This window comes from Cannabis sativa, chromosome 7 (genome assembly GCF_029168945.1).
Source record: "Cannabis sativa cultivar Pink pepper isolate KNU-18-1 chromosome 7, ASM2916894v1, whole genome shotgun sequence".
NCBI lineage: Eukaryota > Viridiplantae > Streptophyta > Magnoliopsida > Rosales > Cannabaceae > Cannabis > Cannabis sativa.
The window spans coordinates 40,200,052-40,272,140 of NC_083607.1; the positions used below are offsets into that span (position 1 = coordinate 40,200,052).

General features: G+C 36.9%; 4 protein-coding genes across 4 annotated transcripts; 1 reads left to right on the forward strand and 3 right to left on the reverse strand.

The window, feature by feature from the left end:
* Nucleotides 1-18,066: 18,066 nt before the first annotated feature.
* Nucleotides 18,067-20,385, reverse strand: LOC133039714 (protein FAR1-RELATED SEQUENCE 5-like). The gene has a single exon (XM_061118638.1). It carries the CDS (start codon nt 20,383-20,385, stop codon nt 18,067-18,069), a length of 2,319 nt encoding a protein of 772 aa, XP_060974621.1.
* Nucleotides 20,386-31,030: 10,645 nt separating this feature from the next.
* Nucleotides 31,031-31,589, forward strand: LOC133029213 (uncharacterized). The gene is made up of 2 exons (XM_061101701.1): nt 31,031-31,235; nt 31,333-31,589. The coding sequence occupies exons 1-2, from the start codon at nt 31,068-31,070 to the stop codon at nt 31,534-31,536; spliced, it is 372 nt and encodes a 123-aa protein (XP_060957684.1). The 5' UTR covers nt 31,031-31,067; the 3' UTR covers nt 31,537-31,589.
* A 602-nt stretch (nt 31,590-32,191) lies between these two features.
* Nucleotides 32,192-34,366, reverse strand: LOC133039715 (uncharacterized). Its single transcript, XM_061118639.1, has 6 exons — nt 34,047-34,366; nt 33,876-33,960; nt 33,707-33,802; nt 33,519-33,614; nt 32,969-33,366; nt 32,192-32,813 (listed from the first exon to the last, which is right to left on the reverse strand). Exons 1-5 carry the CDS (start codon nt 34,364-34,366, stop codon nt 33,196-33,198), a joined length of 768 nt encoding a protein of 255 aa, XP_060974622.1. The 3' UTR covers nt 32,192-32,813; nt 32,969-33,195.
* Nucleotides 34,367-34,494: 128 nt separating this feature from the next.
* LOC133029008 (uncharacterized) lies at nt 34,495-35,478 on the reverse strand. Its single transcript, XM_061101702.1, has 2 exons — nt 35,031-35,478; nt 34,495-34,918 (listed from the first exon to the last, which is right to left on the reverse strand). The coding sequence occupies exons 1-2, from the start codon at nt 35,408-35,410 to the stop codon at nt 34,906-34,908; spliced, it is 393 nt and encodes a 130-aa protein (XP_060957685.1). The 5' UTR covers nt 35,411-35,478; the 3' UTR covers nt 34,495-34,905.
* Nucleotides 35,479-72,089: the final 36,611 nt, after the last annotated feature.

The window sequence follows — 72,089 nt, forward strand, 5'->3', positions numbered from 1 at the left end:
TATGTATTATGTATGTATACACACAACACATGATCCTTCATGGAGGTTTTGAAACAGAAAGAATAATAATAGTTGTAAGAGAGTCACAGATATCCAATTCATTCAATTCTATAAGTAATATTTTACACATTGGAAATGACTCCAACTCGGGACTATCTCTAATTGTTGTAGTGAATGCAATTGACTTGAAAAAAGCTTCAATTTCTTACAATGAGTCACTTCTAGACTTCTAGTCTGGTCGAAATTGGACAGTGAAGATGAATGTTTTGACCATTTATCTCTTGTGAGCCTAATGCATCTATTTATTATCTCAAGTTTTCTTATTAAGTGGCGTTTGGAAGGGAGGAATAAAAATATAGGAATAAGAATGGGAATGGAAATAGTAATAGGAATGGAATGGAATAAAATTTAAAATGTGTAAAGTCTTTTTTTGGCAAGTTAGGTGACAAAATAATTTTTCCTTTTTATGGTAAGATTGCTATGCATTCATTTTCGAAATCTTACCTCTTTTATTCGGGTATAAGTTGCCATTTTCCTTGCTTGGAAAGTTGCACTTTCAGCTGAACTTTCCTTTGTTGAAAACTTCTCAAAAGAGAAGGAATTCTCTTTTGGAAAGTTGTCCTTTTAAGGGAAACTTTGATTATTGCCTTTTCCTTATTAATTTCGATTGTATCTTGATACAATCAGAATATCTAATCTGTTTTTGGCAGGAATCAAGCTTTGAAAGAAGATCGGACCCGATTTTAGTAAGTTTCCGTTTAAGGCGGTCTGCTTCGTCAGCAACCGAATCTGTTGTAGCAGATCATGTTTGTTTTTGGAAAGTTTTTGTACAGCTGCTAATTCGAACTTGTGGTTGCCTCTTTGGTTTCTATGATCTATAAATAGAGCCTAGTGAGCAACCATTCGAATTACCTCTTCCATTATTCATTTTTTGCATTTATCTTTTGTGAGAAGAGAGTGTTTCTTTGTTTTGTGAGAGCCTAGTTGTTCACCTAGGTTCTAGTTGTTCTATTTCTGTTCTTACTCTATCCTAGAGGTTGTGAAGAACTACTTGACTGAACAAGAGATTGGTCTTCGGGAGAAGACTTGATAAAGCCTTACTTCGGGAGGAAGTAAGCACTTGGTCTTCGGGAGAAGACTTGCTAAAGCCTTACTTCGGGAGGAAGTAAGCACTCACACTTCAAAGACGAAGGGAGTTCGGGCTTGAAGGTGTTTCAAGAAGTCAGATTCATAAAGTGGATTACAAAGGATTGCGGCAATACTTTAGAGGGAGTCTAAACTTGTTTAAGTCAATTGTCTTTGTAATTTTGATACTTTATTAATTGATTTCATTCTCTGGCGTGGCCCCGTGGACTAGGAGTGTTCGTGAGAACAACGATACCACGTATAAATCTCTTGTGTCAAGTTATTTATTTTTACGCAAATATTTTATATTACTTTGTTCATTTCTTTGTAGCGAATTACTTCTTCTGCGCAAACGCTTACGATTTTTATATTTTCTTATATATAATCGACATTTGCAAAAACACGGTTTTTCAATTGGTATCGTAGCGGGACACTAAACTCTTAGTGTGGTCCTATAACGTTTTTGTTAGAATGTCATTTTTTGCGAAGGAAGTTCTATTTCTAGACCATCATTGCTTAATGACTCTAACTATCCTTCCTGGAAAGTTAGAATGAGAGCCTTCATCAAATCTCAAGATGAGAAAGCGTGGAGAATGGTTCTATCAGGATGGTCTCCTCCAGTTGAGACAGATTCTTCAGGTAATACTATTATAAAATCTGAACTGGAATGGTCGATTGAAGATGATAAACTATCTGCCTACAATAGCAAAGCTTTGCATGCTATCTTTAATGGTGTAGGTGAAGGTTACATTAAACTTATATCATCTTGTGTTTCTGCTAAGGAAGCTTGGGAGATTCTTCAAACTCAGTTTGAAGGAACTTCTGATGTGAAAAGATCTAGATTTATCATGCTTCAAACTAAATTTGATGAGCTTAGAATGTCTGATAATGAAACTTTAACCGAATTCTATGAAAAATTATACGACATTGCTAATGAATATTTTGCTCTTGGAGAAAAGCTTGATGACTCGTTCTTGTGAGAAAAATTGTTAGAGTTCTTCCGAGAGAGGTTTGATACGAAACTTTTGGCAATGGAGGAAGCTAAAGATTTTAGCACTATGAAAGTGGAAGAATTGATGGGTTCCTTACGTACTTTTGAATTAAATCAACGAGATTAAACAAAAGGACAAACCCAAATCCATTCTTGATAAAGGTAAAAGTATTGCTTTGAAAGTTGCGATAATGAAAATTCGATAGTGAATGTGATGATGAGATTGCTTTATTAACTAAGAATTTTCGTAAATATATGAAAAAGATGGGAAATAAAAAGAATATTTCGAAAGGTTCAAAAGGTAATACTTTCATTAAACCATCCGTCTCTAACAAAAAGGGAATTCGGTGCGGGGAATGTGAAGGTTTTGGGCATATTCAATGCGAGTGTGCAAACACTTTGAAAAAGAATAAGAAAAGTTTCAATGTCACTTGGAGTGATGATGAAACCGAAAGTGATGAAGATATTACTGAAAATGTTGCCCTAACCTCTGTTATGACTAATGTGTTGTGTGATTCACAGGTGAAAGATAGATTGGTATGTCTGAATAATACCACCAAACAAGAGGAATCGATTCGAGATGAGTCTGAAATCTGTGAAGAATCTCTTGCTGAATCATACAAAGTCATGTATGAAAAATGGATTCAGGTTGCTTCTGAAAATAGAGAGTTGAATAAATTGAATAAAAAATTGTCTCATCAGATTGAAATGTGTGAGTTGAAAATAAAAGAATATGAGACAAGTGTTTGTGATAAAGATGAAAAAATCTCTCTATTGAAGAAGGAACTTGAAAACTTTAAGAAAAATGTTCAAATGCTTAATCCTGGATCTTCTATTTTTGAAAAAGCTCAGAATGCAGGTCAGAGAGGTTTTGCAGGCCTTGGTTCTAATGGAATGGAAAGTTCTGGAGTCACGAAGTTTGTAAAATCAAGTGTTCCAACGAATCACCATGAGGCCACAAACTCTGCCGTATCAATTTCACAGCCTGTGGCAGCAAGAACAGCTTCTGATGCTGCAAAATCTCCAGGATTTTCGAAAAAGGTAAGATCTCAGGTAAAAAGATTTGTTCCCATTTGTCATTTCTGTGGTAGAAAAGGACATATCAGACCTAAATGTTTCACATTAAATAACCTGTTTAAAACAAATTATTTTGATAATTTGAAAAAATCTCAAAAGAAACATAAAGGTTTGAAACAAATATGGGTGGAAAAGAAGTGTCTAGCTGGTTTTTCTGATAAAACTGCTGCATCTCAAATGTGGTATTTTGACAGTGGTTGCTCTAGACACATGACAGGTGACAAGGATTTTTTGACTAACATACGGCCTATGCAATGTGGAGAAGTCACTTTTGGTAATGGCTTATCAGGAAAAGTTGTTGGTATGGGAACTCTAAATTTTGAAGGGTTACCTAAACTGAAAAATGTGATGTTAGTTGAAGGACTGAGGGCTAATTTACTTAGCATCAGTCAAATCTGTGATCAAGGGTTTACTGTTTCTTTTGATAGTGATCATTGTTATGTTATGAATGATGACAATGAATGTATCTTGCAAGGATTTCGATCCAATGATAACTGTTACACTCTAACCCCTGTGTTTACTTGTCACTCAGCTATCAACAACACCACAGATCTGTGGCATGCCAAGCTTGGGCATATTAATTTTAAAAACCTGAAAAAACTGTCAAATGCAGGTATTGTTCGAGGTCTTCCCAAGCTTGGTAAGGAAAGTGAAGGTAAGTGTGAACCGTGTCAACTTGGGAAACAATTAAAAATCACTCACAAGCCTGTGTCTGATATCAATACCTCAAAGGTATTGGAATTGCTTCACATGGATCTTATGGGTCCAATCCAAGTTGAAAGTTTGAATGGTAAACGATATATCTTTGTGTGTGTTGATGATTTCTCTCGTTTTACTTGGGTAGATTTCTTAAGAGAAAAATCTGACACGTTTGATGCCTTTAAAACTCTGTGTCTGAGATTAAGAGTTGAGAAAGGTTGTAATATTGGGAAAATTGTTCGAATTCGAAGTGATCATGGTAAGGAGTTTGAAAATTCTGTGTATGATGATTTTTGCAAGTCTACAGGTATAACTCATGAATTTTCCGCTCCCAAAACTCCTCAACAAAATGGAGTTGTTGAGAGGAAGAATCGAACTTTGCAGGAAATGGCAAGAGTGATGTTAAATAGCAAGAAGTTGACAAAGCGATTATGGGCTGAAGCTATTAACACGGCTTGCTACATAATAAACGAGTGTTTATTCGTCCAGTACCTCAAAAACATCTTATGAAATGCGGAAAGGTAAGCGCCCCAATGTAAGTCATTTTCATGTTGTTGGATGTGTGTGTTATGTCTATAGAGATCGTGAGCATATTGGTAAATTTGATGCTAAAAGTGATGTTGGTGTGTTTATTGGATATTCCTTAAACGGTAGAGCTTATCGTGTTTATAACATGAGAACTCAAAGCTTGTTTTGGAATCGGCTAATGTGGTTGTTGATGATTTTAGAGATTTTTCGTAGTTTTCCACGAAGCCAAGATAGATAGTCTCATGGATATTCCTCCAAAAGTTGTAACAACGGATCCCGATGCGGCGAGAACCCATTGCGATGCCGCAAATGACGAATCCGTCTGCAACCGAAACCGGAGAACCGAACCGTCTATCTTGACTCATCCAAACATCATCACCGACTCTATTCGTAAAGAACCAAGCACCGCAGTCAAAGCCGAATCATCCAAAAGATCTCATCCTTGGAAATCCCGAAGAAAGCATGGTAACTCGCAGAAGGTATATTAATTTAATCAGCTTTCTTTGCTTTGTTTCTCAATATGAACCGAAAAATGTGAAGGAAGCCATGACCTTTGAGGAATGGCTCAATGCAATGCAAGAGGAACTCAACCAATTTGTTCGCAACAAGGTATGGATTTTGGTTCGAAGACCAAAAGGTATAAATGTTATTGGAACAAAGTGGTTGTTTAAAAATAAAAGTGATGAGTTCGGTACAATTGTGAGAAACAAGGCTCGTTTGGTGGCTCAAGGGTACACACAGGTAGAAGGTATTGATTTTGATGAAACTTTTGCTCCTGTTGCAAGATTAGAATCAATACGTTTACTTTTATGTATTGCTTGTATTCTCAATATTAAATTGTTTCAAATGGATGTGAAATCTCGCTTTCCTTAATGGTATTTTGAATGAGGAAGTTTATGTTGAGCAACCAAAAGGATTCGAAGATCCTCAATTTCCGGACCATGTATACAAACTTGAAAAAGCTTTGTATGGATCGAAACAAGCTCCTCGAGCTTGGTATGAAAGGTTGACTCAATTTTTACTTTCTCATGGCTATCACGGAGGTAGTGTGGATAAAACTCTTTTCATCAAACATATAAAATCTGATTTTATCATTGCTCAAATTTATGTTGATGATATAGTTTTTGGGTCTACATCTAACCATGAAGTGCGGTATTTGTTGATCAAATGAAAAGTGAATTTGAAATGAGCATGGTTGGTGAGCTTAATTTCTTTCTTGGTCTTCAAGTGAGACAAATGGAAGGAGGTACATTTGTATCTCAAAGCAAGTATGCTAAGAACCTTGTCAAGAAATTTGGCCTTGAATCGGCTAAGCAGGTAAGTACTCCTATGAGTACCACACTGAAATTAACAAAAGATGAGAATGGAGTAAAGGTAGACACTACACTCTATCGTAGCATGATTGGAAGTCTTTTGTATTTAACTGCTAGTCGCCCTGATATATGTTACAGTGTGGGAGTGTGTGCTAGATATCAAAGTGATCCTATGGAATCTCATGTATCGAGTTGTAAAAAGGATTATTAGATATGTTAATAGCACTCCTGATTATGGAATTTGGTACTCGAAAGATACCAATTCGAATCTTGCTTGTTTTAGTGATGCAGATTGGGCAGGAAATGCTGATGATCGAAAGAGCACAAGTGGAGGGTGTTTCTTCCTTGGGAATAATCTAGTATCTTGGCATAGCAAGAAACAGAATTCCATCTCCTTATCCACTGCCGAAGCTGAGTACATAGGCTGGCAGCGGTTGTTGCACTCAACTATTGTGGTTGAAACAAATGTTGATTGATTATGGGTTTGATTTGGGTGTTTTGACTATTTTTTGTGACAATACTAGTGCCATAAATATTTCCAAAAATCCTGTTCAACACTCTAGAACAAAGCACATTGATATAAGACACCACTTTATTAGGGAACTTGTTGAAAATAAATCATTGCAATTAGAATATGTTGATACTGAAAAACAATTAGCTGATATTTTCACAAAGGCCCTAGATGCAAGTCGCTTTGACTCCCTCAGAAAGTCTTTGGGAGTTTGCATTGTTTAATTTTATCTGTTCATCATTCGTGTACAATAGTGTTGTGTGATTCTTCTCTAGCTCTAATTCTTCTATCATTGTTTTTGACAAATCTTGTTTATGCTTTTGGAATATAATTAGTTAGGATCTCTGTCTGATCATACTTTGTGATGTTGTTTTAAAAGATTCATGTTACTCTTTATTTATGTCTGGGATTAATAAATGTTCTTATACAGAGTTGAGCAATTTTTGTTTCATGCTTGTCAGGCCCCTTGCTGGAATAGAGCTACCCATACTGAAGTGTGAAAGCCATCTGATGAGTAAGCTGGAACATTGTAATTAGCAACTATGATGAGGATGCACTACCATAGAAAAGGGCTACCTTCAGTATGGTGTGAAAGCATCCAGTTGCGGGATCAATTTGAAAAAGGCGAAAATGAAAAATCATGCCAAGGACAATGATCCTATTTTCACTGCACACACTTATGTCTGATAAGTGTGTTCAACTCTGTAAGTCTCCTCTATTAAAATTAAATTAATAATCCTGGTTCACAATTCTCAGTAACATGCATATCTTTTTCTTCAACATCAATTAAGTATGATCATCTCATGAGATTCTAATTAGTTATTTTCCTTGAAAGCATAACATGTAATCTACTTTGTCAATTGTCAATGATATTTGATTTCTCTGCTTGATTCGAATCACATATACTCACTGTACACATTTTTTTTAGTTTCGGTTTTATTTATAAATAAAAAATAAAAAAAAAAAAAAAGGAGGGAGGCGTGTGACTTGCTTCATGGGTCAAGGAAAATCTTGTGCATAAATGGTAAGTATCAACATTCATTCTTTCTTTGATTTATTATGATATTTTTCCAAGTAAAGATTAATCTTTATATGGTAATGTGTCTTTATTCTTGAAAGATTGCTTTATTTTTGGAAAAATTTGTTGGCATTTCTAGTTTCCTTTTATTTTTTTAAAAAAAAAATAAATAAATAATAATGGGAAAAGGGAAAGGAGTTGAGAAGTGGGCGGTTTCCTCTTTTGGTTCATGGGCTGGCGGTTTCTCTTTGAATTTTCAAAATTGGTTTCCTTTTTCTTGTTTTGATTTCAAGGTTATATAAACCAAATTTTGTCACTTATTTCTCCACCTACCCGAACCCCCTTTCTTGTTTCTCTGTCAAACACTATTCATCTTCTCTTTCAGTTTCAAAATGGTGAGAACCAAGAATCTAGGGCACTCAAAAAAATTAGAAGAAACCGTCCCAACTCCTTCTAGTGCACCCCCTGCTGCCTCAGTTCCTCCTCCCGCTTGTTGCAAAGCACGGAGATTCATCGCTTCCCCAGCGTGAATCTCAAGCCGTGAAGTCAAAACGTCCACCCAAGCAAGTTGCTCGCAAATCCGTAAGGCCCTATCGCACCGGACTTCGTCGTACGAATCCTCGAAGGAATCTCCTCCTCCATTGGGCTGTTCCTCCTCCCGCCGCATCAATGGCCGGCACCACTCCAACGAGGCCCTTCCACTCGAACTCGAGCCCGGCAAGCCTCGGGCGAGAAAGAACTTCAAGCCTCTCAATCTCGAGAGAAGTACGCTCCTCCCGGCCAAGAAGAAACTCAAGACCAATCCTCCCTCGGCTTCCTCGAGTTCCGGTTCGAAGAAGAGGATCCAATGGAAGTCTCTTCGGACAAATCGGTTCTCTGCATGCGAGAAGGACGGTGAGGACACGAGAACTCGAGCCGAGCCTCCTCGTTCAAAAACTCGCTTCGCAAAGAAAGGCCTCTGCCGTCGCCAAAGGCAAGCGGCCCATGGAAGATCCTCCATCTGGTAATATTCCTTCCTCTATCTCTGGCTGTCCAACTTTTTACTATCGAGACAATGAGCGTGACTGGAATCTTTATGCAACTCGTAAGTTTGAAAGTGAGAGGAATTATGATTTGCATGCCCATCGTGTATATGGTATTGTGAAGTTCATTCAATTTCATCAATGGGAACACACTCTTACCTTGGTTTTATTGGTTACATTGCTAACATTGTTAAAGAGTTTTATGCTAATCTTATCGATGATTTCCTTGATGAGAACTCTAGATCGTATAGAAGAGTGTATGTTAGAGGTCACTGGTTCTCATTTTCTGAAAAGGACATTGCTCAGGCTCGCAATTGCACGAGAATGTCTCCAATGCTGTGATGTCCATGGATCGTGACTTGATGCACTGCGAACTCACTGGAGCTCGTTCAGAATTGAAACCAGGGGAGAGTCTTCGAATTACTCACCTCACTTTTGCTCATGCTTCCCTTATGCGGTTTGCACTAAGCAATTGGGTTCCAAATTCGAACAAGACCGTGGTGTCTCAAGAAGTGGCTACTCTCCTATACCGCATCACCTCTGGAACTTCCATTGATCTAGCCTCTCATATTCTCAACCAGATTGTCTCCTTTCGAAGAGGTAAAAAGCCAACCTTCAAACTTGTATTTCCAAATCTCATCTATAAGGTTTTATCTTCCCAGAAGAATGTGGCCCAAGAACATGAAACTCTTGAGCCTCCCATCACTGGTCCCACTTTCCAACCTTCTGAATACTTTGATGGTGGGTTCCAAAAACGGCCAAAGGCTAGTGCTTCTTCTTCGCCTGGTGCAAGTTCGAGCTCTGTCGCTGCAGCTCCCGGAAGTCAAGTCGAACTTCGAATGTGTACACTCGCCTTGAAGCAATGGGCGATGTCCGGCTTGACATGTCCAGGCAACTGACCACCTTGATTAAACTCTCCAAAAATTAAAGTGTTTAGTTTGTTTCTTTTTACTTAAACTTTGGTATATTTTTGTTCTTTGTTTACTTTGGCACTCCGATAAACAAAAAGGGGGAGAGATATTTATTTTTTTGAATTTTTGCCCAACTCTGGACCCTCTTTTTCAGGGGGAGTTGTGGTTTGTTAGTACTTGTGAACTTAATGTTCCTTTTATTTAAAGTTAGCATGCTCTTTGTTTTTATTGTGATATTCGATTGTGTTGCTCAGGGGGAGAAGTATTTTTTGCTCTTGCTAACTTTGCATTGCAGGTACTTTATGGTAAAAATTATTTTGTTCATCTAAAGTGCCAAAGGGGGAGATTGTAAAGTCTTTTTTTGGCAAGTTAGGTGACAAAATAATTTTTCCTTTTTATGGTAAGATTGCTATGCATTCATTTTCGAAATCTTACCTCTTTTATTCGGGTATAAGTTGCCATTTTCCTTGCTTGGAAAGTTGCACTTTCAGCTGAACTTTCCTTTGTTGAAAACTTCTCAAAAGAGAAGGAATTCTCTTTTGGAAAGTTGTCCTTTTAAGGGAAACTTTGATTATTGCCTTTTCCTTATTAATTTCGATTGTATCTTGATACAATCAGAATATCTAATCTGTTTTTGGCAGGAATCAAGCTTTGAAAGAAGATCGGACCCGATTTTAGTAAGTTTCCCGTTTAAGGCAGATCTGCTTCGTCAGCAACCGAATCTGTTGTAGCAGATCATGTTTGTTTTTGGAAAGTTTTTGTACAGCTGCTAATTCGAACTTGTGGTTGCCTCTTTGGTTTCTATGATCTATAAATAGAGCCTAGTGAGCAACCATTCGAATTACCTCTTCCATTATTCATTTTTTGCATTTATCTTTTGTGAGAAGAGAGTGTTTCTTTGTTTTGTGAGAGCCTAGTTGTTCACCTAGGTTCTAGTTGTTCTATTTCTGTTCTTACTCTATCCTAGAGGTTGTGAAGAACTACTTGACTGAACAAGAGATTGGTCTTCGGGAGAAGACTTGATAAAGCCTTACTTCGGGAGGAAGTAAGCACTTGGTCTTCGGGAGAAGACTTGCTAAAGCCTTACTTCGGGAGGAAGTAAGCACTCACACTTCAAAGACGAAGGGAGTTCGGGCTTGAAGGTGTTTCAAGAAGTCAGATTCATAAAGTGGATTACAAAGGATTGCGGCAATACTTTAGAGGGAGTCTAAACTTGTTTAAGTCAATTGTCTTTGTAATTTTGATACTTTATTAATTGATTTCATTCTCTGGGCGTGGCCCCGTGGACTAGGAGTGTTCGTGAGAACACTGATACCACGTATAAATCTCTTGTGTCAAGTTATTTATTTTTCTGCAAATATTTTATATTCTGCCTGTTCATTTTTGCTGTAGCAGAATTACTTTCTGCTGCTGCAAACGCTTACAGTTTTTATATTTTCTTATATATAACTGACATTTGCAAAAACACGGTTTTTCAAAATGCATAAAAAAAATTGATAAAAAAATCATTAAATTTTTTCTCTTGTTACATTGAAATGAATTTTCCTTTCTTTTTATATATGGAATAGTCATTCCACCGAAATAGTGGAAAGAGCATTCAATTGGAATGTCATTCCAATACGTTAAAATGCAACCAAACAAAGGAATGGAATAAAAATTGTTTCCTTTTCATTCCATTCCATTTCATTACCTTCAACCAAACGTCACCTTAATATTTACACAGAAAAGATAATGTTTGGTTATTTGAAGAGTGTGTGTAGTGAATCAATCACTGTCGGAAAACGCAACTATTATAACCCAACAGTTGAGACAAGATGGCATAAATAACCAGAAAAGAGAATGGAACATTAACTAATTAATTAAGTTATTTTTCTTATAAAAAATAAAATCTAAAATATAAATTTCTAAAACTCAAAAGATCCTAAAAGCATTATGGAGTTAGCGATTCTTCTCAAGGATGCATTAACAATTTTGGACTGTAAAGATGATTATGAGAATCACGAGATTTGAGAGAAAATGATTGTGTTCACGAAATAACAAGCTCACTGTCCCAAAAAGCGTGTCGGTAATTTTCATGAAAAATTACACCAAAACTACAACATTCCACTTCTTCTCATGTGTGAATCTTTCAAGGATTACTTGAAAGATTTACAAGAGTTCATGACAATTTAGAGCAAAGAAACTGAAAAGGAGAGAGGAAAGGTGAAAAGGGTTTGATTGAGTATAAGAACTTAAAAAATCAAGAGCTGTGAATAAATGAAACTCTGCTCAATGAGCAATAAGCTGTAGGGCTCCTTTTATATGAAAGATGAATTGGGTTACAGGAGGATCTAGAATCGTAAACCTCAATAAGAAACTTGTCAAAGAATTACAAAAAGGGGAATATTCCCAAAAGGGTAAAATGAAAGAAATGTTGCACGAATTGCTGATGTAGGCACTAACATTGAGGTTGATACTTGCTGCTGAGGTGGATGCAGAGTTGGAAGACAAAAGCTGACTTGGACATGGTCATTTTCTAACACCTCTCAAACTTATCAACGATTGATTCACCCCAAGTTTTTCTATGAGAAAATAAAATATCGCATTCGAAAGACTGTTTGTGAGACAATCAACAACTTTGTCACTTGATGACACATATCAAATTTCTAAGGTTTTGTTCAGAACCTTATCCCAAACATAATGAACATCAAGTTCAATGTGTTTGGTTCTAGCATGGTATACTAGATTTGATGTAAGAGCACTGTCTCCCATATTATCACACCAAGCGATATGTATCTCAGGGAAAGGAAATTTCAACTCTTGTAAGAGGGATTGAATCCATGATAGGCAGACATCGGTAAGGGCCTTGTATTCAGACCGGTGTTGGAGCAAGAAATAAAGGCTTGCTTATTTCATTGATAGGAAAGTTTACATTTGATATTTTTAAGACTTGATTGAACACATTAACAGAAGGATGTCCTAAACACCTATGCCAAATGTCATTTAGGGAATGTAAAGAAGTTGAGTTGATAGGTGAAGTGTTGGCTACATATTCTGAAAGAAGTGAGCGAGGCTGAGATGTTTGTGTAGTGAGGTTAAGATGTACTTTCAAACATCATACACCTCACCAATGCACTCTGTACCGCAACCGTACAAGTGTTGGTAGTGTATGAATCACAACATATAAGCATGCATATACACTTAACATATATACACACTCAGATATTTATATTACACATTATACACAGTTCTTACCTTCTTTCCAGATTCAAGTGTGCTGGCCGACCTGAATGGAAAGCCTCGTGGTAGATGGATACCCTAATCACATAATAAAACCGGGTAAATCACATGATCGAAACCCTCATCCCGGGAAACCCGAACCTACAACTCTAGGTTCTACTATACACTCTAGGGATAACACTAACTCAGAAAATAGGGAAACACCCAACCACGGCACTAGAATGGACGAGAGTTGAGAAAATGGAGCATTCGGGGACCCTGCCAAAACCGGCTAGCCGGTTTACACCAGTTCACCAAAAAACCCCCATTTCTTGTTCAAAACTCCTCCAAATGCCACCAAATCTTCCAGAGTACCTAATTAGGGTATTTATCAACCAGTAACTCAAAGAAAAACTCACTGTATCATAATATGCCTTTAAAGATCAAAACTTTGAGCTCAAAGCTCAAACTTACATAAATTCAACACAACACAACCAAACCAACTACTAGAGGCTTAAATTAACTCAAATCAAACTTAAAATTCGAACCCTAAGCATTTCTTACCCTAACAGCTCCCACTTATAAAAAATAAAATAATTAAACTAACCCAAAGCTTCAAAAACCCAAAAATATAGGTTCTAGGGTCTTACCTTTGCTTTGGATTCACAAAGACTTTGTTTAGTATTCAGAAAACACCAGATTGAAGATGAAATCCCCTTGGTTTGCTTCAGCCGAAAGAGAAAGAGAGAGAGTTCTCAATTTTTGACTTTTTCTTCCAATTTCCCTTATTTTCTAAAATGAGAATTAAAAAAAACTTAATTAATCCTTGCTGAATAAATAATAGGCCATGTGTCACCTCCTAGGGAAGCCACCAAATCACACATTTGCAAAATGACTAAAATGCCCCTTAATTTACAACTTAATCAATTCTAATACTACGGGTAAAATGGTTAAATTCCATAACCTCGCTCAACCCCGATATTTTATTTTCTCCAATATTAATCTCACTAAGAAATAAGGTTCTAAACTTACCCATGTGATCAAACTAGCCATCCATCACATTTTCCATTATCGCCGAGCAAAAATTATAAAAATAACATAATTCAAATATAAGTCAAATAATACCCCTAGAGTTTAATAAAATCTTCGGAATTGAGAAATTGTATCTCTAATGCTCATTTCTAATAATGAGGCTCACAAATAATTAATTTCATAAATAATTCTAAAAATAACTGAAATTAGTGCTAATTGTCTTTACTAATTTAAACTACTAAAGCGACCATTACAACAACAATCAGAGAAAAATTTAACTGAGACATTGTTATCTCCTATTCACTTTAAAACACTAATTAACTTTTTTGAAATACTAGGAACATGAGCATGTTATGTAGTAATAATGGGATGTATAAATTGGACTTGATGATACCAGTACTAATGTGTGCGATAGGCAGCTGAGAGCCATCTCCAATAGTGATTCTTTCCTTACCCCCATATTTAGTTTTAGTTTGCATCCTATCTGGATTATAGGTTAGGTGATTTCCTTCTCCACTATCAGCTTACCAGATGTCATCATTGAGCATCTCAGGTGTAGCAATTATGGCTGAGCATTGTTTGTGTTGAGTAGTCTCTGTGTTGGGTTTATGGCCCATGTAACTCTCATCATACTTGTTGTAACACACAACTACTGAGTGGCCATATTTGCATGTTGGTTTAGACCCATTTCCGCTTCCACCTCGACCTCTTCCTCTGTATCCACCACCTCTGATAGTATGGTTCTGATTTCCCCTACCACTGTTCTGATGAGGGTTTTGCCTCTTGTAGCTCCATGAATTTTGCATATTTCCTGATCCTAATGGCTTGTGTGCAAGGTTTTAAGAAGCATTTCCCACAAGCTTGTTGTTGGTAGATATGACATTGAGTCTCTCAAGTCTACCATCAAAACTTAGCAAGGTACTTTGAACTTGTTGCCAGGAAGTATGGGGTTGAGATTTAATAAGCACAACAATAGATGGATATTCTACCCACATCCTCTTCATTTTCAAATACTCAGCCATTGATTGAGATCCCTTGTGAGTAGTTTGGATCTTGGTCCTGATGTCATCCATGTTGGCTCGAGAGTGAGCTCCATAGAGTTCTTCAAGTGCATTCTAAAGAGCATAGGCTGATTGACAACCGATGACTTCAGAAGCTATTCCTTCAGCCATGGAGCCATACAACCACCCCATGAGGAGTTGATCGAAAACAAGCTAGTATTATAATAATGTAACTCACATCCACAGTAATAATATATCGATTATTGTTAATGGATAAACTTATGACTATATCTAATTATGAATATATGATATATTAATTTTAAAATAATTTATATTATAAATTGAACTTATTTTTTTTCCTTAAAGTATTTATCTCCTGTTTTTTATTTTTCTCAAATTTTGTTATTTATTTATTTTATTTAGCTAAAAATTTATTTTTCCATCTAAATGTGACCTCATACATGAATTTTCTTACTTATTTGCTTAGTTCTCAATTTTCTCGTTATTACTATTATTATTTAATTTTTATTATTATCTAAAAATAAAAATTTATAGAAAAACTATTTATATTCTTTTATATATAACTCTTATTATCATTTATGGTTATATTAAAAAAATAACTATTTTTATTCTTTATATAATACTTTTTTTTATTTATCTTTATATTAATATTCTAATATTAATTATCAATACTAGTTGTATTCTTCTATTAAAAATTAAACTATTTGTATTCTTTGTATAGGTTATTATGTTTATATATATAGTGGTCCAAACTCAAATTGAAGTTTTGTGTTCACTCATAAATTTCAAGTTTGTTATCCTCTTTTTTCTCTCACTCTCTCCTTAATTTGTTATGTTTTATTTTCATATTATTTAGCAACAATGATTATTTTAAAGTTTTTGTTAAATGTTTTTTTAATTATTGATTTTCTATTTAACGATTACTTGGCAATGACTATGAATTCACAGGTTTTTCTTCAATGAAAATATTTTACAACAAAACTATTAGGTAATTTTTCTTTTGCTTTGAAAGATTATCACTAAAACTATCATTATAATATATATATGCATTTAAATTTGATTTCATTTAATTACATTGTTCTTCATATCCTTCAATCTCTTGCATGTATGAGAGGAAATATTATCATTTTGTCAATCTATACATAATTATGTTTTAGGTTTTATATTTTCTTGACATATTTTCAAACATACTATTATATAGGTGAGAATATTTATGTACTTTTGATCATGATATTTGTTTTAAGTAATCTTCAACCATAATAAAATGAATTACGTATGTGACATGTATATTGATTTTTTAGATAAAACTTCATCATGTCTCAGAAAATCAAGATGATATAATTCTTTTTCATAATCCATTTATGAAATTTACTAAGGTATATTTTTTATTTATTTGTTATATAAAAGATTTGGATTTAGATATGAGTATATATTCATTACCTTCTAAGCATACAATATATTATTATTAATTGTTAGTCACTAAATTTCTTTAATTTTTTATATGTTCATATTTGTTTTTTACATGATATTAATAATGATGATTACAAAATTATAATTTTTTTTAATATGTAAAAATTATATAGAAACTACAGAAAATAAGAATAATTTAACAATTCATAAATTTAATATAGTTATATTAATATTCTATTTTGTAATTTTTTCTTTTGAACATTTACTAAAATAATGAAGAAGAAAAAAAATAATTAGTGTATTCATTTTATAACCCCTACTTATTATGTGTATATTATTTTATTTATTGTTATTGTGATATTTAATTCTCATATTTTGTATGTATTTTTTGTTAAAAAAAGTATATATACTTTATAAACTCAATAAACTCAATGCTCGCATTCAAATTTTTTTAATAAATATTGTATTAAAAAAACTAAATTCATATTGTCTTTATTATTCTTTTTAGCTTTATATATGTAATTTAAGTTATTATTGTTTCAAATTTTAATTTTATATAGTTTTTTCTTTAGACTTTCTTATATAATATGTCATGTTTTAATTTTAAATCAGTATAGATAATTAATCAATTTTAAAAAAGAAATTAAAAAAAAATGCATACTCACCCATTAAAATGATATAATAATGATGCTTATTAAAATGATGTCAATAAATTTTATACTATTATAACAAACTTTTAACTAACTATATATAGAGTTAATATTAGAAATGCAACAACAAATTTTTACATCTATTCTTATTGGTCTTTTAGTCTCTTATATTAACTATTTTCTTATTTTTAGTTGCCTATATATAGTTGACCGAAAATAAAAATGTGTAGACATTATAAGCTACATATGACTATACAAGAGAAGAGAGAGATGATAAAATAAAGTTTTTAAAGTAGCCAATGATTCTCTTTAAAATTTTAAATTAGAAAAAACAAAGCAAAAAAAAAAAAAATTGTAATTAGCTAAATGAGTTAGGTGGAGATTAATGGGGCAACTATTTTTGTTGACTCCATTGGAGATGCCTTAATGGGATCTCATCATCATGAAAACTTAAATTTATGGGATTATTTCATAAATATCTAAAAGGCTAAAACTAACAAAAATTTTATACAATTATAAAAAAAAAAAACAAAAATTTTATACTTTTATGGATCTATCTTTTTTTAATATATATTTTCACGAATTTTAACTTTCTATTTTCACAAAAATACAAATTATTATTTTTCAGTTGTCTTCACATTGTCATTACGGAAAACAACATGATAACGTTTTTTCAAAAAAAAAAAAAAACGAAAAATCTGTGAAAAGAAACCGTAAGAATATAAAAGAAAAAGTTTAATTTTAAGTGCATTGTGTGAATTTACCTAAATTTATATCTATATAGGCAGCCGATTTTGTGCCCAAATGTGCAAAACACGGATTGGAATCCGTGTACGGCAGGTAGGTCCCACGTTAGAATAGTTATAATTTTTAATTATTTAATTAAGTTGGCAACCGGTTATTTTAGGTTTGGTAACCGGTTGTAAATTTGAATTTTTAATTAAAAAATAAAAAGGTACAATTTTATTACTGTTCACGTCAGGTAAAGTAAAAAAAAGTACAACAGCTTTACTGTTCGTGGCAGTTAATTGTACAAATATACTGTAGGCAGTGGGTCCATGTTGTCGGAGTGGGGTTATTTTGGTATTTTACATCATGTATGTAATTTTGGAATTGTAGTTGAGTACATAATATCACGTACCGAGTACATTAATTGTTTATGTATGCTGTTTAGTAAAATTAGTGTACAAAATATCACGTACCGAGTACAAAATATCACGTACAGAGTACATTCATTTTTGTTTCGTAGTACATTGTTAAGAATAATTTGTTATAAATTATGAAATTATGTGTTGGTATATATTGAGTTTTACGTTGGTGTATTATTTTTATTTTTATTATTGTGTATAAAAAAATTAATTACTATGGAAATTTTTGACCTTATAAGATTGAATTTTCTTTGGTAAAATAATTTATTTGTTCATTAATTATAAATTTGAGATTTGTTGAGATAAATACCTTAAACACGGCAAACATAACATGAAGTATATAAATGTAGAGTTTTTGAAGCAATAACTAGAGTCATAAACCTTAAAACATCAACGGTTAAAAATAGCTAGTTATATATATGAATGACCATAGTATGATTCTTGTGTGGAGGAAGGCGGTTCAGGGAAATACGCGTTGGAGTGTTCATTGAATGAGTCAGTTGTTGGTTGATTGTGTGCTGACTGTTGCCCCTGAGATCCAGTATTCTGTTGACGGTTTGGGCACCGCCGATAATCATGGCCTGATGAGCGACAAATGCGACAATGTCTTGAGTTTCTTGGGATCTGCTCCCCGTTCGGTCCTTCCCTTGGATTTCCCGTACCCTTTGTTCTCACAACTTCAGGGTCTTTAATAATGTTGGGGTTGTTACGATATCTTCCAGGTTGTGGCGTCTGTCCTTCTGGATTGGAACTCATCTCAAATTCTTCCTTGAACATTAGAGTTAGCCGTTCAATCTCTTCCTTTGCACGCGTGTACGAATCCTCTGTTTTTGCTGCATAGAAAGTCAAGTTATAAGTTAATGAGCTGAGAGATCCAAACCTAGCCATCTCATAAATGTGTTGTTGTTCTTGGGCCGGGGGGTTAAAATGTAGGTGGAGATTTGTCTTCGCGGATTTGCTCCATCGCTTCATGAGAAGAGTATTAGGTATTCTTCTGATGTTTAATCTTTTCATTGTAGCCCATAAATTTCTACAAGGGTACCCCTGACTTTCATATAGCATGCAGCTACAGTGTAGTGCTCGTTGGCCTTCACAGTAATGAACTTGGTATCGGACTTCCGGATGCTGAAACTTTCCAATGGTGTATATCTGCCACTCTCCTTCTTGCTCCTCACTTATGACAAAATAATTATTCTCTAAATCAAGCTGCTCAGCAACCTTGTGGTACATAGTTCTTGTGTAGAATTCAGCACATTGGTTGTAGTACGTGGTCAAGCATGTAGGATTAGGTGGGTGAGGTCGAGTGCATCTGCTTTTGAAGTCATTTGCAGTCTCGTTGTGTCTGAGCTTTGAGACTGTCATATATATGGTTGTTACGAACTCACGCAAGCAATAATTCTTCTCTAAAAATTTTTTTAGGGCTGAGTTGATCGATTCGCAACGTTGTGTGGTTCTCATTCCTGCAACGAATGAACCCCTTAAATAAGTTTCTGCCCACTGTTTTCTTGTGTCGAATGTTGTTTGGCACCATTCATTATCTGTTAGTTGTTGGGTTTTGACGACGTCTAACCATCTTGCTTCGAAATCCTCCTCCTCGTAGTAGTTGTACATTAGATCTTTAAATATTTTCAAGAAGATCGGATCTTTAACCTTTTTGGAAGCATTTGTATTGAGATGCCAAGCACATAGACGGTGTGTCACATCAGGCATGTGTTCCATGATGGCCTGTTTCATGGCCACATCTTGGTCAGTAACTACAACATTTGGCTTCTTATCTCCATGGCATTCGAGAAATTTTTGAAGTAGCCAACGATAGGATGGAAGCTTCTCGTGGAGGAGTAGAGCGAACCCGAAAATGCATGTGTTGAAATGGTGGTTTACGCCAATGAGAACAGTGAGAGGCTTATTGTACTCATTTGTCATGTAGGTGGTATCAAACCCTAGTACATCCCCAAAAGCCACATAGTCGACACGTGAGTTTCCATCTGCCCAAAATAAGTTAGCCAATCGATTCTCCTCGTCCACCTGATATACAACGAAGAAATTTGGATCCCTCTCTGCGAGACAATCAAGAAATCCCAACGCTCCTTCCGAGTCCGTCTCTATCTTTTCTTCTCGCTTGGCACCAGCAACCCTGTTGTAGACATCTCGAAGTTGACATGGCATTCTCTCGTAACCTCCACTTTGCAAAGCAACATGAGACATTATGTTGGCAGTTTTAATTCCAACTGAGTTCATCGACCTAACTTGGGCAAGCAAGCCATCGGACACTACTCGGTATGATCTCAAAAATTGTACCTCACTTGATGAAGCGAGGTCGTGATTGTGTATTGTGCTGAACTCTTTGCATTTCCAAGTGTTAGACGGTTGTGTGAGTAAAATACGTAATGCTGCCTGACATCCGGTTCTAGTGACATCATGAGGTCTCTTTTTTCTTTGTGTTTCCGTTATTGTGATTCTTTTGTAACCCTCGGAACAACAAACCCACCTGCGCATTACGATGACTCCGTGAGAACGTCGTACATCATCTTTTCTTGTGCCGAAACCCATCCGTTTCGCATACATTTCGTAGAATGCTTCCCATTTTCCCAGTTTGTCGAGACTCTTGCCTAGGACGTCACATATTTGAATCTCATTCACTGGTTTTGTGATGTTTAGCTCTGCTGTTATGCTTTCCCATTCGTAGGTTTGTTCCTCATTCATGTTCTCTGCTTGAGACTCGGCCTCCATATTGTATCTGTTTGAATTAACAAATTAAATGATAAAGTTAATAGGTAAGGAATGGTTTTCGAGAAAGATAAAAAAAAAGGACTTACTGATAAGTAACCAATTGTTCCTTCGACGTTAATGTACTGGAGTGGAGTTACAGTGTTCGATTGTTATTGATATCCAAGAATTAGAGATGAAGAGTAAGGGAAAGATAGTGGTGAGTCGATTTAAATTAGATTTTATGAGATTGAATGCCTCAGATTGTAGAGTAATATGGGTTGGTGATCACATTTAAGTGTGTTGGGCTGATATTAATGGGCCTTTCAAATATTGGAAACTCTATTCCACTCTCTTCGTACTTTCGAACAGTAAAATAGTACAATTACATTTACTTTTGAATAAATTAATTGGAAAATAAGGTTATTGTATGATTTTTGGGTTTAGATATTTTGTTGAGTTGTATGGGTTGGTGGTAACATTTAAAATTGTTGGGCTTATATGAATGGGCCTTTACCAACCTTTTTTAATGAATTAAACCACTTCGTACGTCAGGAAAAAAGTAATAGTACATTTTTGTATTTGTGGAGAATAAAGATTGAAAAGTAAGGATGTTTTTTTTTTTGTATGAATTGATGACATTTTTTAGTAGAATGGGTAGTTTCTCCCATTTATATATGTTGGGCATTTATATATGTTGGGCTGATATTAATGGGCCCTTCACCTACATCTTCTTATGAATTAAACCGTCGTTGTACGTTAGAACAGTACCGTAGTACATTAGGTTTTTTGGGAAAACGGGATTGATGAATAATGTTGACATTTGACCATACTACGTACGCCTACACGTGTATTTAACTGTGTAATTCAGAAATTTAACCACCCCTCTTTTGACACATCAGATGTGCCCAATGGAGTACATCCCAATAGAGTACAGCTAACTAAAAAACGTACTATAGGGTTATTCTCCACGACTTATATAACACACTTGAGACGTTTTCCAATCCAGCCTCAAGTTTATAGAGAAATTAACTTGTAATTTAGTTATTAGCATTACATATATCAAGTATGAGTTCAGGTCCACACTGGGTTATTTTCAATGGACCAAATGAAGGTATCTATAGTAGGTACGAAGACGCTGTAAGCAAAAACACTAATTCTGATGCGTCCATAAAAATAATTCGTTATGAATCTTTCATAGAAGCTTTCTCTGCTTTATGTCTACATGGAGAGACGGGACAATGCTTCAATGGGCAGCAAGTTAGAGAACTTTGCTGTGTTAATGAGTTTCCCTGCATGTGGGATTCTGATGATGATAATGATGAAGAGGCTATCCTTAATTCTGTTTCCTCACTGTTTGATGAGGGTGAATGCTCTGGTGCAAATAAATCACCCGAACAGGACAACGTGAAAGATTCGACTGACAAAGGTGAGGACCGAAATGGAGATGATATAGAAGTTGGGGACAAAGAAGGAGTGGATACTTCTCCAAAAAACAGTAAATGATGCTTTGTGTTAGTGTCCAAGTTATGTTATTTTATATTTTGATGCTATAATGTACTATCAGTATTTGTTATGAAATCTGTACTTCGGTTTATTTTGCAGTATTAATGTCACTTTCCTCATTAATTAATTGTGGAATTAAAAGTGAAGTGAATCATTGTGAAATCACAACTGCAAACAGAAAGAAAATAGACTTAAAATAATATAGTAGAGTTACATACAACTATATATATAATGGAGGTAAGTTCTTCAATCTCATTAAATGGCCTAACAAAAAGTTGATAGAACGGCCATATGAGATGAGTTGTAACAAAAGTACGCTATATATATATATAAAATACCACGATTGAAACCGAACGGATGTTCAATCAAGTTCTATAACTTGAGGGAACTTCCGTTGAGACGGAGGGCTATTGTCTCTGAACGGGGACTTTGGTCGTGAAGGAGTTTCTCTTGGAGTAGTGATTGGTGATTCTTGTTTTACATGAAGTGGGTAGTGGGGTATGGACACCTCGGTGTAGTCGAGAATGTCATCCATGATACCCTCTAATTTTTGTCTTGAAGTGTTGGCTTCTTGCATGAAGTGGGCTGTATGGTACAGGTGTTCGGCCAGTTTGTACGACTCCTGCTTGGCCTCCGTGGCTCGTGAATGAGCCTTCCTTATCAGCTTTTCGTGTTCATGGAGAACAGACTCCAGCCTTGCACAGTTTGGACATCCTGACATGGAGGCTGAACGGAGTCTTGGACTCCGTGACGGTGTACCTACGGGTCTTGTGGAAGAGAAAGGATGCGGTGGGGATTTTGGAGGACTTGTTTCAAAAGGGTTGAAGTTTTGGTAAGGGTCCATTTGATTTAGGAAATAGTAAAACGGGGTTTCAAAATAAATGCTTAGTTTGTATAACCTAACCTTTACTTATATAGTGGTTTGGTGGGTTGATGTACACGTAATTCGGTTCATGTAATTTAATAATGGATTTTTTTTTCCCAATTAAACCATTTAATAGTTAATAAATTTTGACAATGGTAATATCCACTTACGACAATCTCAAAAATCCCAATTTACCCATTTAGTTAACCAATTTTAATAGAAGGAGAAGGTGAATCAAATCCAAACAAAATCTAAGTAATATAAAAAAAGTACTATGTGATGTGACATTTTTCTATTAAAAAGAATAGTACGTACGGTTTTTTGATTTAAATAATAATTTCCAGAATTGAAGTAAAAAAAAAAATGTCACATCACCATCTTGAAATAATAAGTACATGGTTTAAATGGTGAAATAAAAAATGTGATATGACATCCACTCATTTCAGTAGTCAATAATTTATTAACATTTCACATCATAATCGTTGTTGGGACCACTACCATAGTTAATTAACTTAGTTTTGTTAATTTTGTTGGGTAATACTATCATAGGGACTACTATCGTATTAAAGCTGACCTAATTCATTTGTCCAAATTTTAATAACAAAAATGTGATATTAGTATATTAGAGCCCAACAAATATTAAATCTCCTTAAGTAATATACCTAGGTTTCGTGTTTGCATATAGTATCTTAATTAACTCAAATCAGGGAATCCCATGAGATCTGCATGTACTGAGTTTGATTTGACGTTACACTGTGACATCTCTGACGTACGTTATTTAAAGCATATGAAATATTCCATTTAACGTCAGTGAGTACACTGTGGGACGTAGACAGAAAATTAAATATTGATAAGACAACAATTGGTTTTTTTAGTGAGTATGCAGAAATTAAAATTAGAGGAAATAGTCCATACTTGGCTAAGAAGATTACAATATTTGGACAATTTTGAAATAATTCCCAACAATATAAGAATGTGGACTATTAAGAATGGGTAGTAGTCCAAATTTAGTACAACTCCTAAATAGGAAATGGTTGAAACTGTATTAAAATAAGTATTTTACGAATAAATATGTACGAAATTATAGTTTACATTTGACAACAACTTCTAATTATCTCATTAAATTCAAATATTGAGTAAACTTAATTGCACCATACTGTATTTACGGTGTGAAGTACTGTGCACATATATTGATGTACGTTATTTTCAAACTTGAACTTATTGAGATATGGGAGATCCAGCTTCTGCCGTACATTGAAATACGTCCCAAATATATTTGCTAATTAATTTGTGGGAACCACATTACAATTTTTCACATCTTTATTTAAACATTACAAATTTCCAATATTAAAAGTGAACACCCAACTACCATTACCATGAAGATGTTATGAATCCGTGTTGGTAAAATTAATATTAAATATTTTCATTTAAAACCTGATTTGACTAGACTGTACACCCTATCAATCAAGATGACTTTGTCAATGCATTGGAAAAAGACATTTGGAAAATCCAACCCAAATTGTGAAGTGAGTTCAAATTTCAAATTAAATAATATTTAAAAATAATAATTAATAATTTCAAAGGTATTACTAATTACTTGATAGTAATTATATGTCATTATTTCACTAATTTTGTACCATTAATCCGTATAAGGTCACAACATTAGGGTGTACCATCTACTTTGAAAACCCTAGCTCATCCACTTATTTTATTATGGAATTATTTTTTAAAATCTGACATTGCAAGTGTTGTTCGTAACTTATTGGAAATAGTGAAACTCAATGGCACATATTGAGTCAACATATTTCCATTCCAAATAAAATTTAAGTTTACAGTTACAAAGACATACACAATAGAACAGAATTTGTACATAACTTAGTTGTATCCCAAAATAAATTAATTAGGATGTTTTTTACACTGAAAAATGTAGGTTGTATTGAGATATACTATAATATCAGTACTATTATCACATGATGCTTTATCTGACTCAAGACTTTAGTTTTCCACCCCGCGTGTCGATTTTGGTCCAGTGTTTGGCGCACCGACGGCTGTATCAAATATGATAACACTCATCCCCCGATGGCCTTGTGGACTACGGGAGGTTGGGTAGGTTCGGTTGGATGGGAGATTTGGCGGCGTCTCAAGTAGTTCCCTCCAGCCTAATCCACCAGTCCGAACCCTTCGTCAACATTACCTGAATATACATGTAGCACGTACATAAAATTTCTAAGAATCAATTTGTAATAATATAATATTGAAAAAAATAGACAAAAATAGTTGAGTTATTACCCAGATTTATTATGAGATGATTGATTGAATTGCTGAAATTTCCTTAATGCATCTACAACACACGGTTGTATTGCATACCAATCCTTCTGTTTACACATCTTCACTTCGGTGCAACAACAATACATAATTTATTTTTTTCATATATTATCCCTACACATATGTGTACAGGAAGGGAGTGAGTTCTCTAGGAAAGAGAACAATACTAAATTGAGGTGTGAAGGAGTAAGGACAGGTAGAGGGGTATATATAGTACTTGTGGATGTGATTGTGTTGTGTAGTCTTTTCAAAAATTAAAAAATAATAATTAATACAAACTGGTACGGCTAAAGATGGGGTGATATGACACCAATACAAACCTGATTTTGTCAATGCATTGAAAACCGTTACTTCAACATACCCAACCAACTAATAAATTTTCCTTGGAAGACGTAATTTGAACCAACCTATTGACCGATTTTGTTATGGTTTGGTTCAGTTTGTACGTGTAAGAAATTAGTACAATTTGTGACAGAAAAAGTTGTTATTAGTTTGTATTGGAATTCTAATTTCCAATAATCAGTTGACATGTGTAGGATGTATTACCTTCTTTAATAAAATAAAAAATACTTATTTAAATATACAAACCTTTGAAGTCAATATGAATGAAAATAATGTGTGTCATTTAAATATACATTTTGAATTTTGACTGGGTTAATATCAATGAAACTTAATTTTTGTCTTATGTTAATAGAATCTCCTACAGTACATATGATGTGACATATAACTATGTAAAACTCAGCCAAGTACGTTTTTACAATAAAATAATAATTTCAACACTTAAAGTAAACAACAAATCCTTCAAAACCCTAAAAAACGATTTTAAATAAATGAGGAAGACCTTTTTTGTATTTTAAAATAATAAACATTTTAATAATATTTTCCCATCAATCCATATACGGTCAAATCAGTAGGTTGTACATGAGGAAGCAATTTGACCTAAGACTGTAAAAAACGCTGACATTCGCCTCCCGCATATCTTTTTTTCAAGAGTCTGGCGCACCGTTGTGTCAAATATTATAACACTCATTCCTCGGTCGCCTTGTCCACTCGGGAGGTTAAGGTTCGGTAGGATGACATATTTGGGTGGCCGTTTTGGAAGTAGTTCCCGCCACCCTAGTCCACCCATCCCAAACCTTCGTCAACATTTCCTGAATACACATGTACCACATACATAAAAATTTTAAGAAACAATTTGTAATAATATAATATTGAAATAAATAGACATAAAGAGTTGAGTTATTACCAAAATTTGTTATGAGATGATTTATTGAATTGCTGAAATTCCCTTGATGCACCTACAATACACGGTTGCAGTGCATACCAATCCTTCTGTTTACACATCTTCACTTTGGTGCAACAACAATACATAATTTATTTTTTTAATATATTATACACACGTCTACATATAGGGAGTGAGTTCTCTAGGATAGAAAACAATACGAAATTGTGAAGGAGTAAGGAGAGGTAGAGGGGTATATATAGTACTTGTGGATGTGATTGTTGAGTGTAGTCTTGACAAAAATTTAAAAATAATAATTAATAATATAACCCTAGGTACGGCTACAAATAAACTAAAGCTATTTATTTGACTTTTTCAATCCCTTGAAAAACGTAGTATCAACAAACCCAACCCCCTACTAACTTTTCCTTGGAAGACGTAATTGGAACCAATATGCATGCTCGGTGACAACATTGAATTGGTTCACTGTGCTAAACAAAAATTATGTATTTAAATAAGGTAAATGTTGCTCCCATTGTTATCACATGTAGCAACAAATATCCTAATATTATGTCCAAATAAACATGTGTGGCCAAATGAATAAGAAATTAAATTAGGATGTTTACTAATAATGAAAACTCAATATTTATTTAAATACGATTTTAATATTTCATTAAAATATTATTCGTTGGAGTAAATATTGCAATAATTTTTGTAAGATTACATTAACGTATCAATCGTTGGAATCAAGATTACAATAATTTTTTGAATACTATATAAATATAGATATTTAATAACAAAACTGTTTAATGTTATGAATACAATAGTAGTTTAAGACAAGAAGTGACTCTAGTAATAAAATCAGGAGAATAGTGAATCCGGTACGCTTCATGATGAACTGAGTACACACTCAGCCCAAACAACCTAAATTCATAGTGCGACTTCTGCCATACTGCATCGGTGTCACTCTGTACAACCCTAGGTCGAACTTGATTCGGTGAGTTCGTTAGAAGAGGAGTGACTCCGTACCCAACCGAAACTTCACTACATACTGTGTCACCGCGCATGTAAACACCGCGAGTGACAACGTCAGTACTACGAATGGTTGACTGTCGCGTCGTACAACCCTAGCTCGAACTGGATTCAGTGAGTTTTTTAGGAGGATAGTGACTCAGGTACACCAAAGCTAACTTGACTACATACTGTGTGTCACCTTAACCAAAAAACACCGCCTGTAGCAGTGTGCGTGCTGTGAAAGGTTGACTGCCGCTCATTAGAACCCTAGCCCGAGAGGATGTTCAGTGAGTTCGTCGTGAGGATAGTGACTCCGGTACACGAATGGTGACACGAGTACTTACTGTGTGTCACATTAACCAAAAACACCCCGGTAACGAATGTGAGTGCTACGAACGGTTGACTCCCGCTCATTAGAACCCTAGCCCGAGAGGATGTTCAGTTAGTTCGTCCTGAGGATAGTGACTCTGCTACACCAATGCTAACCTGAGTACTTACTGTGTGTCACATTAACCAGAAAACACCCCAAGAATAAAGGTGAGTGCTACGAACGGTTGACCGCTCATTAGAACCGTAGCCCGAGAGGACGTTCGGTGAGTTCCTCGTGAGGATAGTGACTCCGTACACGAATGGTGACACGAGTACTTACTGTGTGTCACATTAACCAAAAAACACCCCGCAATAACGAGTGAGTGCTACGAACGGTTGACTCCCGCTCATTAGAACCCTAGCCCGAGAGGATGTTCAGTTAGTTCGTCCTGAGGATAGTGACTCTGATACACCAATGCTAACCTGAGTACTTACTGTGTGTCACATTAACCAGAAAACACCCCAGTAACAGTGTGAGTGCTACGAACGGTTGACTCCCGCTCATTAGAACCCTAGCCCGAGAGGATGTTCAGTTAGTTCGTCCTGAGGATAGTGACTCTGCTACACCAATGCTAACAAGAGTACTTACCGTGTGTCACATTAACCGTAAAACACCCCAAGAATGGTGAGTGCTACGAACGGTTGACTGCCGCTCATTAGAACCGTAGCCCGAGAGGACGTTCAGTGAGTTCCTCGTGAGGATAGTGACTCCGGTACACGAATGGTGACACGAGTACTTACTGTGTGTCACATTAACCAAAAAACACCCCAGTAACAGTTTGAGTGCTACGAACGGTTGACTCCCGCTCATTAGAACCCTAGCCCGAGAGGATGTTCAGTTAGTTCGTCCTGAGGATAGTGACTCTGCTACACCAATGCTAACCTGAGTACTTACTGTGTCTCACATTAACAAGAAAACACCCCAGTAACAGTGTGAGTGCTACGAACGGTTGACTCCCGCTCATTAGAACCCTAGCCCGAGAGGATGTTCAGTTAGTTCGTCCTGAGGATAGTGACTCTGCTACACCAATGCTAACCTGAGTACTTACTGTGTGTCACATTAACCAAAAAACACCCCAGTAACAGTGTGAGTGGTACGAACGGTTGACTCCCGCTCATTAGAACCCTAGCCCGAGAGGATGTTCAGTTAGTTCGTCCTGAGGATAGTGACTCTGCTACACCAATGCTAACCTGAGTACTTACTGTGTGTCACATTAACCAAAAAACACCCCAGTAACAGTGTGAGTGCTACGAACGGTTGACTCCCGCTCATTAGAACCCTAGCCCGAGAGGATGTTCAGTTAGTTCGTCCTGAGGATAGTGACTCTGCTACACCAATGCTAACCTGAGTACTTACTGTGTGTCACATTAACCAGAAAACACCCCAGTAACAGTGTGAGTGCTACGAACGGTTGACTCCCGCTCATTAGAACCCTAGCCCGAGAGGATGGTCAGTTAGTTCGTCCTGAGGATAGTGACTCTGCTACACCAATGCTAACCTGAGTACTTACTGTGTGTCACATTAACCAGAAAACACCCCAGTAACAGTGTGAGTGCTACGAACGGTTGACTGCCGCTCATTAGAACCGTAGCCCGAGAGGACGTTCAGTGAGTTCCTCGAGAGGATAGTGACTCCGGTACACGAATGGTGACACGAGTACTTACTGTGTGTCACATTAACCCAAAAACACCCCAGTAACAGTTTGAGTGCTACGAACGGTTGACTCCCGCTCATTAGAACCCTAGCCCGAGAGGATGTTCAGTTAGTTCGTCCTGAGGATAGTGACTCTGCTACACCAATGCTAACCTGAGTACTTACTGTGTGTCACATTAACAAGAAAACAGCCCAGTAACAGTGTGAGTGCTACGAACGGTTGACTCCCGCTCATTAGAACCCTAGCCCGAGAGGATGTTCAGTTAGTTCGTCCTGAGGATAGTGACTCTGCTACACCAATGCTAACCTGAGTACTTACTGTGTGTCACATTAACCAAAAAACACCCCAGTAACAGTGTGAGTGGTACGAACGGTTGACTCCCGCTCATTAGAACCCTAGCCCGAGAGGATGTTCAGTTAGTTCGTCCTGAGGATAGTGACTCTGCTACACCAATGCTAACCTGAGTACTTACTGTATGTCACATTAACCAAAAAACACCCCAGTAACAGTGTGAGTGCTACGAACGGTTGACTCCCGCTCATTAGAACCCTAGCCCGAGAGGATGTTCAGTTAGTTCGTCCTGAGGATAGTGACTCTGCTACACCAATGCTAACCTGAGTACTTACTGTGTGTCACATTAACCAGAAAACACCCCAGTAACAGTGTGAGTGCTACGAAAGGTTGACTGCCGCTCATTAGAACCCTAGCCCGAGAGGATGTTCAGTGAGTTCGTCGTGAGGATAGTGACTCCGGTACACGAATGGTGACATGAGTACTTACTGTGTGTCAGAGATACTGATAGTAACAGGATGTTCATTGTTACCATAACGAACCCCCCGTGAAAAATTGTAAATTTTTAAAAAATATTCCAACATGTAATTTTCGGCTTCATGACAGAGATACTGATAGTAACAGGATGTTCACTGTAGACAACACTATTTTTTTTTTATATATAATAATTATATAATATTAAAAAAAACTAAATAATTATAAAGAAATATTAATCAAGACTTTTATAAATGTATTTGTTTGTATTTTTATATTTTTAAGTGTGGTAATAATATATTCGGGTGTTTGCAGTGTGGGTAGTGTAGTTTTTAACCCTTTTTTTTTAACCAATCCATACATGCGGTTTTTCCAATTTCTCAAACCGCAGTCGCACCGCGAAACTAAAAATCGCAGAACTCGCACTGCGGAAAATGGTGCGATGCGGTACTGTTTTTTCGATTTGGACTATTACCAATAATTAAACTATCACAAATACAACAAAACTTGAGCAACATTTGTGAAAAATTAAATTTCAATCAACGTAAATTAAAATATTTAATGTTTACTAATATTGGCATCCCTACTAATATTATTTAATGGATTTAACAAATATTTAGTAGTGTAATATGGGACGTACACTGTTCACTTGATGGACCTTGTCAATTCACACAACACTAAAATATTATTTTAAAAGAAAGGACTGCTTGAGACATGACATGATACGCTTCCCAACGAAACAATCAGCCATGCCCTATTATGTTGTACGAATTAGGTTTTGAAATTGGGGTTTATTTTGGCACCAAGATTGATAATGTTAGAAAATTTTTTAAAAAAATTCATTTTCCCACCACTAACTCATTTGGAACAGCCTATATATAAACAGGTGCCCCCTTTCCTTGTGAGTAACACACATTATCTCCACCATAGTTAGAAAAAAAAAAAAAATTTGTACACCTCACTCACAAATTATAGTACATCGCACATGGTGGCTGGTGGTGGAGAAGACTCATGCGGGTTCGATGGGGGTGGTCCGCCTTGGAGAAATTCACTTCAGGGACACCCCCATTGCTACTGTGGTGATCTAGCTTATGTTTGGACTTCTAGTAGTAGAGCAAATCCTGGTCGTCGATTCTTCGGATGTCCACACTATGTAAGAGTTTTGTCTTTTTAGATTCAAAAGTACTTCTCATTTATGTTTTCTGTACTTAGGCAGCCATGATAAACTAATAGGGTTATTTTCAACTCAGGAGAACGATGAAAGTCGAGGATGTGATTACTTTTGTTGGATCGATAAATCACATGGTAAGAGAAGTACAGATGCTACACCTGGATTGCGAAACCAAATCAAGATTTTCGAAGAAGATAAGAAACGCAATGAGAATGTTATTAGAAAATTAATTTTTATCATTTTTATTTGCCTTCTCATCATTGTCCAACTTATATTGCGTTGAAGATATGGGTTGTCCCAAAATGCAAATGTTTTGTATGTCTTATGTTCTCAAAACTTGTTTAACTTAATTGTGTAGAACTTAATAGATGCGTGTGGATGATGACGAAAATTTCATTTGGTATGAAGTACCCACTACGTTCTCAAAATTTTATGTTTTCTACATTTCTAATTTCTGTAGCAAATTTCGTCAATGGGTTCAATGTGAAGTTGCAAAATTATATATTATTCACATCTTCGTATTTGTTATGTGAAGTAGCGCAATGAGAATGTTCTATATTCCATATTTTTCCTCATTACTATGTTATGAAAAACCAAATTTAAGGGGCCTATTGTTTATTTACATTTGGTTAGAGTAATGGTACATTTGGTTAGAGTAATGGGAGTTGATATGGTATGGTTTCAATCTTTTTTTTTTAAATGTTCTCAAAACTCAGTTTAAAGTTGAATGACTACAAAGATTTGGTAACTAACATCAAACAATTAACAAGTGACCTTTGTCGTTATTTGTAATGTTATAGTACATGTGTTTTGAAAATACGGTTTAAGGAAAATTCGGTTTAAAGTTTAATGACTACAAAGATTTGGTAAGATTAGGCAAGTAACATGATTTCCTTCAAATAATTAAGAAGAAGTCACCTCTTCACCAAAAAAACAAATAAAGAAAATTAAGAAGTCACCTTTGTTTTCTGGTTAAATAATTTCTGTGAAGTACAATCAACTACTTCTGAAGTATGGGTACATTGTAAGAGTTGTTATGGTGTGAGTACAAAGATTTGCTAAGTATGGTTTAATATATTGTCAAAACTAAAATAAACACAAGTCTGTGAACATAATAACCAGTTCCAAACGTGAACTAATAAAAACATATGTCTAAATCCAAATGCTCCCAAATCCAAACTAAACAACACACAAATAACACAACCTATGCTCCCAAATCCAAACTACACAACACACTAATAACACGACCTATTAATAACACAACCTATTAATAACACAAGTGTTTTTCACACACTATTCACCATATGAAATCTTAGTCTTGGTAGACTGAAGCTTAGGGGAGGCTCTTGACGGGGGAAACATGTTTGCATTGCGAGACTTCGCTGTACTGAACCGAGGATCGCGTGGAGACTTTGACGGACTACGCAAAGGGGCCGAGGATGATGCAAATGAGCTGCCTTGTGCAGCCCTACGATCTTCAACCACTTTGGTACGAATTTCATTTTGTTCATCAGTTATGATCCTCGCAGCGATTTCCAAACGTGCCTCAACCGGGTGAAACTGTGCCACAATACAGAAACAAAAACAAAAACTTAGAAAATGTAATTAACTCTAATCAACTTCACAGTAAAACACCGAATAAAATTTAAATTACACAACGTTAATCTCAATCAAACTTGCGTAGTACATTCTGAAATATTTAAAAAGTGGTATACCTCATCAACTACTTCTTCCTCATTGGCCACAGAGTCCATGTACTTCATGACGTATACTCCGCAATCTCGGTCATTGTCTTGTTGAGGAAGCCCGCGATCTTTCCTGTCAATTCTGAAATCCACGAAAGTCACATTCTTCGACCTATTCTCCTCAAACAAAAGGTCCAATGTCGACAACTGCAAACGTATACAATTAGTTAGATTCAATGAAGAATGAGTTATTCACATCAAACAATGAAACTTTGCAAGTTTACCATTTCTTTCGTAGCCTCCACACGATACTTCTCATTCATTGCGGTGTGTAGGGAGTCCATAAATGAGACAACCTTGGACTTCATATTTACTTCGGCACCAAACCAATGTGGTGCACCTTCTAGAGTCAACACCGGCACAAACATCTACAATTGAATAGAGGAACAATAAAGTCAAAAATAAATTGAAATTACAGACCATATAGATATTCGACACTACAATGACCAATATGCATCGCTAACATATCTCAGTTTTCAAAATTACAATTAAGAACGACCATGTGTATATGATGAAGTACCTTGACGCATTTTTCCAAGTTGTCTTCGTAAAACAGTTTTGACCACTCCCGGTCTTTCGCAATCCTCTTCACATTAAACGAACCGAGAGTTTTTTGCTGCAAAAGCATTGTTCATCTTCTCAAGTAACAGAAATTACAACCAAACTGAATTACAAAATTTAAAATAAGCTGTACAGCAAAGCAATTACCGAGATGCGAGTGGGCATGTACCAAACACGAGGTTGGTCAGGTAATCGACTATCACGTTCGTACTTGTTCATTAGTATAGAAAAACAGTCAATGATCTGCAACAAAATGAAATATGCTTTACACATGTACAATAAATGATACATATTTAGTTAATACTTTGACACTTACGGATCCCTCAACTTCTCGCAACGGTCGCAACGATGCCATGCACCTCCTATCCACTTCAAACTTTCGAAATTTCGCAAGCACATATCTGATTCAATTGTAATCAATGTAACTGTTATTAAAAATTTCTACAAGTATATCATAATGAGAAATACGAAAATAACATTTACTTACCCCGGATCTAACGTGTTGCTAAAAATAAACTTGTAAAACCCATATTGGTTACGGGGGATCGCTTCCTTCGTCTTGAAAGGCCCGACAACAGTTCTGCCCGACTCAATGAATTGCTCGTACGCCTTATCGTTGAAGTCATCCTCAATTAAAGGCACATTCTCCGACTGTGTCTTCTTTGATTTGACGAGGGCTTTGCCTTTATTCCAGAAAGATGCCACTTCGACTATATCAAAGTCCTCATCGTCGAAGGTCTTATGTGCAGCACCTTCATCTTCAACGTATTTTGTAACGGATAGTGAAGGCGTACTTACGTAATCCATCACATTTTCGTCGGATAGACCAACAACATTAGTCTTCGAACGGACGGGGGACTTCAACGGGGACTCCTCCACGGCCCGGCCGCACTCCGCCTTCTTCCCCGTTTCCGCAGCAAAGATCCTCCTCCAACTCTCGGTCAATACCACCTACACCTTCTCCTTTGTCCATAAATTTCAAAGAAAATGATCTCAACTGAGACTTTAACTCATTCGAGATGTACTCCTTCAACTCATTGATAGAGCTGACAAAGTGGTCACTGCTCTTTCTTCCTTCCGAGTCGGAGTAGTAGTTGGGCAGTATTACGGGATTCGAAGTGAGCGTTATCTGTTAAACATAACAAATTTAATTTTTCAAACCCAAAATAATTAATATCAACTGAAATCACTTTACCACATTGTAACCAAAATTCGATGTACCTTGTCGCTGTTGGGACCCCCATTGTCTTTCACAAATTTGTAAGCGGACTTACATTGTTTACTACCCCAAAAATCAACGGGGAGCACTGTTCGGTCGACATATCCAAAGTTCCACTCCACGTGAGTCAAGTACACCAACTGTCACAAACAAACAATGTATTGGTAATACATTCGACTAATAAATGACAATATTATATTATAAACTGAATAAACACATTTACATAATTGAAAGATAACAAAATCAATGTACCTGGAGGAATAAGGTGCGACGGATACATTCTTCGTCGCCTTATTTCGGAATCTGAAAATTGAGTTCATCAGATACCTGAACCCCGCAGTCGCCCAGTTCTTGTGGCGAATGTCCCTGGTAACCCTAAGGGAGTGCAAGTACCCCGAAGTGATATCGACCCCCGTTTTCGGCGCAAGGACTGTCCCTATGACCACCAAAGAAAATTTAATGAGAAATAGGCTGTCTGCCTCAACGCACTCCAACAAAGATTTCTCCAACATTGTCAAGGACACGGTGTACTCGACAACGTTCAATATCTCCTCCAGATATCGAGTGTCACTATCACCCTCGGTGACTACAGGATCCCCTCCGTCGTCCACCCCCATAACATCTCCGAACATCGCGGCAGATAAGTGAATTTTCCTCCCATACAAATCCAGTATGCTAGTGGTTGGGTCAACATGTTTGATTAACCAACTCACTAGTCAAGTGTCAACGTATGGTGCATCCTCTCTGATGAATGATCCAAATCCAGCATTTTGGATCACATCTTTCTGCTCCAGGTTCAGGTTCTTGCAAATCCTCATTAAACGGTTGAAGGAGCATCGACCGTACACAGATGCTTCTTCACTTTCAGGAGCACCCTCTTCCTCATCCACCTCCACTTTCTTCCCCTTGGCATCACCGCCTTTGGTTTCCTCCCCTTGTTTGCACGGCCTTCTTAGCGGGATTAGGGTTAGGGTCATAGCTTCTCCACTCGTACTTCTCCTCGTCGGTGAAACCTTTATATTGCACTTTTAATTTGTCGGTAGCCTGTAATATGAGGCAAACTTACATCAACTACAGAGTACATGGAAAGAATCGTAAAGTACGTCAAACAACCCTAGGTCAATTACAGACAATTGATATAAAAAAATTAAGTAACAGTCGACATCAAACCTCTTTCTCGCTAATCCCTTCTCAGCTGCTCGAAGGGCTTTGTAGTTCGCATTGCTACATATGGACATAATTTCAATCAAATATATAATAAAATAAATGTTAACCATCAATCACACGAGTAAACAACTATCCATCATTCAAAACTTACAAGAAATTTCTCCAAGCAACCGCATTATCGTTCGGCTCTGGGGTGACATCCTTCTTTACGGGTTCATTTCCCCCTTTCCTTTTGCGTTTCCCAGCCATGTATGATGAACCTAACCAAATTAAAGATAAACAAATTTAAACAATAAGGACTACATATTTCAACAAATACACTATATAAAAAAAAAATTGACCAAAACACAATGAAAATCGTGCATTGTAATCACCCAAAATCACATCAAATCAACTTAACCATTCGGCATTGGAAAAATTCAGATTTCAAACACACATTTCATGCTTCTTGCATGTTACACATTAAAGTACATTAAAATGATGTGAAACTCTTTTCAACTAAATGATTTCCAATACTCAAAAATTATACGACAACACTTCCACAACCAAAACAATGAACAAAACAACACTTAACTACTAACTCTCATAACCAAAAAGTGGTACAAACGAGTTGGTACAATTCGTGAGAACCAACAACATAAAGCACACACATGAATAGACAAAATTCCCCCAAACTTAACCAATCTAGGTACCTTGCACCTCTTAATTCATGATGAACAGAGTACAAAGCCATTTGGAAAACATTTAATATCAGAATTAACAAAACAATGCTTCACTACTAACTGTCATAACCATTTCAATAACTTTTCCAATAATTGATATACACAAAAAAACAAAACTGCCATAGTTTTTATCAATAGTGTATCTCATTAACTCATGAATCTTCTGTCTAAACCATCCAATTTTTCAAAATAAATTCATAACAATAGGAAAATACAAACTACAACTTCTAATTAAAGTACAAAAATCACTCACTACCCAACACATGACAGCCATCACCATTTCATTGTTTTCCTTTCTTTCAATTTTTTTTTTGGTCAATATAGGGCAGACGAGGGCAAAACATTAGGGTAAAAAAAATACACACGAGAATGACCAAACACGTGAATCCAAAACACTTTCACAATAAAATTGATTTCCGAAAACAATTATTTTTCAGCAACACTGTACATACCAATGTTTACATTGTTTTTCTTTCTTTCATTACATTCTTTCATTAAAATTGTTTCACTGCAAGGGTATAAATTAATCCAACACACTTTCACAATAAATCAACAAACAAAAAGGGTAAACACATGAATCGAATCAAAACTACTTCCTAGTACTGTGTAAAATTGGGGAACATAAAATGTACCTTCAATTTTCTGCAACCCGTGAATCAAAACTTCTTGAATAAGCAGATTTAAGGCCTGTAAAACGGATTAAAACTACTCAATAAACCAAAAATGGAACAGAAAAAAAAAATACGCAATGCAAATACACGGATTGAACACCACATCACAATTTTGACAAATACTTTACTATCCAACTTAACCCAAACTGAGAAACAAATTAAGTTTTCTTTTTCCATGAATGACAAATGCATTACTATCCAATTTACCCCAAAATGAGGAACAAATTTATGAGTGGTGATGAATGTTGCTAAGCAACACCTTAATTAATTAATAATAAAGTTGTTCTATCTGCATAACTTTGAAATTTCCACTTTTTTGACTATATATTTTACAACAAAAATTCCATTTTAATAAAAAAAATAACAATAATATGTAAAATATAACGAAGGAGAACACATACAACGTTTTACTGTAACAACAACTTTTTTTTTTCTGAAAACAGATTAACACCAACAAATTTATATATAATTTTTTAGTACTTTATTGATTGAAAAATAAAAAATCACGAGGAATGGCAGTCAGGACCTCCTTCCTAACTAGTATCTAACATTATCCAAAGTAAATAACAAACAATATGCAAAAGAATGAGAAAATTACTTGTACAAACCCACCTCGTTCGGAGAAGGAGCCGGAGACAAACAAAATCAAGTGCACCAACTCTGAAAGTACTACAGTTTCCTCTCCCAAAGAAAATGTGAAGAACAAGAAAAAAATGGGAAGAAGAAGAAGAAAATTCGAAGAACAAGAAGAAAATGAGAAGAAGAAGAAGAAAATTTGAAGAAGAAAAAGAAAATAACAACTGCCCTAAAATAAACCTAACTCTTTATACCCACGAAGAAGAAGAAGGAAAGACTAATGTATTTTTAAAAATTGGTAACTGTCACGTACATCAAACGTCAATCGGTGTCAGTTTTTTTAAAAATTAATTAATTTAAAATACAAAAAACCAACCGGTTACCATTTTTCCCCCCCTAACTACCCCTACTTTAACCCCAGCCCTTAGATCAACCCCCAATTCAATCCAACGGCTACAGTACAATCAGGGATTGTATTCCCTATTTTGGCATAACGGGACCAAATCATGTCCCTATCTATATATATTGATATATTTATATGAAGGGAAACATAAATTAAATAAGGTGGCATCCTATATTTTCTTTTTTGTACTACATTTTTTTTATTATAATTTTAGTGAGCTTATGTTCTCTTTTATAATTTTATATATATTGAATAATATATTTTTTATAATTTTTTATTTTTTATTTTTTGGTAAAAGTCTCACATTATTTACAAATTATGTAAGAGTAATAAGTAAAGTATTTCTTCATGCGCTATTTGTCCGAAAGTTATTATTATTTTTTTAAATTTTGTATAAGTGATTGAATACTTCAATTTTGCTCCATTGTTATTAGTTATATATTTCTATATTTGAAAAAATTGATTAAATTTATACAAATATCCAAAAGTTAGCTCTTATTTTATTTTTTACATACATTTGATTATTTTTTAAAAAATACTTATAATATGTTTTATTTTATAATTACTTGATCAATATACATATATAATTGAAAAAAAAATTAAAAAGTATTATATTTAATATTTTATTCATAATGAAGAACTTATTTTTTTAAAAAAATATTAAAACAGCGTCAAGCGAAAATTTATTTTCTAGTATTAAAAGTAAACTTATAAATAATCTAATACACTCCCCTAAAAAAAATAATTTGATATACTCTAAATATTAACTATAGTTATTATATCTCATTTTTGAAAAATTAAAAAAAAAAAATTAATCTTGCGACTTTGACCAAGACTTCTAATCTTTTATTGAGAACAAATCATATTAGATTGAAAAGGGTTTTATTGAAGGCATAAAATTCCAAAAAATACTTAGGAAGAAACATGGAGGTCTATGTCGATGATATGTTGGTGAATTTGATAATAAGTGCAGATCACACAAAAGACCTCGCGGAGTGCTTTGAGATACTAAGAAAGTACAACATAAAACTAAACCCCAAAAAGTTTTCCTTTGGAGTCTCCTCAGGAAAATTTCAGGGATTCATGGTCAATGCGAGAGGCATTAAAGCAAATTCTGAGAAAATTAAGACTTTGATAGAAATTCCATCACCAAAAAAACTAAAAGAAGTTAATGCCTTAACAGGAAGAATGGCAACTCTTAACAGATTCATCTCGAAATCAACTCATAAGTGCCTACTATTTTTCAATGTATTGCAAGGCAACAAAAAATTTGAGTGGATAGATGAATGCGAGGAGGCCTTTAAAAGCATAAAGAGGCACTTGTTAACACCTCCAATTTTGGCGAAACCAATAACTTGAGCAATTTTACTCCTCTACTTGGTTGTCTCAGAAAATTCAATTAGTGCAGCAATATTGCGAGAAGAGGGAAAGCACCAGCAGCCAGTTTAATATGTTAGTAAAAGGTTACTGGGTGCAAAATCGAGATACCCACCTCTTAAAAAACTCGCACTATGCCTAATTCATGCATCTCGTAAACTAAGGCCATACTTCCAGGCATATCCAATTAAGGTGTTAGCTGTTCAACCCCCGAGACAAGTTTTTTCAAAACGAGATGCTTCTAGAAGATTGATAAAATAGTCAATTGAACTGGGGCAGTTTGACATAACTTATCACCCATGAACATCCATCAAGGGTCAAGCTTTGGCAGATTTCCTGATAGAAGGTGTAACAACAGATGAAAACCCACTTGTTCAGCGAGACGTGGACAATTGGAATTTGTACGTGGATGGAGCATCCAATGAACATGGCTCGGGTGCAGGGGTGATACTAATTTTTCTAGAAGGCTTTAAGTTTCACGATGCCTTAAGATTTCAATTCAACATTTCAAACATGAGGCTGAGTATGAAGCCTTGATCGCTGGTTTAAAGATAGCTGAAGTGTTAAAGGTCAAAAATCTTATATGCCATAGTGATTCGCAATTAATCGTGAATCAAGTTCTAGGCGAATATCAGGCAAAGGGTTTAAAAGTGGAAAAATACCTAGAGAAGGTTCGGAAGAACTTGGAAAAGTTTGATTATTTTAAAATCGAACAAATTCTAAGAGAACAAAACTCTAATGCCAACGCCCTAGCGAAACTGACCTCGCAAAACAAACTTGATGAATTGAACTTGGTACCGGTGGAAGTTTTGGATGAGTCGAGTATATGTGGAAAGGAAGAGGTTGAGATGATAGATAACTCGCCTACTTGGATGATGCCTATAGTGAACTATCTTCTCAACGGGCAACTTCCAGAAGACAAAAACGAGGCACAAAAACTTTTGTACTTAGTGCCTTGCTACATGATAGTAAAAGGCAAATTATATCGTAGGGGTTATTTAATGCCTCTCCTACGGTGTGTTCACAACGCAGAAGCAAGCGAGATCATCAAAGAAATCCACGAAGGCTTTTGTGGAGATCATGTAGGTTGGCAAAGCTTGTCAAAGAAAATAATTTGACAAGGATACTACCGGCCAAATATAAATAAAGACACACACGAATTTGTCAAAAAATGCGATAAATGTCAAAGATTTTTACATATACCTCGCGTACCACCAACAAAGCTAAGGATGATGACCTCGACTTACCCATTTGCAATGTGAGGGATTGATTTGATCGGGGCACTCTCCACAGGGCGAGGAGGAGCAAAGTATGCAGTGGTAGCTGCCGACTTCTTTACAAAGTGGACAGAGGCTAAACCTCTGGTTTCCATAACCTGCAAGAAAGTTCTCACATTTGTCGTTAAAAACATAATTTGTAGGTTTGGAATACTACTACAAAATTTGATTTTCCCAATAGTTTATAACTGTCTTTTATACTATTTGTCACGGCTCCTCAAGCCGTTGGCTATGTGGGTGTCATAAAAATGCAGAACTTTATAAGACAGTTTATAACTTTTGGAAAAAGTTATTTTAAATGACGGTTTGCAACTATTGGAAAAAATCTTTTTAAGTGACTGTTTATAACTGTTGACAAAAATATTATGTAAATTAAAAAAATAGATTTAAATTAATTTATTATATAAACATTATTATCTGATTACAATAATAATATAAATAAATTTCAGCAAAAATAATTACATAAATTAAAATTAATGAAATAAAAATAAAACATAAATTCAAATGATTATGTTTACAATATCTTTTTAGTATATACAAATTTTTCATTGACAAACAACAAATTCTTTATTCCCAAATAACAAATTCTTAATTCACAAACAAATCCAACTCAAATAATTACAAGAAATAAATTATACCAAAAAAATTACACTCAAACTTGTATTTACAGACGTTTTGAGTCTCAAGATTCGAAGCCCAGAATGCTAGGAACAGTGGCTGGCCGAAATGCTCACTAGAGCTCCTCCACTGTTTGTGGCAGTTCTTGGTCAAAGTGGATGCAGAAGGATCGAGCCACAGATCCTTAAAGCCCTTACGGAGGAGAACCCGAAATTGGGTTTTTTTTTACTCATTTATCTTCTTTCCCAAACACTATACAAACTGTATCCTAAACCAAAAAAATAGTTAAAAGTAAGCTAATCAGAACTAAGAAACAACTCAAATGGTTAGCCAAAAAGTAAGATGTTCTCAACAAAATTTCTTATACATAATTATCCCCATAAACTTCGTATGACCCCTAGTAAACGTTCCTTCATAAGCAATGAAAATCTTAGCTATGTACTCCAAAAATCTCACATAAAAACACATATGAATACAAAATGCTATATCAGTAAGGTCTAGTAGAGTCCATTATAGTCTCCCCACTTTTCTCCTTCATTTTCCTAGCAACCAAACACAAATCAATACGAAATACACCTATTTACCCAAATCAAAAGTCAACCCAATATTTACAAAGAACTCAATAACGTAAGATATACTCTTTTTTTTTAAAAAAATAAAAAAACCCCATTACAGGGTGAAGATAAATCACTTTTTTCTATCTTTTTCCTTGGCGCTGTGATAGAATTGGAGTTTGATAAGGGCTTGCTTGGTTTCAAAGAAATATCAAAAATCTTTGGGTTTAGGTTTTGTCGTTGTTGTGAGCACCGTGGTGTAGTCCTTTTCAACCACCGTCGACCAGAGGATGGCCATCGTGACCTAGCCATCTGGTTGAGACAGTGAATAGAGAGAGAGGTGGGATCGAATGGGAGGAAAGGGATTAGGTTTGGGTTTAGGGGTTTCTGAGGGTGGGGACATCCTTGTGAGGTTAATCGAAACCTGGGGTGGCCGGAGCACTACATCCAGCGAATAGAGCTGTTCAAAAAAGAAACCAGAGAGAGAGGATGAAGAGGAGGCGGAAGCAAGTAGATGAGGAGGAAAGGGTTTAGGTTAGGATTTTCTATAATTTTTTGTATACCCTAAGTTAAATTTATTTACTAAAATAATTATCTTTTTCAAAAAATAATTAAGTTAAATGTAATTATTTTATTAATTATTCCCTATTTAATTTTATCCCCAATTAATTATTTTAAGAAGATTTAATTTACACTATAAAAAATTTTAAAAATACCATGTTTTAATCATTTTTATTTTATAAAAGGTATATATATCTTTAATTATTTTTTTTTGAATTTTTTATTTTAATTTATATTCTTAAAAAATATACTTGTTAAACAAAAGTAAATAATATATTTAATATTATGACAAAAAAAATTATACATGATTTAAAAAAACATAAAAATAAAATATAAATAAGTATTGAAATTAATATAAAATAATGTGAGAAAAAAATTAAAAATATTAAGAGTAATTTTTTAATATTTTAAGTTTATTTTTTTTTTTTAATAATAGGGTGTACTTATATTTTATGGGGTTCAAATACAACTCGTCTTATTTTATTATTTACCCTATTTTAATTTTACCTCTAATTAATTATTTTATTATTATCCTATTTAAATTTACCCTAAATTAATTATTTTATTATTTATCTATTTAAAATAAAATAACGCTTGATTTAAAATAACATACTCAAAAGAACTTTTCCCAACAGTTTATAACTGTTGGGAATTTTAAGTATTCCCCACAGTTGTAAACCGTTGGGTATTCCCAATGGTTTACAACTGTGGGGAATTCTTATTATTCCTAACAGTTATAAACTGTTGGCATTTATTTATTTTTTTTTAAAAAAAAGAACTATTTGGATTGCCTACGGTTTTCCACCGTTGGCATTAGTTTTCCCAACAGTATTTTTACTACGGTTCTAAACCGTTGGGCAAAAATCTCCACTTACTTTTTCCAACAGTTTTTACAATTGACCCACTTATTAACCGTTGGGAAAAGCTAATGGGACTCAGTTCAATGGTGAGTTATTCACTGAGTTCTGCGAGTGGAACAACATTATTAAGAGCTTCTCGTCCCTATCAAGGCGTCAAGTGAATGGGCAGGTAGAAGATGTTGATAACACATTGAAGGATACCATCAAAAAGAAGTTGGACACTGCAAAAGGTAGATGGATCGATGAACTACCACAAGTACTTTCGGCTCACTAAACAACTGAAAAAATAACAACAGGGCATGCTCCATTCTCGCTGGAATTTGGCTCGGAGGCAATGCTGCCAGTAGAAGTCAATATTGCAACCCACATACGAGATTCCTATAGCCAAAAAAAAAAAAACTAAGAACTTTTGAAATTTTCCTTGGATATACTTGAGGAAAAACGTACTGAGTCGCAAATCACTAATGCAGCCTATCGACACCAAGTTACGAGATATTTCAATAAGAAAGTGAAAAAAAGGCTCTTTAATGTCGGTGATTTGGTGCTGAGGCGAGTATTTACAAACACAAGAGATGCATTTGCAGGAGTATCCAACCCAAATTTCGAGGGTCCTTATGTGATCGAGGCAATAGTTGGAACTAGGGTTTATAAATTAGCTCAGGTTAACGGCTCGTTAATGAAGAACCATTGGAACGTGGAGTATTTGCGACCCTACTACCAGTAAACCAATGATGTAATATCTTTTTCGGATATAATATTCTGAACTTCAATTATTAATAAAGTTGAATTATTTTCCAAGTAATTACAAAGTCTTACTCTTCAAAATTACTTGACTGGAATATATATATGTGTATGATTAACTGGAAATTATCTAGAAATACATAATATATTGCAAACCCTCCATTTTTAAAAAATTCCAAAGTTTTTAAGTGGATGATTGAAGTCATCTATGAACGATGCAAAGTTAAAAATAGCAGTTGTAAATGAGATTTAACTCATAAAAACAACGATAAGCTACATACGAAGCTGAATATTTAACGGCTCGCATTTTATAGGATTGTATTAAAATGAGGCACCAAGATGCCTTGGAAAAATACTTAGCCTAAGATGTGCATAGAAGGCTTAACTATTCATACAGGCAATCAAAAATATACAAAGTGATTCACGAGATGAATAATTTAAAGTATGTTTAAGTTTGACTAAAAATAGATTACAACTGTTTATGCAAAGCAAAACTGATAACTGCTCACAATTCGAAAGCTTAGCAGATAATAACTGCTCGCGCACGTAGTAGATTACTAACTACTTAAAAATATTAAAGGAAAATAAGAGCCACTGAAAGGCTTAAAGTATTTTAAATTTGATTAAAGTATAATTGTTTAAATTGTGAGTAAAAACACAAGCAAGCAAGCAAATTAAGTTCGAATGCAAAAATATGAGGCAATAAATAAAAGATAAAATAAAAGCAATGTTAGGCATTCAACTTTGCAACGGGCAAACCATTGTCTCGGCTATATGGAAATTTTCCTAAAGTAAAAATATAATAATAATAAACTAAGCCTACATAGTAGGAGACTTGGATGGTTCTTCTTCTTCTTCTCCCGCTACCTCGGCCTCCTCCTCTACCTTCTTGGCTTGCTCTAGTAGGCAAGGACTTCCTCCATACCCTTTCCCAAGAAACTCAAATCCGTTTCTGCATTTGTCATCCAAGCTCGATAGATGGAGCGCTTGGCAATGGCGTTGCATCATTCCTTGGTGTTGACCTCGGCCTCCTCAAGTTTTGCAGTGGCTACACTGAGCTCTTCCTAGAGTTTTTAGCACAGCTCGAATTTGTCCTTGGCCTCTTTTGTTGGGTTTTGTGCCCTAAATAAAACCCATTTCATTATCGTCAGATTTACTTATTAATAAAGATCAGAAATAACATTTTATGTTGCATGGTTCACATGATTTATTTCATGATTATATATATAATGTATGAATTCTATTTAAGTCCAGAACATATGAATTTGTTAATGATTATAGTGTTGTCAGCACAGTGGAATATAATCTTAATTATATGTTCGAAAGTTTATTCCCTGATTTGTCAGTTCACTGGATTTAGACTGACATGATAATCAGCGATAGGTCTTCTTACACCTTGGATAAGTGTTATGTCCTTTCCAGGGCATTGGCAAAGTTTACTAGTATCGGATGTATGGAGTATACATCGGAAGGGACAGATATTGAACATTGATTAGATATATTAAAATTTACCGTAATATCTATTCAATTCAACATCACCCGTTGATCCTAGATCAAATGATCTTAATCTTGATATGATTAGGTTCGATCTCAAGAGTATTATACATGTTCTTTGATTTGTTAGTTAAGCCTACTTTTGGGTCAGGGTGATACGTACATTTTTGGAACATGATAGTATGATTGAGTGGGAGCGCAACAGAAATATGGAATCTATAACTTCTATAGGAATTTAGAAGTGAACCGATGATATCCTTCGAGCTTGGCTAAACAGAGATTAATGGTGGAGATCTCATTTCACTTCACTGAAATATCATTTATACAGAGCTAAGTGTTTTAAGGATAAAATACATTGAAGGTGTAACGGTAACTTAGTGCCTATTCAATGTAGATCATCTATTAGAGGGTCATTGATCAAATTAGGATTATAAGAATGGATAACTAATGACGTATTTATATTGTCGAACATATAGAGTGTTCTATATGACTGAGAGTGCAATTCCAAGTTCTAAGTGTGGATTCAATAAGGAATTAATAAGTTAGGAAATTTACTTGGTAAATTCAGTTCGACTTATTAGAAGCTCAGAAATATAGGCCCATGGTCCCCATATTAGTTGAGACCATACGGCTTGTAAGACTCAGTTAATTGATTTTAATTAATCAATTATAATTCTAAAGTTAGACTATGTCTACTTTATGAATTTTCACTAAGTAAGGGCGAAATTGTAAAGAAAAGAGATTCTAGGTTTATTTATTAATTAAGAGACTTTATATGTCTAATTAATAAATATATTAAATGATAATATTATTTAATAATTATTTTTAAGTTATTAAATAATTAGAATTGGTATTTAAATAATTAAATTGGAAAATTGCCATTTTTGAGAAAATGGGAATGAAAAATACAAAATGGGAAAGTTGCAAAGTGAGGCCCAATTTCCTTATATGGCCGCCCACTATGCGAAGCCTTTACCATTTATTTTTTCATTATTTTAATGCCATACAATTCTAACCTAAACCTAGTTGGCATTCTATAAATAGAAAGTGTTGGCTTCAGGAAGCTTATGACTTGCACATTGTTTCTTTCAGTGAAAGCCATAGCCCCTTTCCTCTCTCTCTTTTCTTCTCTTCAAATTTCGAAATTCCTTGAGTGAATGAGTAGTGCCCACACACATCAAGTGGTATCTCAATCATAGCGTGTAAGACTGTAGGAGAATCCAAACAACAAGAAGGAGAATCAACATCAAAGGAAGGAGAGAAAGAGATCCTGATTCAGATCTTGATAATGCTCGGCTACAGAAAGGAATCATGGGCTAGAGTTCAGAATGGAAGGAGTCATTATATTCTGCTGCACACAATGTAAGGTTTAGTAAACTGTATATGTGTTTATTTCATTGTTTTAGAATTCATATCAGGATGTTAATGAAACATACTTGGTAGTAAATCTAGATCCATGTAAAATATTTCCAACAACTTTCTAAGCTGCCTCGAGTTCAGCCTTATTTGCCCTCTTCACATCCTCAGCCTCTTTGTTCAAGAGAGAGATCTCTGACTGAGCCTCGTTCCACTCTCTAGAAACGCCCTCACGCTGATCAATCACCTTCTAGAGCTCCTTCTCCAATTGTCTCATCCTGTAGAGACCCCGATGTTAGGCAACAAAGGAGATGAAGGTTTGCTGAAAACAAATAAACAAAAATGCATAAGTATTTATGAGGGTTGTTAGAAGGAAAAGTAAAAGAGAATGATAAAGAAACTAACCGAGAGACCAAAGGCAACACTCTTCTCGAGCATCTCGTTCAGGCTTCCATTATTGATTAGATCCCATTCGTCAGGCAGGAAAAATTGGAGGTGACACGAACAAGACGCAGCATACTGTGCAGAATGCTCCGAGCCAGTGCTTCCATTCTCAATGGGCAGAGTCTCTGGCACTTGGATGGAAGAGGCTGCAACCTGACTTGTTTTTGGAATGGGCTCTTGGTATGTGCGAGGGTAGGAGGGTGAGTTTGAACTAGGTTCACAGGAGCTTCAAGTTCGATGGTCTGTGAGGCTCGCTTCTTATTGGCCGTTGTCTTCCTAGGCCTTTTTAAGGGCTCCACGTTGACATCCGATGAGGTTTCCTAGGAATTTGCGAGACAAGACAATATGTTAACACTTGTTCAAAAAAAAAACAAATAAAGGGGAAAATGGAGAATGATTTCACACTTAAGGGATTTACTATAATCATAAGAAGACAAAGAGGGAGGACTATAGTATTTACTAAATTCTGTAGATCCTGTGATCATGAATACGTCATAGGGATTAATTGGTTCTAAGTTCCAACTCAAATCTATATGAGCTATCCATCATGGTCCCATACTACACGACAATCCCATAGTAGGAGCTCGTACAGCTAATCTGAACATAAAATTTTGGGTACCAACTATCAAACCTATGGGCCATACGATCTATGAGAAAGGGATTCTAGGTGTAAAAATTATACTGGCTATCTCGGAAAGACACTAGTGTGGTACGCTCGATCCTAAGCAATGTGGGTCACCATCCACATTGATTACCTCGGGATGCTGCTTCTTCAGCTTCCTAAGGGACTTTGTTCTGAAGGCAATGCGCCCGAGCCCCATAGTCCTAAGTCTCCTTGTCCGTTGGGACTGGAACCTGCTTCCACGATGCATACATGACATACTTATTATCGCAAGTGTACTCATTTTTGGCGAGTAGGCCAACATATCTCAAATTGGCCTTGTTCAGGAGAAACTCGGCTAATCAGAGGCCAAAGGGAAAACCTAGTAGAAGCTTGCGTCGCTCGGCCCTCTCAGGAGTAGGGGTTGGTCTTTTCGAGATAGATATAAAAAAAAAAGTAAAATTACTAGTCAGCGAGGCCAAAATTAAAGACATGGGATAATCTAAAACCAAGTTTGGAGAAAATTTACTTACGTATTATACGAAAGGCAGTTGTGTTGATTGGGGAGAGAGCACTTGTCCTAAAGTCTTCTTTGAAAGCGGTCTTGCTTGGCAAACCAATAATGATCTTACGATCGCCTGTGTGACTCCCAAGATAATAGAAGCCCCCTACAAAATTATTCCTCATAGGGACTGCCTTGACCGAGTAGAGATATACTATTTCCAAAGGAGTGGGGCACACCCATCCTAAAATTTTGTACAGAACCCTTATTCTTGCAAGGATTCTAAAGGAAATAGGAACCAACTGGAATGGGGCAATTTTGCGATGGTTAAAAAAGTCCTTAAAGTAATTTTACAGGGGGAGAACTACTCCAGCCCTGATGTTCTTGAGGCTCCAACACCTATCCTTGTTGAGCAACTCGTACTGGCCTCGCCACTTGTAAAGACCGCTTAGCTTTAATTTGGAAATTAGCAGATAATTAGGGTTCATTATGAAAATTAGTTATTAATTCTAAAGTATTAATTTATGATGATTTATTTAAATTCAGAATGCATTTTATATGTCATATATAGAAATTTCATATTTTTGCATGTTCAGTGCCGGCAACATTGGAACGCGGTGTATGGCTCAGTAGAATGACATCTTAGTATTTTTGTATAGCGGGGTAGTTTAGTTAGACATTGGGAATGTTGAGTATAGTCAGGAATTTAGAGTTTTCCCAAAATACCCTAAGTGATTTGTGTGACTATTTAGTATAGGCAAGGGCATTATGGTCTTTTAGTGAGGGTTTAATATTAAGTTTTAAATCTGATTTTTAAGGCTTAGTTTGGCTGAAGCAATGTAATAAATTAAGGAAAATCATTCATTTACTCATTTTATGAAAAATTAGAAAAGTTAGAAAATAACTTCATTTTCACTCTCAAGTCTCTCTCTCTTTCGCCCCCCTTAGAGCAGCTAGGGTTGGATTGTTTTTCTATGGATTTCAAGCTTTTCTCTCAAGGAATTAGTGATCTCTAGTCCTTGGTAAGCTTCTTGTAACTTCCCTTTTTGATTTCTTGAGTTGTAAGGAAGAGAATAGTTTTGCATGCTTGAAGTTTGTTTGCTGTGGTTGCTGTAGTTTGTTGTTGTTGTGTTCAGACGTTTAATTATGGTTTATTATGTTGATTTATGCTTGATTTAGAGGTTGTTATGTTGTTTGAGCGAACTTTGGAGTTTTGAACTCAAGCTTGGCTTATTAATGGCAAGAATTGATTCTGTGTCTGGGTGGATATTTTGTTGCCTTGAAAATGTTCTCTAGGTTGTATAGAATAGGTCTAGAAAGTTTGGATTGAATTGGGGTTGATTTGGTCGAGTTATGAAATTTTTAGTCTTTCCTGCACTGAACCTAAACTCTGGTTTAGGGAGGCTTGTAGGAACTGGAATTCCGGTTGGCTTCCACGAATTTTTTCCAAAACTGGAATTCTGGTTGGTGAACCGGTCTACCGGTTGGGGCAATTTTGGGAACCCTAGTTTTTCCCATTTTTGTGATATTTAGGGTATTGCCATATTATTCATCGATAGGGAAACTTTTAGTTTCAATTTTAAGTCCCCGGGAAGTGATTTAGCGTGTCACTTATCATTGTTGTGATTGATGTTATTTAGGAGCCTGTAATTCGCCGAGCTGTTGTTCCACTCAGGTTGACCGGCACACCTGAATTTGGAATTGAGGTAAGATTAGTATAACAGTATGCATATGTATTTACATGTTTAGCGTGCATGTTAGTAAGCCTGTTAGATTACATTAGATATGTATGTTGGCTTTCGTGCTATTCGACAGTATGACATCGGTACTGTTGGGTTTTATGCCCTAAATAAAACTCATTTCATATAATCAGATTTACTTATTAATAAAGATCAGAAATAACATTTTATGTTGCATGGTTCACATGATTTATTTCATGATTATATGTATATAATGTATGAATTCTTTTTTAAGTCCAGAACATATGAGTTGGTTAAAGATTATAGTGTTGTCAGCACAGTGGAATATAATCTTAAATTATATGTTCAAAAGTTTATTCCCTGATTTGTCAGAACCCTGGATTTAGACTGACATGGTATAATCAGCGATAGGTATTCTTACACCTTGGAAAAGTGTTATGTCCTTTCCAGGACATTGGCAAAGTTTACCAGTATCGGATGTATGGAGTATACATCGGAAGGGACCGATATTGAACTTTGATTAGATATGTTAAAATTTACCGTAATATCTATTCAATTCAATATCACCTGTTGATCCTAGATCACATGATCGAAATCCTGATATGGTTAGGTTCAATCTCAAGAGTGTTATTCGTGTTCTTTGATTTGTTAAGTTAAGCCTACTTTTGGGTCAGGGTGATACTTACATTTTGGGAACACGGTAGTGCAATTGAGTGGGAGCGCTAACATAAATATGGAATCTATAGCTTCTATTTGGCAAATAGAAGTAAATGATGATTTCCTTTGAGCTTAACCAAACGAAGATAAATGGTGGAGATCTCATTTCACTTAGGTGAAATATCATTTATACAGGGTTAAGTGTTTTAAGGATAAAATACATTGTAGGGTGTTACGGTAATTTAATCCCTGTACAGCGTATATCATCTATATAGAGGATCATTGATCACATTAGGGTTATAACAATGGATAACTAATGACGTGTCTATATCGTGGAACATATAGAGCGTTTCTATATGACTGAGAGTGCAATTCCAAGTTCTAAGTGTGGATTCAATCAAGAATTAATAAGTTAGGGAATTTACTTGGTAAATTCGGTTCGACTTATTGGAAGCTCGGTTATATAGACCCATGGTCCCCATACTAGTTGAGACCATACTGCTTGTAAGACTCAGTTAATTGATTTTAATTAATCAATTATAATTCAAAAAGTTAGACTATGTCTACTTTATGAATTCTCACAGTTTAAGGATGAAATCGTAAAGAAAAGGGTTTCTAGGTTTAATTATTAATTAAGAGACTTTGTATGTCTAATTAATAATTATTTTAAATGACAATATTATTTAATAATCTATTTTAGTTATTAAATAATTAGTTTTGGCATTTAAATGATTAGAATTGGAAAAATGGCATTTTTGGAGAAATTGAAATAAAATTGAGGAAACTGCAAAATCCAAGTGAGGTCCATATCACCCTATGGCCGACACCTCTTTGTGTGTTTCCCAATTATTATTTTCAATTTTAATTTCCATGTAATTGCTAATCAAAGCCTAGCAAAAATAGGAAAGTGGTGGATCACACTAAATAAGGCAGTTAATTGATTACACAGTAATTAAGGAAACTGTTTTATTTGGAAAGTTGTGCTCTCCCTTCTCCCTATATATAGCAGCCCTTGTTCTCTTCTCTTGCACATCAAATGAAGCAATAAGCCACGAAATTCAAGAGAGAAAAAGAGAGAAAATTTCGAAATCCTTGTGAGATGAGTAGTGCCCACACACATCAAGTGGTATCTCAATCATAGTATGTAAGACTATGGAATTTCTGCATCAAAGAAGGAGAAAAGAAGATCCAGGTTCAGATCTTGGTGATGCTCGCTACGTAAAGGAATCAAGGGCTAGAGATCTGAACGGAAGGAGTCATATTATTCCGCTGCACCCACTGTAAGGTTTTCTAACTTTATATGTGTTTATTTTCATTGTTTTAGAATTCATATTAGGTTGTTAATCCAACATACTTGTTAGTAAATCTAGATCCTGGTAAAATAATTTCCAACAGGTACGACTAGAGTATGAATAGGGTCCTGAGTATAGGCTGATATTATTGTCGATAGCACCGTACTATTTGACAGTATCACATCGGTACGACTAGCGTACCGAGTATAGGCTAATACAGTATTACATCGGTACGACTAATGTATGACTAGCGTACCGAGTATAGGTTGATATTATGGTCAATAGTACCGTCATACGAACGTTCTAGACTCAGTACCGTGTGGGACACGGGGATTAGGGTTGTGGTCACGGGTATGGGCGTCTGATCATAATCCGAGATATATGTATTTTATATGATTTATGCTTTTCTTACTGGGTCTGTCGACTTACAGTGCTATGTTTATGTGTAGGTAAGGGCTAGGCTAAAGTTGGGGAACTGTGATGACGAGCAGATGAAGATTGTACATGTCGAGGCGGTTAGGCCTGGACCCTATGATCCTCAGGACATCAGGGCTTTTGTTGTTAGTCGCTGGGCGACAAATATTTTGTAAATGAATAGCAAACTTTTGTAAGATATTTTGTAAACGGAATCCTGAAATATTTTGTATGTAATATTATAAGTTTTTAATTAAGTAAGCAAATTTTAATTAATCACGATTTTCATTAACCTCGTTGATTAGCAACGACCTGCACAGTAAGTTTAAAAATCATGTTAACAAGCCTATTGCTAGTTAGTGTGTTACAGTATTGTATCAGAGCCACCAGGTTGACTTCCGAAGATTGTCACGAGATGTACAATCATCATCAGTAGTTAGCTCGTTCCACGGTTCAGTAAGCTTTTATTGCTTTAGTAGCTTATTTAACAGTATGACTTAAGAAAAGCCTGTTAGGAAGCATGTTAGTAGCCTGATAGTAGAATAGGCGCATGTTTTTAATTTCCAAGTAAGCGGCATTAGTAAGTTCTTTTTGATCATGATCTGACAATGCTAGCTCTTAGTTACGCAGGCTGTTCAAACTAGATGGATGTCAGGCGAAATACCAGGAGTCAGGGAAACTCAGTTGGATCAAATGAAGGTGAGGGAGCTTAGTTTCCCCCAAATACTCGAGGCCGAGGTAGAGGTCCCAGGGGCAGGGCATGTGGTCGGGGTGATGCTAACCTGCCACAGGCTGCCCAAGCTACTCAGGAAGCTCAAAATTGGGAAAACAGGTTTGTAGAAATGCAAACTAACATCAACGAACAAGAAGAAGTGATTAGACAGTTAAGACAGAAGGGTGCTCCTGCAGTGCCTGCTCCAGAAATTCCAGTTGCACCTGCCCCTGATGTCCAGGTCGAACCAGTTGTTGCAGTGAATAGGAGGGAACCTCTGTATGAAATGTTCCGTAAGCAGGCACCTCTAGTTTTTCTGGGAGGTCCAGATGTTATGAAAGTCGAGCAGTGGCTAACTGTGATCACCAGGATATTGAATTTCATAGGTGTCACCGGAAATGATAGGGTGGTCTGTGCCACTTTTCAATTACAAGAGGATGCGTTAGTTTGGTGGGACATGGTGTCCATGATACATGACTTTACTACAATGACCTGGGAAAAGTTCCAAGAACTTTTCAATGCAAAGTATTATAATGAGGCAGTCAGAAGTGCCAAGAGAAAAGAATTCACTCACTTGACCCAGAAGGAAAACATGAATGTTACAGAGTAACGATGTAGTTTGACCGGTTGGCGAGGTTGGCCTCGGGAATTGTAACACCCTAACTATCTTAGGCGTATTACGTGAATTTTTAAACGTACTGTGCAGCTCGTTGCTAATCAACGAGGTTTATGGAAAAACGTGATTAATTAAAATTTTGCTTATTCATTAAACTTATAAACCATTTTACAAAAGTCTCGGGATCCCGATTTATAAAATCATTTACAAACGTTTTTACTGTTTAACTATTACATCAAAATAAAAGTCGTCTAACGACAGTTACAAAAATCGCAGCCTTGCTGTCCCGAGGATCGTACGCTCCAGGCCTAACCGCCCCGACATGTACAATCTCATAAGCTCGCTCACGGTCCATCAGCTACAGCCTTGCCTTTACCTACACATGAACATAAACTGTGAGTCGACAGACTCAGTAAGAAAAGCATAATAATATCATACATAAAACTGACTGCCGTGTCCAACACGATACTGAGTCCCGCTACTGCCATGTCCAACATGGTACTGAGCACTACTGCCATGTCCAACATGGTACTGAGTTTTGAACGTTCAGGGGACGGTACTATTGACAAGTATCCTCCTGATCGGTCGAACCGGTCATACTCCGGCTGCAGGTCATACTCCAGCCTGTACCGACGGGATAGGTCAATAGCACTGAACCACCAACCAGGTGTCAGCCTAATCGGTCGAACCGGTCATACTCTGGCTGCTGGTCATACTCCAGCCTGTACCGACGTGACAGGGTTGGATGGTTCGAAGCCTAAATACATATCTAATGTAATCTAGCAGGCTTCCTACATGCACGCTAAACATGTAATCTACATATGCATACTGTTATACTAATCTTACCTGGATTCCGATTTCAGGTGTGCCGGTCAACCTAACTGGAACTGAAGCTGAGCGGCGGACATCGGCTCCTAAACCATAAAAATCACAACGCTATAAGTGACACGCTAAATCACTTCCCGGGGACTAAAACTTGAAACTAAAAGTTTCCCTATCGATAAAAAGCATGGCAATACCCCTAAAAACCTAAAAACGAGGAAAACTAGGGTTCGGAAGAATTCCCCAGCCGTGACCCGGTTGCCCAACCGGAATTCCGGTTCGGGAATTACGAACCCCCATCCGAATTCCGGATGCACAACCGACGGTTCCTCGCAGCAAGAACCATAAAATTTCATAACTCGACCAATTTAACCCCAATTGGTCCCAAACTTTCCAGACCTGCTCTATATGTCCCAAATAACATATCCAAGGCATCAAACCTACCCAGAAACCACAGATACAAAATTTGCCATTGGAGCTCAAGCTTTGAGTTCCAAACTCAAGCTTGAGCAAACCACCTAAACAAGCATGCAAACCAACTTAATTCTACATAACTAAGCATAATATCACCTCTGAAAACTAACAGAAATTACAGCAACAACACAGAAACATAATCACACTATTTTCCTCCAAAAACCACATTTTTTCAAAGAAAACTCAAACTTTGAACAACCTAGCTACTCATGCTTCAAATAACTCAATTAACATCAAATAATCATGCTTTGAACTTCAGAAAATAAGAACCAAACACAGCAACAAGAACAGCCACAAAAGCATGCATGCATCAACAATATACCAAACTTTTTCTAAAAATAAAAGAGGAGAAAGCTAGAAGACACCTACCACAAACAAGAATTCACTAGAGCTTTGCAAAACTAGCTTGAATCACCACAAAAATCCAGCTCCAAGCATCCAAAGGTTCAGCCGAAAAGAGAGAGAGAAAAGAGAGTGTTTGCTTTGAAAATTTCCAATTTTTTTCTAAGTGTTGTAAAATGAAAGAAATAAAAGGAATAAAGCCATTTAACCCAAAATCATTTCAGCCAACAATTAACAATTAAAATAAACATTTATTCCAATTAATAATCACTAAAAGACAAAATATCATTGGGGCAAAAAGACCATTTTGCCCCTCCATACTAAACCACATAAATCATACTAAAGGGGTATTTTTGGGAAATTCTAAATTCCCGGCCATTCCCGACATTCCCAATGTCTAAAACCCGTCCCCAAAATACTAACATACTAAGTTGTGATTTCTACTGAGCCAACGCCGAGTTCCAAAATACCGGACACCGGAAATGCGAAATATAAAAGCTACTGATGACATAATCATGCATATCTGAATTCCATAAATAACAGTAATAAATTATTTAAATAGCTATAAATAATTTCATAATTAACATAAACAACTGCTAATTTCCAAATTAACTAAGCGGGCTTTACAACTATTCCCCCCTTAAAAGGATTTCGTCCCCGAAATCTAACCTGAATAACTCTGGATATTGAGCTCGCATATCTGATTCTAGCTCCCAGGTGGCTTCCTCCACCTTGCTGTTTCTCCAGAGAACCTTGACCAATGCTATGGTCTTATTCCGAAGGACTTTATCCTTTCTATCCAGGATCAGCACTGGCTGTTCCTCATATGACATGTCTGGCTGAAGCTGAAGACTCTCATAACTGAGTATATGAGAGGGGTCTGAAACGTATTTTCTCAACATTGAGACATGGAATACGTTGTGCACTGCTGATAAGGCTGGAGGCAATGCTAACCGATATGCCACTTGACCTATCTTCTCGAGAATCTCGAAAGGTCCTGTAAACCTAGGGCATAACTTGCCTCTTTTCCCGAAACGTTTAATCCCCTTCATCGGAGATACTCGCAAAAACACATGGTCCCCTACTCAGAACTCAACATCTCTACGTTTCGGATCTGCGTAACTCTTCTGTCTGCTCTGTGAGGCAAGCATTCTAGCTTTTATTTTCTCTATTGCCTCATTGGTCCGCTGAACTGACTCTGGACCTAAATATTTCCTCTCCCCTGTCTCATCCCAGTGGATAGGGGATCTGCACTTCCTACCGTACAACAGTTCATAGGGAGCCATCCCTATCGTACTCTGATAACTGTTGTTGTAAGAGAACTCTATCAACGGTAGATATTTGCTCCATGAACCCTCAAAGTCCATAACACAGGCTCTTAACATATCCTCCAATATCTGAATTGTCCTTTCGGACTGACCATCTGTCTGAGGATGGAATGCTGTACTGAATTTCAGCTTCGTACCCATTGCCAAAATTTGGAGGTGAATTTCGGATCCCTGTCCGAAACTATAGACTTCGGTACCCCGTGAAGTCTCACTATTTCCCTGACGTACAGTTCTGCCAACTGATCCACTGAAAATGTTGTTCTGACCGCGTAAAATGAGCAGATTTCGTAAATCGGTCCACCACTACCCAGATGGAATCATGCAAACCCGTGGTCCTAGGTAACCCGACCACAAAATCCATCGTAATATCCTCCCATTTCCATTCTGGTAGGGTTAGAGGCTGCAACAACCCTGCTGGTCTCTGATGTTCAGCCTTGATCTGCTGACACGTGAGGCATCTCGATACGAATTCTACCAAATTCTTCTTCATACCGCTCCACCAGAAGTACGGTTTCAAATCTTGGTACATCTTGGTGGTGCCGGGATGCAGAGAATATGGAGTAGAATGAGCCTCCTCAAAGATCTCGTTTCTCAATTCCACACTGTTCGGAACACAAACCCTGGCTTTATACAAAAGCATCCCACTATCTGACACTGAAAAGTCTTTGGCTTGACCAGCCAATACCTCATCTCGGATTTTCACTAACTCCGGATCTGTCATCTGAGCGACTTTTATTCTTTCTAATAGATCAGATTGCAGCGTCAAGTTGTGAAGCTGACCTACCACAAACTCAATGCTGGATCTAACCATATCCTCTGCTAGCTGAGATGAGATCTGAACCATGCTAGCTACTTGCCCGGACCCTTTCGCTCGTGGCATCGGCCACTACATTGGCTTTTCCGGGATGATAGAGGATCTCACAATCATAATCCTTCACTAATTCCAACCAACGCCTTTGTCTCATGTTCAAATCTTTCTGAGTAAAGAAATACTTGAGACTTTTATGGTCGGTATAGATCTCGCACTTCTCCCCATAAAGGTAATGCCGCCAAATCTTCGGCAAAAACCATCTTGCGGCCAATTCTAAATCATGAGTCGGGTATCGCTGTTCATAATCCTTTAACTGACGGGAGGCATAAGCGATAACCCGATCGGCTTGCATCAATACGCACCCCAAACCCTGTTTGGATGCGTCACAGTAGACTACGAACTTCTCCTTGTCCGAAGGCAAAGCTAGTACCGGTGCAGTAATCAATCTCTGCTTCAGCTCCTGAAAACTAGCTTCGCATTTATCTGACCAGATAAATCGCTGATTCTTCTTTGTAAGCTCGGTTAGGGGCATTGAAATTTTGGAGAACCCCTCCACGAACCTACGGTAGTACCCTCTAATCCCAAGAAGCTTCGATCTCCGTCACCGTCTTCGGTCTCGGCCAATCCCCGACGGATTCAATCTTCCCGGATCCACCTTGATCCCATCTTTACTCACAATGTGCCCTAGGAAGGACACCCGAGACAACCGTAACTCACATTTCTTGAACTTGGCGTAGAGCTTATGTTCTCGAAGTCGTTGCGCACTATCCGAAGATGTAACTCATGCTCCTCTTCCGATTGAGAGTACACGAGGATGTCGTCGATAAACACAATTACACGGTATATCGAGGAAATCCTTGAACACTCTATTCATCGTGTCCATGAATGCCGCAGAGCATTGGTTAGTCCGAATGACATAACCAGAAACTCGTAGTGTCCATACCTAGTGCGGAAAGCCGTCTTTGGAATGTCCTCCTCTCGGATTCTCAACTGATGATAACCCGAACGGAGATCAATCTTAGAAAAGACCGTCTTCCCCTGAAGCTGATCGAACAAGTCATCGATCCTAGGTAATGGATATTTATTCTTCACCGTCGCCTTGTTCAACTCTCTCGTAGTCGATGCACATCCTCATAGATCCATCCTTCTTCTTCACGAACAAAACCGGGCTCCCCAAGGTGACACACCGGGCCGAATGAACCCTATGTCAAGCAACCCTTGGAGCCGAATCTTTAATTCCTTAAGTTCACTGAGCCATCCTATACGGGGCTTTGGAAACCGGATCCACCCCCGGTGCCAAGTCAATCACGAAGTCAATCTCCCGCCGAGGTGGTAACCCCGGAAGTTCTTCGGGAAAAACGTCCAAAAATTCCCGAACCACTCGATGTCCTTCGGCCGAATGGTGTCCGGCCGAGTGGTGTCCACCACCACGGCCGTAAACCCTAAGCACCCACCGTGCAATAATTCTCTCGCCGACATAGCCGAGATCACCGGATCCGAGATCCCCGAACCGAACCCACAAACACGAACGGTTCTTCACTTTCCGGTTGGAAGACCACCATCTTCCTCTTACAATAATGCTCGCCGAATATTTAGATAGGAAATCCATTCCTAAAATAATATCGAATTCGACTAAGCTCATCTCTATCGATCGCCGCTTAACTCTCTACCATCTATCCCGATCGGCATAGACCTAATCCACCTATTGGAGATAACCAATTCTCCGCTGTGTAACGGGGTTCCAAACCCCGATTCATATCTATCATAGGGTCTACCCAACTTACTAAAGACTCTGGCCGCCACATAAGAGTGTGTAGCCCCGTAATCAAACAAGACCTTTGAATAAAGCGAGTTGTTAATAAAAATCGACCCGTAACAACCGATGGGCCGGCATCCGCATCAGCCCGCGTGATAGCGAACACCCCGGGCCGGAGTGGGTATCGCCGGAGCTCTCGGTGCCTCCGGCGGGCCCGGGGACATTCCCTCTTGAAGTGTCCGGGCATGCCACAATGAAAGCATCCCTGCCCCTTGCACTCACCCCGATGATGCCTCTTGCAGCTAGGGCACTCGGGATAGGAGAATCGGGTCTCATTACCACCAGGACGGCTCCTCTCGTTCGGTTCCCCCGAACCTCTTGTTCGACTCGAGCCGCCGAAGCGTGGGTGCCCTCTTCCTCTGATCAATGGCCGAACCACTACTCCCCCTGCTAAAGCCTGATGCAGGAGGGGTAGGAGCCCCGCCACCAACCGGAGTACTGACTGAATCTGACATGCACCCCACTGCGCCCTCAGCTCGCAGTGCCTTCTCCACCATCTGAGCATAGGTGGTGCTGTCGTCGGTGGTAATCATCAGGTCATGCCTGATCTTGGGATTCAACCCGTCCCGGATACTTCTCCTTTCGCCGAAGTCGGTCAAGACAATTCCCGAGGCTAACCTCGCCAACCGGTCAAACTGAGTAGTATACTCAGTGACGCTCATGTTCTCCCGCTGGGTCAGGTGAACGAACTCTTTCCTCTTGGCGCTTCTGACCGCCTCATTATAGTATTTCGCGTTGAAGAGTTCCTGAAACCTTTCCCAGGTCATGGTGGTGACATCGTGAATCTGAGACACCATGTCCCACCATACCAAGGCGTCCTCCTGGAACTGAAATGTGGCGCACACCACTCTGTCATTACCGGTGACACCCATGAAATTCAGAATTCTGGTAATCACCGTCAGCCACTGCTCGGCTTTCGATACATCTGGACCTCCCAAGAATACCGGAGGTGCTTGCTTCCGGAACCGCTCATACAATGGTTCCAATCTATGGGCCGCCACCACCATCTCGGCACAGGCGGCGAGGGGCGGTGCCACCGGAACTACGGCACCGGAACCGGCAGAGCACCCCGCTCGTCTCAACCTCCGAATCTCGAGGTCTTGCTCTTCGATCCCGGCTTGCATCTCCGCAAACCGTAACTCCCGGCCGGGCTCCCCGATCGGCCGGGGAGCTCAGGCAGCCCGTGGCGGGTTTTCATCACCCGGCCACGGGCCCCGCCTCGGGGACCTCTCGCCGCCCCTAGCGGTGGGGAAACTGAGCTCCCTGTCCCTGATTCGACCCTACGGAGTTGCCCTGACTCCTGGTAGTCTGCCTGGCGTCCATCTAGTTAGAACCGCCTGCGAAACCAAGAGTTGGCATATCAGGTCGTATTCAAGGCGAGCTTACTAATGCCGCTTAATTTGGAAATTAGAAATGAAACATGCGCCTATTCTACTATCAGGCTACTAACATGCTTCCTAACAGGCTTTTCTTTTTCACAACTGAATAAAATAAACTACTAAAGCAATAAAGGCTTACCGAACCGTGAACCGAGCTAATCGCCGATGATGATTGTACATGTCGTGACAATCTTCTAAGACAACCCGCGGCTACGATACCAAATTGTAACACCCTAACTATCTTAGGCGTATTACGTGAATTTTTAAACGTACTGTGCAGCTCGTTGCTAATCAACGAGGTTTATGGAAAAACGTGATTAATTAAAATTTTGCTTATTCATTAAACTTATAAACCATTTTACAAAAGTCTCGGGATCCCGATTTATAAAATCATTTACAAACGTTTTTACTGTTTAACTATTACATCAAAATAAAAGTCGTCTAACGACAGCACAAAAATCGCAGCCTTTGTCGTCCCGAGGATCGTACGCTCCAGCCTAACCGCCCCGACATGTACAATCTCATAAGCTCGCTCACGGTCCATCGGCTACAGCCTTGCCTTTACCTACACATGAACATAAACCGTGAGTCGACGGACTCGCAAGAAAAGCATAATAATATCATACATAAAACCGATCGCCGTGTCCAACACGATACCGAGTCCCGCCATCGCCATGTCCAACATGGTACCGAGCACTACCGCCATGTCCAACATGGTACCGAGTTTTGAACGTTCGGTGGACTGTACTATTGACAAGTATCCTCCCGATCGGCCGAACCGGTCATACTCCGCCGTCGGTCATACTCCACTGTACCGACGGATAGGTCAATAGCACCGAACCACCAACTGTGTGTCGACTGATCGGCCGAACCGGTCATACTCCGCCGCTGGTCATACTCCACTCGTACCGATGTGACAGGTTGGATGGTTCGAAGCCTAAATACATATCTAATGTAATCTAGCAGCTTCCTACATGCACGCTAAACATGTAATCTACATATGCATACCGTTATACTAATCTTACCCGGATTCCGATTTCGTGTGTGCCGTCAACCCGACCGGAACCGAAGCCGAGCTACGGACATCGGCTCCTAAACCATAAAAATCACAACGCTATAAGTGACACGCTAAATCACTTCCCGGGGACTAAAACTTGAAACTAAAAGTTTCCCTATCGATAAAAAGCATGGCAATACCCCTAAAAACCTAAAAACGAGGAAAACTAGGGTTTGGAAGAATTCCCCAACCGGCAGACCGGTTGCCCAACCGGAATTCCGGTTCTGGGAATTACTGAACCCCCATCCGGAATTCCGGATGCACAACCGGACTTCTGGTTCCTCGCAGGCAGCAACCATAAAATTTCATAACTCGACCAATTTAACCCCAATTGGTCCCAAACTTTCCAGACCTGCTCTATATGTCCCAAATAACATATCCAAGGCATCAAACCTACCCAGAAACCACAGATACAAAATTTGCCATTGGAGCTCAAGCTTTGAGTTCCAAACTCAAGCTTGAGCAAACCACCTAAACAAGCATGCAAACCAACTTAATTCTACATAACTAAGCATAATATCACCTCTGAAAACTAACAGAAATTACAGCAACAACACAGAAACATAATCACACTATTTTCCTCCAAAAACCACATTTTTTCAAAGAAAACTCAAACTTTGAACAACCTAGCTACTCATGCTTCAAATAACTCAATTAACATCAAATAATCATGCTTTGAACTTCAGAAAATAAGAACCAAACACAGCAACAAGAACAGCCACAAAAGCATGCATGCATCAACAATATACCAAACTTTTTCTAAAAATAAAAGAGGAGAAAGCTAGAAGACACCTACCACAAACAAGAATTCACTAGAGCTTTGCAAAACTAGCTTGAATCACCACAAAAATCCAGCTCCAAGCATCCAAAGGTTCAGCCGAAAAGAGAGAGAGAAAAGAGAGTGTTTGCTTTGAAAATTTCCAATTTTTTTCTAAGTGTTGTAAAATGAAAGAAATAAAAGGAATAAAGCCATTTAACCCAAAATCATTTCAGCCAACAATTAACAATTAAAATAAACATTTATTCCAATTAATAATCACTAAAAGACAAAATATCATTGGGGCAAAAAGACCATTTTGCCCCTCCATACTAAACCACATAAATCATACTAAAGGGGTATTTTTGGGAAATTCTAAATTCCCGGCCATTCCCGACATTCCCAATGTCTAAAACCCGTCCCCAAAATACTAACATACTAAGTTGTGATTTCTACTGAGCCAACGCCGAGTTCCAAAATACCGGACACCGGAAATGCGAAATATAAAAGCTACTGATGACATAATCATGCATATCTGAATTCCATAAATAACAGTAATAAATTATTTAAATAGCTATAAATAATTTCATAATTAACATAAACAACTGCTAATTTCCAAATTAACTAAGCGGGCTTTACAGGAATAGTGCCAACTGATTTCACTAAAAAGGAGAAATATTTGGATGGATTAAATGGGAATATTAGGCATGATCTAATGATTAATACTGACGACAAAACTACCTATCCTGAAATGGTGGATAAGGCACTGCGAGCTGAGGGTGCAGTTGGATGCATGTCAGAGTCTGTTGGAACTCTAGTGGTTGGCGGGGCTCCTACCCCTCCTGCATCAGGTTTTAGTAGGGGAGGTAGTGGTTCGGCCATGGATCAGAAAAGGAAAGCATCCGCTGCAACCGGTGGCTCAGGTCAGAACAAGAGGTTTCGAGGGAACCAGGGTCGAGGCAATCGCTAGGGTAGTTCTGAAGCCCGATACACTTACCAAGAATGCCCCAATTGTAAAAGGCACCATCTAGGGGAATGTAGAGGACAAGGGTGCTTTCAGTGTGGCATGTCAGGGCATTACCAGAGGGACTGCCCTCAACTCAAAATCGAAGCACCGAAGGCTCCAACGAAACCCACTCCAGCAAGGGTGTTCGCCATAACTCATGCTGATGCAGAAGCTAGCCCTTCAGTGGTGACAGGTCAGCTCTCGGTCAACAACTTTTACTTCTCTGTACTGTTTGACTCTGTGGCCACACATTCTTACGTGGCAGCAAGAATCTTTAGTAAATTGGATAGACCGCATGATAGTTATGAATCAAGGTTTGGAACCCTATTACCTGGCAGAAAGTTAGTTATCTCCAAAAGGTGGATTAGGTCTATGCCGATCAGAGTTGACGATAGGGAGTTAAGTGCTGACCTAATAGAAATGAGCTTAGCAGATTTCAATATCATACTGGGAATGGATTTCTTGTCCAAATATTCAGCCAGTATTGGCTGTAAGAGGAAGATGGTAATCTTCGAACCAGAAGGTGAAGAACCGTTTGTTTTTGTTGGTTTGGTCCAGGGATCTCGGATCCCAGTGATTTTGGCCTTATCAGCTAAATAATTTTTATGTGATGGATGTCTAGGGTTTCTGGCCGTGGTATTAGACACCATTCAGTTAGACTCTGTTCGGCCATACGACATCAAGGTGGTTCGAGAATTTCAAGATGTTTTTCTTGATGAACTTTTGGGTTTACAACCGCAGCGAGAAATTGATTTTATAATTGATTTGGCACGTAGTGCGGAACCGGTCTCTAAAGGCCCTTATAGAATGGCTCCAGCTGAGCTTAAAGAATTGAAAATTCAACTCTAGGGGTTGCTTTCCATAGGGTTTATTCGGCCTAGTGTGTCACCCTGGGGAGCTCCGGTATTGTTTGTCAAGAAGAAAGATGGGTCTCTAAGAATGTGCATCAACTATTGGGAGTTAAATAAGCTAAAAGTCAAGAATAAATATCCTTTACCGAGGATCGATGATGTTTTTGATCAACTTCAGAGGAAGACTGTCTTTTCAAAAATTGATCTCCGATCGGGCTATCATCAGTTGAGAATCTGAGAGGAGGACATTCCAAAGACAGCTTTCTGTACTAGGTATGGACATTATGAATTGTTGGTTATGTCGTTTGGACTAACCAATGCTCCTGCGGCATTTATGGATTTGATGAATAGAGTATTCAAGGATTTCCTTGATATCTGTGTGATTGTGTTTATCACCGACATCGTTGTGTACTCTCAATCAGAAGAGGAGCATGAGCTACATCTCCGAATGGTTCTGCAACGGCTTCGAGAACACAAGCTTTACACCAAGTTCAAAAAGTGTGAATTTCAGTTGTCTCAGGTGTCCTTTCTAGGACATATTTTTAGCAAGGATGGGATCAAGGTGGATCCAGGAAAGATAGAATCCGTAAGGGATTGGCCAAGACTGAAAACAGTAACAGAAGTCACAAGCTTCTTGAGTTTAGCCGGTTATTATTGTCAGTTTGTAGAAGGGATTTCGAAAATCCCAACACCTTTAACCGAGATCACCAAAAAGAATCAGCATTTTGTATGGTCAGACAAGTGTGAAGCTAGTTTCCAGGAGCTGAAGCAGAGGTTGATTATAGCTCCAGTGCTAGCTTTGCCTTCTGACAAAGAAAAGTTCGTGGTTTATTGTGATGCATCCAGACAGGGTCTGGGATGCGTACTGATGCAAGTCGATCGGGTTATTGCTTATGCCTCTCGTCAGTTAAAAGATTATGAGCAGTGATATCAGACTCATGACCTAGAATTCGCCGCGGTAGTGTTTGCTTTGAAAATTTGGCGGCATTATCTTTATGGAGAAAGATGTGAAATCTATACCGACCATAAAAGTCTCAAATATTTCTTTACTCAGAAAGATTTGAATATGAGACAGAGGTGATGGTTGGAGTTAGTAAAGGATTACGATTGTGAAATCCTTTATCACCCTGGGAAGGCCAATGTAGTGGCCGATGCCCTGAGCAGGAAGTGTCCCGGGTAGGTAGCTAGTATGATTCAGATTTCACCTTAGTTAGCAAAGGACATGGTCAGATCTAGCATTGAGTTTGTTGTAGGCAAGCTTCACAACTTGACGCTGCAATCTGATCTGTTAGAACGAATTAAAGTCGCTCAAATGACTGATCCAGAGTTAGTAAAAATCAGAGAAGAGGTTTCAGCTGGTCAGGCCAGGGATTTTACCGTGTCAGACAGTGGAATGTTATTGTTTAAAGCCAGGGTTTGTGTTCCTAATAGTGTGCAACTTAGAAATGAAATTCTCGAGGAGGCTAATACCACTCCATATTCCCTACATCCCGGCACCACCAAGATGTATCAGGATCTTAAACCTTACTTCTGGTGGAGCGGAATGAAGAAGAATGTTGTAGAATTCGTATCGAGATGCTTAACTTGTCAGCAGATTAAGGTTGAACATCAGAGACCGCCAAGGTTGTTACAGCCTTTAACCTTACCTAAATGGAAGTGGGAGGACATCACGATGGATTTTGTGGTTAGGTTACCTAGAACCACAGGTTTGTTTGATTCTATTTGGGTTGTGGTAGATCGATTCATGAAGTCTGCTCATTTTCTACCAGTTAAAATAACCTATTCAGTGGGTCAGTTGGCAGAATTGTATGTTAAAGAAATAATAAGGCTTCATGGGGTACCAAAGCCCATAGTTTCGGATAGATATCCGAAGTGCACCTTCAAGTTTTGGCAGAGTTTGCAACGAGCCATTGGTATGAAACTAAAATTTAGTATAGCATTCCATCCTCAGACAGATGGGTAGTCCGAAAGGACAATTTAGATATTGGAGGATATGTTACGAGCCTGTGTTATGGATTTTGAAGGCTCTTGGAGTAAGTATCTAGCGTTGATAGAATTTTCATACAATAATAGTTATCAGAGTACTATAGGGATGGCTCCCTATGAACTATTATATGGAAGAAAGTGTAGATCTCCCATCCAATGGGATGAGACAGGGGAGAAGAAATACCTAGGTCCAGAATCAGTACAACAGACCAATGAGGCAATTGAGAAGATTAAAGTTAGAATGCTTGCCTCACAGAGTAGGCAAAAGAGATATGCAGATCTGAAAAGCAGAGATGTTGAGTTCCAAGTGGGGCACTACATGTTTTTACAAGTATCTCCAATGAAGGGGATTAAACATTTCGGGAAAAGAGGCAAGTTATGCCCTAGGTTTACAGGACCTTTCGAGATTCTCGAGAAGGTTGGACAAGTGGCATATCGGTTAGCCTTGCCTCCAGCTCTTTCAGCAGTTCACAACGTATTCCATGTCTCTATGCTGAGAAAATACGTTTCAGACCCTGCTCATATACTTAGTTATGAGAACCTTGAGCTGCAGCCAGACATGTCATATGAGGAACAGCTAGTACAGATCCTTGATAGAAAGGATAAAGTCCTTCGGAATAAGACCATAGCTTTGGTCAAAGTACTTTGGAAAAACAGCAAGGTGGAGGAAGCCACCTAGGAGTTAGAATCAGACATGATAGCCCAATATCCAGAGTTATTCAGGTAAGATTTCGGGAACGAAATCCTTTTAAGGTGGGATAGTTGTAAAGACCGCTTAGCTTTAATTTGGAAATTAGCAGATAATTAGGGTTCATTATGAAAATTAGTTATTAATTCTAAATTATTAATTTATGATGATTTATTTGAATTCAAAATGCATTTTATATGTCATATATCGAAATTTTATATTTTTGCATGTTTAGTGCCCGGCAACATTAGAACGCGGTGTATGGCTCAGTAGAATCACATCTTAGTGTTTTTGTATAGCGGTGCAGTTTAGTTAGACATTGGGAATGTCGAGTATAGTCGGGAATTTAGAGTTTTCCCAAAATACCCTTAGTGATTTGTGTGACTCTTTAGTATAGGCAAGGGCATTACAGTCTTTTTGCCTATTGAGTTTTGTCTTTTAGTGAGGGTTTAATATTATGTTTTAACTCTGATTTTTAAAGCTGAGTTTGGCTGAAGCGATGTAATAAATTAAGGAAAATCATTCATTTACTCATTTTATAAAAAATTAGAAATGTTAGAAAATAACATCATTTTCACTCTCAAGTCTCTCTCTCTCTTTTTAACCCCCTTTAGAGTAGCTAGGGTTGGATTGTTTTTCTGTGGATTTCAAGCTTTTCTCTCAAGGATTTAGAGATCTCAAGTCCTTGGTAAGCTTCTTGTAACTTCCCTTTTTGATTTCTTGAGTTGTAAGGAAGAGAATAGTTTTGCCTACTTGAAGTTTGTTTGCTGTGGTTGTTGTACTTGGTTGTTGTTGTGTTCAGAGGTTTAATTATGGTTTATTATGTTTATTTATGCTTCATTTAGAGTTTGTTATGTTCTTTGAGCGAGCTTTGGAGTTTATTATGTTGAATTGGGGTTGATTTGGTCGAGTTATGAAATTTTTAGTCTTTCTTGCACTGAACCGGAATTCCGGTTCAGGGAGGCCTATCGGAACCGGAATTCCGGTTGGCTTCTAGGAATTTTTTCCAGATCCAGAATTCCGGTTAGGGAACCGGTCTACCGGTTGGGAACCCTAGTTTTTCCCATTTTTGTGATATTTAGGGTATTGCCATGTTATTCATCGATAGGGAAACTTTTAGTTTCTAGTTTAAGTCCCCAGGAAGTGATTTAGCGTGTCGCTTATCAGTGTGGTGATTGATGTGATTTAGGAGCCTGTAATTCATCGAGTTGTTGTTCCACTCAGGTTGACTGGCACACCTGAATTCGGAATCGAGGTAAGATTAGTATAGCAGTATGCATATGTATTTACATGTTTAGCGTGCATGTTAGTAAGCCTGTTAGATTACATTAGATATGTATGTTGGCTTTCGTGCTATTCGACAGTATCATATCGATACGACTAGAGTATGACTAGCGTACCGAGTATAAGCTGATACAGTATCACATCGGTACGGCTAGAGTGTGACTAGCGTACCAAGTATAGGCTGATATTATGGTCAATAGTATCGTCCTATGAACGTTCTAGACTCAGTACCGTGTGGGACACGGGGATTAGGGTTATGGTCACGGGTATCAGCGTCTGATCATAATTCGGGATATATGTATGTTATATGATTTATGCTTTTCTTTCTGGGTCTGTTGACTTACAGTGCTATGTTTATGTGTAGGTAAGGGCAAGGCTAAAGTATTTTTCATTCATTTGTGTATGTTTTGGTTCACTTATTCAATTGTTTGTCTATTTGATTTATAAATTCATCCAAACCCCTTTCACATACTTGATCATGTTTATTGTGTTGTCAACACAGTGGAAAGTAAACATGACTATGTGAATAAAGGATTAGTAGATTTATCAGAACACTGGGTTTTACTGATATGACAATCAACAACAGAGTTTACTTGCATTTGGAGACAGGCTATGTTCTTTCAAGAGCATTGGTTAAAGTAAAGCTCAGGTTGGATGCATGGAGTATGCATTGAAATGGACCGATATTGAACCTTGAAATAGATTTATGAAACTTACCGTAGATATCTATTCAATTCAATATCACTAAGTTGATCCTAGATCACATGATCGAAATCCTTATATGGTTAGGCTCAATTTCAAGAGTGTTATTTTTGTTCTTTGATTTGTTAGTTAAGCCTACTTTTTGGTCAGGGTAATACATACATTTTGGGAACACGGTAGTGCGATTGAGTGGGATCGCTAACATAAATATGGAATCTATAGCTTCTATCTGGCGAATAGTAAGCAAAGGGTGATTTCCTTCGAGCTTAACCAAACGAGATAAATGATTGAGTACTCATTTCACTTAGTTGAAATATCATTTACACAGGGTTAAGTGTTTTAAGGATAAAATACATTGTAGGGTGTTACGGTAATTTAGTCCCTTTACACTGTAAATCATCCATATAGAGGATCATTGATCACATTAGGATTATAACAATGGATAACTAATGATGTGTCTATATGGTAGAACATATAGAGCATTCTATATACTGAGAGTGCAATTCTAAGTTCTATGTGTGGATTCAACGAAGAATTAATAAGTCAGTGAATTTATGTAATAAATTCTAGATCTGCTTATTGGAAGCTCGGATATAAAGACCCATGGTCCCGCCACTAGTTGAGATAATATTACTTGTAAGACTCAATTAATTGATTTTAATTAATCAATTATAATTCTCAAGATAGACTGTGTCTATTTGAGAATTTATCACTTATTAAGGGCAAAACAGTAAATAGAGATTTTGAAGGGCATATTTATTAATTAGGAAACTTTAATTAGTTTTATTATTAATAAAAATAAATGACAATATATTATTTGATAATTATTTTTTAATTATTAAATAATTAGATTTGACATTTATGTGGTTGAACAAAGGAATTGGCAGTTTTTGACAAAACAGGAAACTATCAATGTAGGAAAAGGAAAGTTAGAAAAGTGGCAAGCCTTGTTTCCACAATGCCTAGGCCGGCCACTCAAGCTTCCTTTTCTCATTGATTTTTTTTCAATTTTAAATGTCAATTAATTCAATCATAGCCTGGGTGGTATTCTATAAATAGAAGGCAAAGGCTTCAGCTTTACACAACACATGCACAACATTATTCTGAAAGAATTTTCTCTCTGAAAATTCTCTCTGAGCCGCCACCCTCTTTCTCTATATTCCTTCACTGTTTCGAAATCTATAAGTGTTAGAGTAGTGCCCACATACATCAGGTAATACCTCACTCATAGTGAGGAAGGCTGTGTAGAATTCAGAAACAACAAAGAAGGACTATCGGGCTAAGATCTTGATTATACTCTGCTACAGAAAGGAATCAAGGGTTAGAGATCTGAGTGGGAGGAGTCATATATTCCGCTGCACCCAATGTAAGATTTCTGATACTTTTATGTGTTTAATTTTCCATTGTTTTAGAAGTTCATATTTAGGTTGTTAAATCAACATACTTGTGAGTAGATCTAAGTTCCTGGTAAAATAACTTCAAACAACTAGCACCAGAGCCATGGTAATTGATTTGCTTGCAAGAAATTTGGACTTAAAACGATTTGTTTGTGTTTTGGATGGTATCATGTTGCTTTGTGTGTCATATTGATGTTTGATTGTTGTTTGTGAATTCTGGGAAAAATAGTTACTTTTCTGTCTCTGTAATTATTTTTGTTGGATAGTTTGGAAAATTCTAAGCAATTTACTTTTTTACAGAACTCAATTTCGATTTAATTTGAATTAGTTATGAATTTTTGAAAATTGGAAAAATCGGGATGATGAGCACCCTCATCACGCGCGCGGAATGGCTGCAAGCAGCCTTCCTGCGCAGTGATTCCTCGGCATGCATCAGATGGGCGCGCACAGATGGGCATGCCTCGCATGCCATCCGTACAGTTCATCCAATTTTTCATTTTTTTTTTTTATTTTTCATGCTATTTCATGGAATTAAATTCCGATTTTTTGTGTAGTTTTGTATATTGATTTTTGTTTTTACAATTTCAAATCTAATTATGAGAAATAAATTAATTTTATTTTTTAAAATGAATTTTAGATATTAGTGTAATTTGATTTTTGAAAATAGGAAAAATATATTTTTGCTTACCTCTTTTCTTATTTCCTTTAAAATTTGATTTTTTTTTTTTTTTTTAAGGTCAGATATTAATTTTTTTTTGGTAACTTGACCTTAATTAGAATAACATCAAAATAATCATGATATTTTAAAAGAGGAAATAAGGTATTTTTGTTAACTTTTAAATTTTGTTATTCTTACTTAAATTAAATTGTAAAATAAGAAAAGGGTATGTATTTACCATTTTTTATTTTATTATTTAATTTATTAAATAACATGAAATTTAAAAGGAAAGTTAGCAATTTATTTTGAAATGACATTTAGGTTACCCAAAACCTAATTTTTCAAAATGGTAGGTTTAATTTTTAATTTTTTTTCGAAATATATGTTTGAAAATTAAATAAATCCTACATCCAACTATCCAAATCTAACCTTGTTGCAGGAGTATGTGTTTTAGAATTGTTTGTAAGTTTTCTAAAACCTATTATTGCTTGATCTAAATTGCCAGGGTTAACTTGTTGACAGATCCAATGATCTGATTTTAACCCATGGTTCAATTGTCAATAGGTCAAGTAAATAATTTGTAACAGATAATTTTTACAATCTTCTTTCATCTGTGTATGACCTAGTAACATGATAGG

Bases quoted from the DNA above. Each gene is read 5' to 3' on its own strand.
- LOC133039714 (XM_061118638.1), bottom strand. From the start codon at position 20,385: ATGGAGGCCGAGTCTCAAGCAGAGAACATGAATGAGGAACAAACCTAC.
- LOC133029213 (XM_061101701.1), top strand. From the start codon at position 31,068: ATGGTGGCTGGTGGTGGAGAAGACTCATGCGGGTTCGATGGGGGTGGT. The intron at 31,236-31,332 runs GTAAGAGTTTTG...TTTTCAACTCAG, and splicing joins TCTTCGGATGTCCACACTAT to GAGAACGATGAAAGTCGAGG.
- LOC133039715 (XM_061118639.1), bottom strand. From the start codon at position 34,366: ATGGATTACGTAAGTACGCCTTCACTATCCGTTACAAAATACGTTGAA. The intron at 33,961-34,046 runs GTAAGTAAATGT...CAATTGAATCAG, and splicing joins AGCAACACGTTAGATCCGGG to ATATGTGCTTGCGAAATTTC. The intron at 33,803-33,875 runs GTAAGTGTCAAA...ATTTTGTTGCAG, and splicing joins TGCGAGAAGTTGAGGGATCC to ATCATTGACTGTTTTTCTAT.
- LOC133029008 (XM_061101702.1), bottom strand. From the start codon at position 35,410: ATGTTCGGAGATGTTATGGGGGTGGACGACGGAGGGGATCCTGTAGTC.